Below are 60,948 nucleotides of genomic sequence, written 5' to 3'. Positions count from 1 at the left end.
ATGAAAACATGATTTCTCCTGAATACTGAGTTTTGGGGGTTCCCTTGAATTTTATGCCTGGGACAAGTGCCTCCATCACTGCTAGGTCTCCCCTGCTTTTTCAAGCATGCTTTCCTTTCCATTTCTTCTGTGGCCAGCCTCGTTCAGGACTTCATCATGTCGGCTGGTCAGCCTTCACTTCCTGCTCTGATCCATCCCACACCTCGACCCAGCATTATCTTCCTTAAACGTAGGTTGAGTCGTGACCCGCTCTCCCTCAAAATCCTTCAAAGCCTCCCTGTCTCCCATGAAGTCCAAACCCCTTCCTGTTCACTGGGATCCATGTTCTGGGCTCCACTAACCTTTCCGGCTTCATTCCCCGCGACATCCCTCAGTCTGTGCTGCTCTGCTCAGCCTTCCCCAGAGAAGCCTGTGTTTTCCGCCTCACTGCCTCTGTGCTGCTCCTCCTCTCCTGGAGCCTCTTCCCTCCCTTCTCTTCAATACGGAGTCTAGCTGAGCCTTCAGGGATCAGTTTCCATGACCTCTCTTAGAGTCCTAAGTGGAACCTGTCACTCTTGCGGTGCTTTGTGCCTCAACTTCAGAACGTATACGCTCTGGCTTCTATTTTCCTCATCTGTTGCGCTGCCCCTGCCAGCCTCCTTAGGGGCAAATGTAAGCACCATGATTGCAGAGTCCACGCCTTGTTCCTCACCCCCAGGGTTGGGCAGCAATACTGCAAACTTACTCTTTGGTGCCTCTTCAGCCTCCAGCTGTAATCTACACTTCGACAGATACTCTGGTTATCTCCTTCCTGGCCTCTGTAACAGATCCTTCTCCACAGCAACATGGATCTTTCCCTCTGCCTGATGGATGTCCTGGTGATGCCTCAGACCTGGTTTGAAAATGGAGTCCTGTTCTAGGCTGGCTCCCTATCTCCTAGGACTGTACACTCTAAATACCCACAGCCAAGGGCTACAAAGGTGATATGCCCATGGGTTGCTCACAGGCAAGGTTATTCCATAGGACATCAAGACACCCTCTATTTAACAGCCTCTCTCACCCTCTGAGGTCCTCCACATGAAGCTGGGCTGTGGCGGGGCCATTAGAACCTGTCCCCCTGTTACATGCAGACGTCTGTGGGTGGGGCCAGCAGTGAGGATAGCGTGGGGTAGGTACAGGTGCCCTCACTGTGCCATGACGATCCTCCTTCAGCCCTGGGCAGATGATAAGGGAAAGCAGGGGCCTTCTTAACACTCACAATCGAGGCCTCACTCAAGATTTGTTTGAAGCTATATTTCAATTTCTGTTACATCTGAAAATCAAGATGGATTCATCTGCTTTTTAATGTACGTAGGTAACAGCCAGCTTCCCCTACCCCCTCCACCATGACTCAAACCATCACCTTCCAAATTCATGGTTCTCTCCCAACACCTCAGGGTGAGCAGCTCCCTCCAACACTTATGAGCTGAGGTAGAAGGGGCAGTAGTGTTCAGCTGCTATTGCCCTGGGTTTTGGGGATCTCTCTCTATACAGACAGCCACAAATCTATAGACAGTATTGGTTTTTATGTCGTTGTTATCTTTCAGAATCCATTTTCTGTGTCCTGACACCTGAAGGTGAGAGGGCCAAAACCTGACAATGCCTCTCATGTGCCAGAAACTATGCCCCTTCTTCCACACGTGCTACCTAATCACCATTTAACCCTCCGAACAACCCCAAATGGTAGGTGTATTTGTTTCTTAGGGCTGCTGTAACAAATTACCACAAACTGAGTGGGTCAAAACAACAGGAATTTATTCTCTCACAGTTCTGAATGCTAGAAGTCCGAAATCAACGTGTCAGCAGGACTGGTTCCTTCCGGAGGCTCTGAAGGAGAATCTGTTCCATGCCTCTCTCCTAGCTTCTGCTGGCTGCCAGCAATCCTGAGTGTTCCTTGGCTTCTAGACGCATCACCCCAATGTCTGCCTCCTTCACATGGCGTTCCCCCTTTGATTTCTGTGTCTATATCTCTGTCCAAATTTCCCTCTTCTTATAAGAACACCAGTCATTGGATCAGGGTCCACTTAATTCCATATCACCTAATATTAACTTAATCACATCCTTAAAGACTCTATTTCCAAATAAGGTCACATTCACAGGTACCTGGAGTTAGAACGTCAACATATCATTTGGGGGGACGCAGTTCAACCCACAATAGTAGGTATTGTTCTAATCCTCATGTTAAACTGAGACTCAGAGAGTAACTCTCCAAAGATACAGAACATAGGTGGTAAAACTCAGTTTTAATTTGTAGACCTAATCATTACCACTTATTGAGCCCTCGCTTGTACCAAGCCCACTGCTAAGTCCTTCATTTTTTATTTCTAATCCTGGTATCAACTGCATGTAGTTATTATCCCCCATTTTACAAACAGAGGCTCAGATAACTTAAGTAGCTTGCCCAGAGTCACCCAGGTAAGAAGTGGCAGACCTGGAAATCAATCCAATACTTCTCACCCGATCAACACCGAGATGGCTAACCCCTCCTCGCTCCACATCCCCGGGTGTAACGCACTACCTGCAGCTGAGAATCATGACTGTAAAGGACATGTTACTGGAATTTTCCAAGTGAACAGTGTAAAGGCAGAAAATTAATCATTGAGATCCCAGCACTGCAAATCGATGCCTCATTGTGGGTGACGTCTGACGAGAAAGACCAAGTCTTCCTCTTCCTTCTGGCAGCTAAGGAAGAGTCGCACAGAAAACCAGGCGAGGAGTAAATCCCATTAAAGAGTAATATATGTCACAACTAATTACTTCCCTACAGGGTGCTGCAAGTGGGCTGACGCCACTTCTCTGTTCTCACAGGCACCTTATTAGGAAGGAGCCTGTACTACCACTGTGGGTGGGGAGGAACCAGGTCTCAAACCCGTAGAGTGGTTGCCTCATTCTTCCTCAAAATAGAGAATCAAAAGCATCACTTCCTGGTAGCTGCTGTGCACTCTTCCTCAACATCAAAGATGTGTCACACACACACACGCACACACACACTCGCCAGTACCTTACAAACACAGCAGCAGGAACATGGAGCCCTTCCGACAATGCATAAGCCACAGCAACTTCCTAAATCAACACAAGGGAATGTCGTGAGCAAGCACTCAGCTCAATGCCACTAACTCAGGTTTGACCAGCACTCACAAGTCTAGGGTGGTTTTGCTTGTATTATCTCAAAAGGATACCACAGAGGAAGTAGGGGCTAAGAACACGGGCTTTGGAGGCAGGCGGACTCGAACGCCAACCCCAGCTCTACCATGCACTCCCTGTGGGAACTTAGGTAAATTATTTCCCTTCTTGAAGCCTCAGTTTCCTGACCTGTAAAATGAAGATATTGACATGAACCTCATAGAGCTGTTATAAGGAATATCAACCTACCACCCCAACCCTTGATTCCTAACAGGGAATATAAGCTATGGGTAAGAATAAAATATTGTTTTAAATTTGATCTTATTTATCTTATCCCATGTGCCTGAATTTCCATTTAAAAGAGACCCAGCTTAAATAACAAATGGGAGCACAGATCTGGCAGAGGCATCCAGGATGGGAAAACAAGTGACAGAATAAGAGTTGATAGGAGACACTCATTTCTTCCATGTGCCCAATAATATCCCACTGAATAAAACACACACACACACACACACACACACACAGAGGAGTGGATGGGTTTAGGGGACGACCTTTTTGTGTGTGTGAGGAAGATTAGCCCTGAGCTAACATCCAATGCCAATCCTCCTCTTTTTGCTGAGGAAGACAGGCCCTGGACTAACATTCATGCCCATCTTCCTCTACTTTATATGGGACGCCGCCACAGCATGGCCTGATAAGCGGTGCATTGGTCCGAGCTCGGGATCCGAACCTGCGAACCCCGGGCCGCCAAAGTGGAGGGTGCGCACTTAACCACTAGGCCACTGGCCGGCCCAGACCTGGACCTTTTTATTGCCTGCCTGTGCTGTTTAGGAGTTCACTCAGAGTCGGTTTAGTTAGGACATGTGAATCCCAGGGGGGAAATGACACCCACATTCCAGACAAGATGTACCAGGCAGGGACCCAGCCCCAGGGCCCTTTCTCAAGTAGGAGAAAGTATATAGGAGGTAGAAGAAAAAAATAGGGTCACCTGTTTCAAGAAAGCATATAAGTAAAAAGAAATATTAGGAAAAAGAAATTCATAACGGTTTAGTAATTCACCTAACCTTGTTAATTGATGTCTATGATTTTCATGTTATTACTAGAATTACATTGTTCATTAACAGTATTTTCCCACAATTTAAGTCTGAAAATACCTTATTCTCAGTTTTATATGGATGAGACAAAACCCTAAAGGGCAGAGATAAAGTTCTGCTCACGGGAGCATCCCTTGATTTAGCATGTGAAACAGAGATGACAAACACAGGTTTGATTTTGTGCCATCTGAACGGGCGCCATCTAGAGGCAACTGCTTCAAATGGCACCTCCACGCACTGCTAAGCAATTCAAGGATCTTAAAATAGATGTAGTGGCAGAAGCAATGTGTACTCTAACACAAACCTTGGAATAAGTAAAATCTGTAAGACTGATACAATTACAAAAATGGCATTTAAGTCGGAAAAAAATCCCGAGCAAACATTTTTGGTTGCATTTTTGTTCATCGACAGTACCAATCCATTTCACAAAACAAGCTTTACAGGAAGAAGAACTGAGTAATTCATCTTGTCAGCTACAGTCCACAAAAAATAGGCTCCAACATTAGCTAAATACAACTATTAAAATACAACTTAAGAAGTACCAAAAAAACTCTTAAAAAAAAAACAGTAGCAGCAAAAACATTGAACATTTGTAAACAAAACCACCAGCAACAACCATATGCTTAATAATAAAGTATCTGCATTCTTTTAAAAAATTAAATATATATAATAAAGAGAACATTGGCCATCTTTTTTCTTAATATACAATACCCGATATCTAAAACAATGTTATCAATAACAGACACAAATCCGTGTTATAAGGCATGTTGAACAGTCTTTTTCACAATACTCAGGGGCATCACGTCTCTGTGGAGGGCGAACTTTCCAAAAGTCTTCTCCTAGCTGTGATCCTCGCACACCGGGGGCACTCGGAGGACTGGAAACACTGCTTGTGGAAGCACGCTCTGCACACTGCAAGCGAGGGGGACAGCCATCAGCAAATGGGCTATCTTGTTTTCTCACATACATACAGACACTCATCCCCATTCTGGGGAGGGCAGGGGTCTGAATCTAGAAACCAGAGTCTTCCAAACAGAAACCAGGCAGGTTGAAACTCAGAGGAATTATAACGACCCCAAGAGGTCATGAACATGAGGCTCAGAGAGCCTGATGTAGTGGGTGCTACATTGCCCCCCAGATCCACCCAAGGACCGTCCCCCAACTGCTGAAAGTGCTGGTGGCTGATGGCTCAGGGGGCAGCGTCCCTTCTCTGGAAATGGCCCTAACTAGAGAGAGCTGCCTTGCTCAAGGTCATGTCCCCTTGCTGCCACTGGCCTGCATCTGGTGACTGGTCAATGAGGGGTTTAAAGGCTTAGCTGGCCTCTTGTCCCCAATTTGGGACAACACTGAAGGCCATCTCCACTCCAGAGCCCCCCATGAGATGTGCTAAGCCTTTATTGCAACCACACCACAGTTCAGCTTCTCCCTCTGCCCCGTCCTCTACCTTTCCAACCCCATGGGCGTTGAACCTAACAACATGCCTCAGTGAACTTTCTGCATGCAAATCCCTGCCTCAGAGTTTCTCCACTGGGGAACCCATCCTGCGACACTGCCTCATGGGTTAGGGGGGACAACACTGGAGTGGTCTAAGAGGAGGACCTGCTCACGTCAAGGGTGAAGGCAGAATTCATTACCAGATCTCTCCCATGAAACAGTTTAGAGAGCATGGGATTTCCTCAGGCACTAATACAGGAGAACAAGGGTCTGCAAATCTTTTCTGTAAAGAGCCAGACAGTAAATGTTTTAGGCCTTTTGGGCTATACGGTCTCCACAACAGCTACTCAACTCTGCCACTGTCGTGCAAAAGAAGCCAAAGACAACACTGCAGCGTTGGCATGACTGTGATCCAGTTACAAAACTGGGGCGGCTGTAGCTTGCCCCAGGGTAGAAGTATTCAGGCATAAGCAAAACAGGGACCAGCTCCTCTCTCCACATCCTGAACCAGGAGACATCACCCTCATGCCTGCCCCACCCAAATACTCCCCACCGTGTGCCTAAAACTTTATTAGTTCCAATCCCACATACAAGCACACACCAGCATCATCAAACTTTAAAGAAATAACATCGTGCTTAAGTTATTAAGCTGTTATCAAACTTGTTAACTTTGCACTTAAGTTATCAAGCTATTATTGAGCTCACGCTACTAAGTTATTAAGATACCTGAACATCTTCTACATGTTGATGTCTGAAATGGGAAGATGACGGCTGTACTCCGGCAAAATTCACAAATGAAGCCCTTTCCTTGACACAGCTGTAAGAGAAGAAGTCCAAAATATCCTCATTGGTCATGTTTCTTTTGATGGAGAAGTTGAGTTACTGCTTTTACAGAACTTTATAAGCAGAGATTTTTCAATATCTGGGATTCCAGCCTCCAGAAGGAACAGGATGTTACATCCTGTGCAGTGAATAGGTCAACAACAAATGTGCATTCATTTTGCATGGAGAAATTTCACATCAAGGGGGTTTAATGCACCAGAGAAAGAACATGATTTTAAACATGTATTCTTAGACGATCTAATTTTGTTTCTGATAGCTGCACTACAATTCTTCAGTCCCTGTAGACACAGAGCTCCTATTCCATTGGATCCTGAGTCCACATGGCTGTATTTGGCACATCAGGGCAGATGGGAGTCGAGGAAGGCCCCAGGCAGGGCTGGGTGCCCAGACTAAGAAGTCGCTTGGGTCTACAGCCACACCACCCTGAACACACCCAATCTCATCTGATCTCGGAAGCTAAGCAGGGCCAGGCCTGGCTAGTACTTGGATGGGAGAAGTCGCTTGGCCCAGGCTCGCATCCCAGCCCTCCACTTACGAGCAGGGTGATCTTGGCCTGTTACTTAACAGCTCTGAACCTCATTTTTCTCACCTGTAAATAGCGTTGCCAGCACTTCCTCAGGGTTGGTGAGGGTTAACTGAGGTAAAGTGCAGAACGCCGGGCAAGGCCCTGACACATAAGGGACAGCTCAGGGACGTACCTGCCCCGGGCAAACCCTCACCTCGCAGCCGTTGACGTGCTCCAGGGAAGCTTTCAGGACGTCCTTGAGCGAGGGCGCCAGCAACCCTTTCTTGAGCCTGACCAGGTCCTCCAGAGAGAGCAGGTGCAGCTCATCAGTCAAGTGTCTCGGCACCTGCTCAAACTCCTTTAATACACTGTGAGAGAGGAAACAGAGAGGATTCAAAACCCACCCATGCAGAGGCCAGGGGAAGAAGAGGGGGCAGACAGTTGTTTCCTCCTGGCACTCACACTTCATTTTTTTAACTCAATTAAAAAAAAATAACCCCAAGAACCAGTTAACCCTACTTGCCAATTTACATATTGCAAGTTTGTTTGGAAGCCAGGAAGTTAAAATTCCATAAAAGCTAATTTCAAAAAGCTGAACAAACAGAGAATGTCTCTTGCAGCCTGCCCCAGCACACATCGAGCAAAAGAAAACTGAAAATTTGTTGTTCAAGTCTTAAGGACGTGTACTGAGACAACAATGATCACCTCATTCATTCCAGCTAAACTTAAGTCTGTCAGTGTCACCAACAGTGGTCTCAGCGGGCGGGAGAATTCCTGCTCACAAGCAGGCGTGTGATTCTAAATCCACAAGTGCAGCACCAGCTTAAGACTCATGCACCCAAATGCGGGCTGGTCACAGGCACTTGGATGTCCCAAAGGCACTTAAAACTGAATGTAACTTTCTCCAAACCTTCCTGATCTCTTCCCGAATCCCCTAAATCAGGTAGTGGCATCACCATGCACTGCAGTCCCAAGCCAGCCACTGACGACACTGGACTTGACATTGTAGTGATGCCAAACCATGTGGAATTCTCCATCCCGCCTGAGGCGCTCGCTCACACTGCTTCCTCTGACCCCTGACCCCTCTTCTTCACGCCGATTCGCTCTTCGAGCTCAGGCTTTTTCTCCAGAAAGCCTTGCCTGCTCTCTTCTCCTCCCCATCCCTTATAAACTAGATGCTGCCTTCTCTGAACCATCAGGGCACCATGCATATGTGTCCAACACACAGTCCAGCAACGATCTGTTTGTGCTCACTTTCTCCCTGGACTTAACACGAGTCCTACTGATTTTTTTATCTGATGCACAGAATGGATATTTAAGAAATTTTTATAGATGGTGAGAATTGTAGGTATTGTCACATGTTACAGACAAGAAAACTGAGGGCCTGAGAAGTAATTAGTCTGTCACACCAATGCCATGAAGTAGAGCTCAAGGCCACATGAGTACAAATGTCATGCTCCTCTCCAAGAAATCTAATTCAAAAGCAATATATCATCATTAAATAAAGATCAGAAATGGAAGGAAGCTTTAAAATAAAAAATTTTTAAAACCTATGATCTTATCTATTATATCAAATAATCTTAACCCCTTGAGTAACCTACTCTTTTTTCTATTTAAAAATCTCTTTTTTATATCTATATGATGTTAACTAAACTTATTGTGGTAATTATTTCATAATATATGTTAAGTCAAATCGTTATGCTGTACACTTTAAACTCATACATTGCTGTAAGTCAGTTATAACTCCATAAAACTGGAGAAAAATTAAAGGTATAAAGACAGATTAAAAAGTTATGATTTTCTTGCTATCTAGTTTTCCTAAGGAAAAAAAAAATTTCTATCTTTGTCAATAAATTCATACCTATACCTTTATAGCTATGGCTTCCAGAAATTCCACTTTTAGAAGTTTATCCTAAGGACATACCTATGGCTGTGGACAGAGATTCAGCTAAAGCCTAGTTTTTTAAATAACAAAAGATATTAAAAATCTATTAGGTATTCAGTAATAGGGCAATACTTAAATTAACACCACATTATAGTATAAAATACTAGAAAGCCAATAAAAGTTCAATATGCCTCTCTATCAGGGGTTATTAAAAGGCCATTGGTACACCCATGTTCATAGCAGCACTATTCACAATAGCCAAAAGGTGAAAGCAGCCCAAGACGGATACAAGGATAAACAAAATGTGACATATACATACAATGGAATATCATTCAGCCTTAAAAAGGGGGGAAATTCTGGTACATGCTACAGTATGGGTGCACCTTAAGGACATTATGCTGAGTGCAATAAGCCATTCATAAAAGGAAAAACATTGTCTGACTCCACTTATGTAGGGTACCTAGAGTAGTCAAACTCATAGAGACAGAAAGGAGAACGGTGGTGGCCAAGAGCTGGGGGGAAAGGGGAATGAGGAGTAACAGTTTAATGGGTACAGAGTTGCAGTTTTGAAAGATGAAAAGAGCTCTGTGGATGGATGGTGGTGATGGTTGCACAGGAATGCGAACGTACTTAACTTCACCAAGCTGGACACTTAAAAAGGGTTAAGATGGTAAATTTTATGTTATGTGTATTTTATCACAGTTTAAAATAATAATAATAATAATAATAATAAAGGCCACTGGCTAGAGTTTCATCCTTGTACTGGCCCATTCTTCTTAACAAGTTAAATTCACTACTAGTGAGTTAGAAGGTTTAGGAACTTGAAAGAGAAGGTCTGCATTCTCAGGGAGAGATATGAGGTCATTGCTGTGCTAAGAGGGCTTCTGTGTTGGAGGAGCTGGGACCAAGAGGCACACAGAGGATGAGGAGGTTATCAATTGTCCCAACCCACAGGCCCAGGCTGTCCCAGCCAACAATAGTACCTTTCAGCAAACCTGCAGGTTTTCAACAACTTCTTGATATGAAAAAGCTGCTCCTGGGTTTCCTAAGGTGAGAAACCAGAGGGAAAAGGTAAATGTGATAAATGACACTGGAAATGTTTAAGTCAAATTTAGATGTTATTTCTAACCTTGAAATGCTACAACTCTATAAAACAAGCCTTTGAAGTAAGGTCTATATAGCAGGGGTTCATGACCGAGTCCAGAGACGCACAGAGGGTCCAGGAGGGACCCAGGTTTTGTGGAGCCTGAAGCTTACACAACATTGGAGGCCTTCTTTAAGAAAAACACAAAACTTATACACATAAAGGGGGAGATCCTGTCATTTGCAACAAGATGGATGAACCTGGAGGACATTAAGCTAAGTGAAATAAGCCAGACACAGGAAGAAAATAACTGCATGGTCTCACTTATATGTGGAATCTAAAAAAAGTCAAATACATAGAAGCAGAGAGTAGAACAATGATATCAGGGGTGGGGAGGCGGGGGAATTGGGGAGATGGTCAAAGGGCACATCGTTGCGGTCATGTAGAATGAATAAGGCTAGAGATCTAATGTACAGCATGATGACTATAGTTAACAACACAGTACTGAATACCGGAAATGTGCTAAGAGGGTAGATTTCAGGTGCTCTCACCACCCACACAAAAGAACCTAACTACCTGAGGAGGTGGACATGTTAATTAGCCTAACTAGTAATCATTTCACTATGTAGATGTATATCAAATCATCTTGTTGTATACCTTAAACATATACAATTTTTATTTTAAAAAATAATAAATTAATTTTTAAAGCTATGTATAAATACAAAACTATGCATCAATCTAAAACTCAGTATGGGGCCTTGGAAAGAGACCAGGCGGGTGAGGGGACGTGAAGATTAAGCTCCATTGGCTTGAGGGTGAATTAGCCCCACAGACGGCCTGTCGGATCCTCTGTGTGAGGTGCATTTGCTTACACAGGACCCTTGCAGCCGCTCCACTGGCTTCCCCCACAGAGACAGCCGCTCACCCTCACTCTGTCCAGTTCCTCGGCCTTCGCATACAGGCTGTGGCTGACGTTCAACAAATTGACAATGGGCTGGTGCCAGATGCTGTCCAGTAGCCGTTTGGAGAAATTGCTGACGTGGTACTTCCTGAAGTCCCACGCAGTCAGGATCCGGGCAGGGATGCAGGACTCCTCGTACGAGTGGCAGCAGTCGCAGAAGTACTTCCCCAGGTATTCGCAGTACCGGAGCCGCTTCACAAACTCTGCGGGGCACACGGGAGGGTGAGCGCCGCTCCCCCGACCCTGAAACCCAGCCTCGTCCGCCCCTCACCTCCAATGCCCACCCAAGGTTCAGGGCTCGGATTGCTGTCTTCGTGCTGCGAAAGCCATGCTCGACCTCAAAGCAGCTGGGAAAGCTCTGGCAGGGACTGGAGGTCTTAAACCACCGCCATTCGTGAGCTTTGCTTTCGTGGAACAGACACCGGAAAAACAGAACCCTCGCAAAACACTCCTGGATTTGGAATATGGGCGTTGCAAACTGCGGTGTAGCCAAAAGAACACGAGATTTAGGGTCTGGAAATCCAGATGGGAGTCCAGATTCCGCCTCTTACTGGCAGGAAGACTAAGGACAAGTCGGACTCTCTTCAGGCTGACTCTCCTGAGGCCACAGAGAGCGACTGAGAACTGGATGACGTGGTATCATGTGTATGACAAGTGCTTTGTAAATTATAAAGCACTATACACACACTGTCAGGAAGCAGCATCCACAAAGAGTTCCTGATAAACTAGTAAGAAAAAAATACAGAAATGCACAAAGGAGGAGAATAGGCAGTACATGGAACGAAGAGATGCAGATAATGGTAAAGATGTGAAAAACAATCTCAGCAACAAAGACATGCATATTAAAAGACTGAAATGTTCTGTTTTTCCTCAGACTGTCACAAATTGAGAAGATCCAGAGCTGATGAGGCATAGAGTGGTGGCACTCACTCACAGTGCTGACTGGAGTGCTCCCCTTCAGGAGGCTATTTCTGTGACAGACTCCAATTCTCAAACGTGCAGCGGGAATCTGCTTCTGTGACATCAGACAGAAATGCTAGCATGCACACATGGAGACAGAGAAAGGTGTTCACTACAGCACATTTATAATGGAGGAGGGAGCAATCTAAATATCCATTAGGAAGCAACCGGCCAAATAAGTATGGTGCACTCAACAGTGAAATACTGAAGAGCTTATGAATATGTGCAAGAGCCCAGGCAGTGGACATCCAGCTACAGGTATGTATCACGTGACCTTGATTTTGTTTTTTAAATATCCAAAAGGCACAGTCCAAAAGGACCCCCACCAAAAAGCTAGCAGCAAATACTTCTGGAGGGTGAGGGAAAGAAAGGATTTTTGCTCTTTGCACTTAATTTGCTAAAATGAACGTGCACTGCTCTTGGAAATATCTCTAATAAAATACATCGCAAAGCAAAATGTATAGAAACTATTGCAATAAATACCTGGGTACCCACCACCCAGTTTAAGAAAGAAAGCAGCAATTCAGTTAAGTCTCCTACGTGCCCTCCCTCAACACTAGGGTCTAACATGAGCCGAGGTCGATATTCATCATTCACCCTTTGACTCACGGCTTTCTTTGTAATTAAGATACCACAAGGTATGATACAAATATTAGTTGCCACATGTTGTGAGGATTACATGAAACAATGGATGGGAAAGCAGCTAGCACAGTACCCAGCACACTGTCGATTTTAAATATAGTGTCCTTATGACAGCTTTAATAAACAAGGCCTGAGTGACCACAGGAGCAAACCTTTATTGAACACTTACCCTGTGCCATGTACTGGTTCAATATCTTACACACACTCTATCACCCTGTGCTCGAACCTCTATATAAGGACTATATAAGGACTATGTAAGGACTAAGTAAGGACTATTATTTCCCCTATTTCATTGATGAAAGTACCAGACAGTGAAGTTAAGCCACACGCCAGAGACACACAAACAGTAAGCAGGCAAACAGGATTCCAACCCGAGTCTGGACTGGGGAAGCTCTAGCTTTTAGCCATCATATCCCACTTCTCTGCCAAACATTTGATGGAGGGAAAGAAAGAGGAGCTAATGCCTTTGCACTTGCCCAAATTACCTCTCAATCCCAGGTCACACTCAGAGTTGATTTTTAAATGTAAACAATAAATACAGTTGACTCTTATTATTTGCAGTAGTTAATGTTCTATAAAGTTGCCATGAACACTGCATTAGTAAATGCTGAAGCATTGCTCCTGGGGGGTACAGGCTTAGGTTCCTATGAGCCTCTGGTCACAACAAACCTCTGGTCACAACATTTTCATCAATCCACCAATATATAACCTTGTTTTATGTGTGTTTTCTGTCTAAAGACATCTTATTTAGTATATTTGTTGACTCATATCATTGAATTCAGGGCCAACAGCACTATAACTCATGCCTGAATGAAACTTATCTAATGCATATATTTTCCCTGTAAGGAACATCACAGCCTTCTTGTACTTAGGAGCACTACACAGCTCTTCAGCACTATGCTTAGGGGCTATTTTAAACAGCTAAATCACCAACAAAAAGAGCAAAAATGTAAAAAAAAAAATATAGCTCTAAGTAAACCATGAAAAGGACTTGTTTACAGAATGAGAACTAAATCAAGAAGGCAGAGCACTGCCTTGTTCAACTCCAGCTGGGAATGTGTGCACTGAGCAACTCAAATTTCAGGTGACTCAAATTTCTTGGTGCTCTGTGCGTATCCATGAATGACCATGGAAACATCATGAGTATTGATTTGGGGGTTACAAATAAATTTTAGCGACTAGGCAAATTCGCAAATATGGAATTTGTGAATAATGAGGGTCAGCCGCAAGAACATTTGTACATACACTATTATCAAACTCTGAATTAATTACGTGACGTCTCTCTAGCATTGACAAATTACGTGTTAAGAACTTATTAAGTGCCTAATGATTATGTCTGAGTTCTCAAATTTGAAACTTGGAAAAGTCTGTCGTATTGTGTCTATTTCCCACCCTGGATTAAGATCTCTGATGTGGCAGATAATGAGTATTATTTGGCTTATGTTGGGGCCTACATACATTTTATATTAAATAGGGAAAAAGACAGGTATACCCTTGGCCCCTGTACTCTATATTTCTGATCAACTTAGCAAGATGGGAAGAGAAAGGACGACAGAAGGGGCCAATAAATTTTCCTGATATAATTCATCTTTTCCTAACAACTAAAATCCTAACATTTCAATATCCAGTCACCCATTCATCAAATTTCATTGAATATGTACTAAGCATTATACTATCAATATAGAAAAACTTATGCCCATCTCTTTGGGTTTCCTCAGTCTGTTACCTAAAACAGAGCAAAACAAAGACCCTAAACCAGTGGTTCTCGACCAGGAGTTATTTTTCCCCCCAAGGGACATTTGGAAATGTCCAGAGATATTTTTGGTTGTCACAATTGGGGAGCTGCCAGTGGCGTCTAGCAATGCTGCTAAACATCCTACAATGTACAGGACCGCCCCCACTGCCCTAAGATAATAGTACCGAGGTTGACAAACCCTCCTCTAAACCACAATTATTCTCCTCTGAGGAAAAGTCACTGTCATAGAAAAAAAATAATAAGAGGGAAAACTTCTAGAACACTGCTGTGCAACAGAACTTTCTGTGAGGACAGAAATGTTCTATATCTGTGCTGTCCAATACAGTGGCTACCAGCCACACATGGCTATTGAGCACTTGAAATGTAGATAGTGTGACTGAGGAATCGGATTTTTAATTTTAAATGGCCACATGGGCTAGTGGCTACCATACTGAATAGTGCAGTTCCAGAATAAAGCTGACTAGAGAAAATTAATAAGTAAATGCAATGTATGAAACTTGATTGGAACCTGGATGGAGAAGTTAGCTATAAATGACATCTTGAGAACAACAAATGAACATGGACTAGTATTAGACAATATTAGAGAACCGTTCTTAATTTTTTTGTTGTGATAACCGTTCATCATCCTTATTTTTAGGACATGCTGAACTATTACAGGGTAAAATGTCATGTTGTCTCCTGCTTTTCAAATGGTTCAGTGTGTGTGAGATTGGAGGAGACTGAGGAGATATGACAACTAGATTCAATGTGGAATTCTGGACTGGATCGTGGGACAGATAAAGGTCTTTAGTGAAATCTGAATAAAGTCTGTAGTTTAGCGAACAGGATTGTACCCATGCTCATTTCCCAGTTTTAATAATTAAACTAACAATTATTATAAGATGTTAACATTAAAGGAAGCTGGGTAAAGGGTATACAGGATGTCTCTGTATTATTTTTGCAACTCTTCTGTAGGCGTAAAATTCTCTCAAAATAAAAAGCTTAAAGCAATTATCCTAAGAACTATAGGAAGTTCACAGGAGAAGTCTAGAATTGTCACACCGTTGATAATGCCTCTATGATCTGTGCTCTGCGCACCTCTGCTGCATGTTTCCCCCTCATTCTCACTCTCCAGTCACATAGGACTTCTTTGCAATAGCTTCAGGCCCTTTGCACATGGTGACCCCCTGCACACAGTCTTCTGGGGACAATCACTTCCTTATGAAACCTCTCACTGCCAGCCCCCCAAGCCCAGAGTAAGTTCCCTTGCTGTAAATCCCACAGCACTCTTGACTTTCTCTTTTGTTGCACGCATCACCCTTGTTATTTACTTGGCTGATGACTATGTCTTCCTGTAAGCAAGCTCCATGAGGGAAGGACCATGTTTGTATCCACAGGACAGGCTCACATCTCCGTATCTGAACAAACTTAGCTTAGTACTTAAAGAGTTGGTGGAATCACAGTCACAAGTCCATAGTTTCTGACTCATCCACTCAATATTTACTGAGGCACCAGGACACAGTGGTTAACCAAATAGACATGGTCCCTGCAAGACTAGCTGGGAAGATGACTCATTTAAAGAAAATTAGCTATAACTGTGATGCAGGACAGGCATTATCATTCAACATGGGAGAACGAAGCCCAGACAGATTTCTGCTTTCTATTTTTATTTCTTGAAGTCGAGCTCCTTTAAGTCTTTTTCCTTCCAAAATTGCCTATCAATGGCCAAGGGAGCCCTTTCCAGCAAAGTTCCTCTTCCCAGCCTTCCACAGGTCAGACCTACGAATACCCTCACAACAGAACAAGTGATTCCAGTCTCAAGTGGGCAACTTGCATTTCTGACTGGGATGCCTGATTTTCTAGGCCTCAGCTGGCCCAGGAATGATCCCCTCAGGCCACTTCCTCAAAGCCTCTCAGAGGAGTTTGGCTAGCTCCTTGGTAAGCCACTCAATCATTCAACGTATCTTTTGAGGACCAACTGTGGGCCAGGCACTCTTGTAGGAACTGGGGATAAAATAATGAATAAAACAGACAGCATATCTGGCCTCACAGAACTTAGAATCTAGTGAGGGAGACAGACAATAATAAGAAAAATCAGTAAAATCTAAAAGAGTGTTTTAAGAAGATAACTGCTAGAATAAAAAATAAGAAAGAAGAGTAATACAAAGCATACATGTGTATGTGTATGGCCAGGAGTGTGACAAGGTGAACATTTTCAATAGGGCAGCCAGGGAAAACCTTTTGACTTTTGACATCCATGGGGATGTCTTGGGTGGGGGACGCATACCAGGGAGAGAAAATCACAAATGCAAATCCCTGAGTCAGGAGTGAGCCTGCCACCTCCAAGGACCAGAAGGGAGGTCATGTGGCTAGAGCTGAATGCCCGATGGGGAGACAACTGGGAGATAAGAGTCTGAGAGGTAACAGGCCAGTCACACAGCCTTGTAGGTCACGATGCCTCTTCATGAAGCTCTTATAACAACCTCTCATCAAAGGCATCTCTCACAAAAACAATGCACCACTCAACTTTGTTATTCTTCACCTCATCATCCCATAATCAGTAGGCAATCCTTTATCCATACTTACTAGGTTCTATTGGAGTTCCACAGCCAGCACAGAAAAAATTCTGGGCTGCTACCACAAGGTTCCTCCTGAGTACAGAAAAGAATAACAGTTACATTTCAGAAAAGGCCAACGGAGCATTTCTCACTGATTGGAAAAGAAATTGACATCATGATACTTTTCTTGGCTTGGGGCCTTAATTTTGTCCTTTTTCATTTGGGAAACAAGTAGAATTATTCAATAGAGTTTTCTAGTTGAAGTTTCTGGGTCTTTCAAAAGCCCTGCTACCATCAAAGCAGAAGCCAGTATCACAAATAACTATTCCACCAAGGGGTCATTAGGGACTTCCCACTGCGCATGCACGGAATTCTCTCTCCAGAGAGAACCAAAGACACGTAACGCATGGGAGAAAGTTCAGGGAGATGAGACAGCAGAGATGAAGCACTTGGGTAGTTCACAACTGGATCCAAAGAAATTTAGATGAATAGGGGGCAATGTAAGGCAAAGCTATCAAACATTGCTGGCGAGAGACAGTCTATTGAAGCATTTTGTTTTGAACTGTCGGAGTCACAATCTCACATGTGATTTGCAAATGTGGAGAAAGTTGTACAATTTTATTATAGTTCAGGGTCAGCAACAATGGCCAACGTAAACACATGCAGAATCCCTGCCTACGTGCCTTAGAGAGGCCCAGGGGAATCCCAGAAAGAAGACATCCCACGCTAAGGAAAGTGAGCCCTCACAAGGCGTGGAGAGGGAGCACTCCTGCCCAAGCAGCCCCAGAGAACTTCCTGGCATTTTCTCCAAAGAAAAAGATAAAAGAGAGAGTCTGTAAGGCACCTCCATGGGGCACAGTCGACAGCTCTCGCCAGTCCCTTCATAACTCTCTGTAGTTTGCACATCAAATTAAATACAAACCAAGAGGAACAGAAAAATTGTAGTTGATTAAAATGTCCCTTTGTCTATAGGGTCATACACTTGCAGAACAAATTAAACGACTACTTTAAATATATATGTGTGTGTACGTATAAAATAAATGGGTTTATTTCCTTTTTTTGCCTCATCTTAGTCGTTTTGTCTTTTAGGATTTTTGTTACTTCTTAGAGAACAAAGGTATTTTTATTTGCATTCTGTTACATCTCTTAACTATAGGAGCTCTGCTCAAGATTAAATTTTCCTTTTTTTAAAAACTTATTCATCAATTCTTACTTCACACTGTACTGGAAAAAGGAGTGGTCTAATCTTTTAAAATTATTGTATATGATTTTTAAGGTTCAATATTAGCCACTTTAAAAATCCCCTTTAAGGCTATTTAACTTTCATTTGCTATGTAATGTTCATAATTAAGGACATGTAGTTAAATTCTCAACTCATCACAACTTACAGAGCCCCCAAAAGCCCATGATAAACAGGATGCCAAGAAAGCTAACTCATAAAAATATGCCCAACTTTTCTTCTCCTAAAACAAATTTTCCTTTGACCCTCAGCATATTATTTTTTTCCTTCACCTACTTCTACAAGGGGTCAGGTGGGATCCATGGCAACTGGTTTTAACTGGATTGGAGGCCCAAGCAGCAACCCAGACTTACTTGAGTGGTGGATGAACATTAAATATGATCTGAAATCTAGGGGGCGCCCAGTCTTCAGTTCCTCTGATCCTCGACTTAAATTTAATTTCCTGTACTACATCCACGCTGGATTCAAAGTCTTTTCGGACACACTCTTCATTTACAACCTGCATAACACAGAAGAGGATTTAGGAACAACTTAAACAAGCATATTTCAAGAACTGAAATAAAAACATCATTCAAACGTGCTTCCAACATTAAATTTACCATGAAAAATTAAAACTGCTTTCAGCTGAACTATTGGACATAGCAAGAGCCCTTCATGTATCTAAAGCCATCTGCAGAAGAATTGCTTAAAACACCACCCAGCTGAGATCACTTTTTGTAGTATTTTTAGTTAGTTAATTTGTTTCCAGACTTCAAATTACTGTAAGTAGGTCATTGTGACCTGGAATGCTTTTATGCATAGCAGAAGCCTTACTCCCCTTAGTCAACAGGCTGGGAGATGCTGCCAATCAGAACCCCCTGTTGTCATCAGATTTCCCCAGAGACAGCTCTCCTAAGACCATTCCCCCACATATAATGTTCAGTGGCTCCCCTCTGAACCATTAAACTCTCCTATTAGCATTTAAAATCCAAACTCCTCAAATTAACCTTCTACGTCCTCCACAATTTAGCCACCATCATCCAAGCCTTATTTCCCAGGAAGATCAACCCCCCTCCACACAGAGACACATGCTGTCCACCCACACCAAACCACTCTGTTCAATACACACACTATCCACCTCCATGTCACTTTCGCTCTAGCTGCTCTTTGCCAAGAATGCCCTCTTCCACATGTTTCTAATTGCTGCAGTTCTGCTTGGCCTAATACTTAGCTCAAGTTCTCAGATCTCCAGTCAGCCTCCCAAGCTCCCCTATTCAATTAAACACTGCCTCCCCCGCACTTCCACAGTGCTTTGTTCCTATCTCTTTTAGCCTTTGCAACAAAGTTCTCTACCCTCCGGTCCACATGCTGTCAGAGGGCAGAGTGTTCTACAGGGGAATCAGCCTGGACTTTCAAATGAGGCAGCCTGGACATGACTCCTGCTCTACCACTGACCAGCCCTGCTGAGGGTCTGGGACTAACACTTTAAAATGAACATAACAGTAGCATCTACCTAACAGCATGCTTGTGAAGATTAAAACGTGAACTGCTAAGCACAGTCCCTCATGCATAATAGGTCCTCTATAAATGTCGGTTTTGTCCTTCAAGTCTCCCCCAACACCCAGCAACCATACAAGGAAACACATAAATGTCTGAAGTGAACAGCAGGCAAAATGAGAATTTATGAACTTTCAATTCAAGGCCAACTTATTTTAATACTTACTATTGAGCCAGCTGCATCCAGGGAACCTGCCAGCTGATAATTAACTCCTGACAACATCCAGCACTTCCGGAATACTCGGTACAACTCTTTGGCTGTTAGCTCAGCAGAACTGAAGTCTAGCTCATAAATAATACTGAAATGTAAGAGATGCAAAAAGTGGAAAACTATATTCATGAGGAGTGTGTTAAGGGTCTTCATGTTTTCCACTATCCTTCCCACTCCAAAAACTCAGGAGAGGCATCCTAAAAGAGACCATGTATCAACCACCCACCAGTTATCTACTCAACCCAATTCCTCCATGCTCAACACAACAGCTTGCCTTTATTGAGGGTACCAAGACTTGGAGGTGTGGTCCAAAGGGTACTGGATTTTGAGCCAGAGGACCTGGGTTAAGTCCTACCTCTTCTATTTAACAGATTGTGTCCTGAGGCACATCATGTCTGAGCCTCAGTTTCTACATCTATAAAATGGGGTTAAGAAAAGAAAACCCACCCAGCCTATCCATGAGGATTAAATAAGAATGTATACAAAAGTCTTTTAAACACTATAAAAACACTGTAGAAACTTTAGTGGTGATTGTTTCATTCTAAGTGGTAATCCCTGTCATTGGAACTGGCTGAACTTGGCCTGAGATGTCAGATGCCTGGCGTTCAGAGTGCATCAGAGGTGATGGCCCAGTGGCCTATGTGCAGGTGGACATGGAAGAGAGATACCTCTTGGGGGAGCTGCAGGCACATCCGCAGGTTTCTGTGGTATTGCCAAACTCTCCAAGTTCTGTGGGAAAATAAAAGAAAGAGTAGTGAGGTTTTTCAGTCTGTTGCACTTCATCAGAGTCAGTTTTATAAGAACACAAAAACAGCTCCTGCCTCTCAGAAAGAACCCATTATTCAGCATCTCCATACTTCAAGTTCTTTTGGGTTTCTATTATGAGACAACAGCTAATGACCATAGATGATATTTCAAAATATACCCTATATGAAATTTCACCAAAATATAATTGAGAGGCTGAACAGACATCAGACCATAATGAGTATCTGCTTTTGCATTCAGTTCTACAAGTGAGATGAAGGATTAACTATCAAGACATTTCAAACAAGAAAAACATCTTTTTTTTTAATATCAGGGACATAATCTGATCTTGAGAGAAGTTTCTTTGAATGACACAATAATGTGGTACTGCGCAGGATACATGTCAACATGTGTGTGGATGGGAGGGAGGTCCCCAGTCACAGCCACTGAGTATCCAGATCTTACCTACAATAACAAATTCATCAAGGTCACATTTGCAGTCCTCTTTCATCCCATCATAGTAAGTAGGTGTTTCAACCACTGGGCTGATCGGTAACACAGCACAACCTAGAAAAAGAAAGGAAGGAGGTTTCACCAACACAAAGGAAAAGAAAAACTGTACAACCTGCAACATCCAACTAAATAGAAACTGGGGAATGAAAAGGGCGAAGAGTTTACTTTAAAAGAACTTAAAAATTCAGCTTCAAGAATTAAAAAACTCAGGGAGCGATTTTCGTGTTCTGACATTCACTATGATTAAGACTGATGAGCATATGGAATAATACTGGGTATAAGAGTAATCTGCCTACATTCATGTATGTTTGCAAATTTCCATAATACAAAGTTTAAAAATACAAAAGAGGGGAAAAAACAATCAGTTTCACAGTGAGGCAAAGAATATAGGCGACATAAACATTGTACTGGTTTGAAGAGTGTACCCCCCAAATTCCTGTCCACCCAGAACTTGTGAATGTGACCTTATTTGGAAACAGGGTCTTTGCAGCTGTAATCAAATGAGGCTGAGGTCATACTGGATTAGGGTGGGCCTTAAATCCAATATGACTGGTGTCACAAAAAGAGGGAAATTTGTACACAGACACAGATATTCAGAAAGAACGTCATGTGAAGATGGAGGCAAAGGTTGGAGTGATGTGTCTACAAGCCAAGGAACACCAGGATCACCAGCAACCACCAGAAGCCAGAAGAGGGGCATGGAATAGATCTCCCTCAGAGCCTCCAGAAGGAAGCAATCCTGCCAACAACTTCATGTCTGACTTCCAGCCTCCACAACTGTGAGATGATAAATTGCTGTTGTTTTAAGCCCCCTAGTTTGTGGTATTTTGTTACAGCAGCCCTAAGAAACTATTACAAACATGTTCATGCTTTTCTATCCCTCATACCAGTCTGGAGAATTATCCTAAGGATGTCATTAAAAAGAAAAAAAAAAGTGAAAGAAGAAAGCTTTGATCACAAAAGAACTATTTGCAGTCCCTTTAAAATATTAAAATATTGAAAACTACCTAAATGCCAAATAATAGGAAGCTGATTTTGCAAGTCACACTATTAACTCAAGAAACACCGTCGCTGAAAAATGTGAAAACTGTAGCAACCTGGAAAACCGTATATGAAATACTGTTAATATAATATAGTCATAGTATTAATGGAAGTACATTAATATGAGTATATAATTACTATGAAGCTGTATTCATTTGAATAAACATAGGAGAGAAACAGAGAAATGAATACAGTCATGTGTCGCATGACAGGAATACCATCTGAGAAATGCGTCATTTGGCAACTTTGTCATTCTGCGAACATCACAGAGTGTACTGTACTTACATAAACCTAGATGGTACAGCCTACTACACACCTAGGCTATATGGTACTAATCTTATGGGACCACCATTGTATATGTGGTCCACCATTGACCTCTACGTTGCTATGCAGCGCATGACTGTACAATTTAGGGAAATATTCTAGCCCATAGGTTACAGAGAGGTTATGAGAACCAGCTTCCTAGTGGGCTGGCTGGAGTTTAAAACCACAATGCCCCATCCTAGCTGGTTGACTACAATCGACTTCTCAGCTTCTGTTTCCTGGTGAGTAAAATGGGAACAATAGCACCCACCTCTGTTTCTCACACTCTTTTGACTATACATACAGTAACATACAATTTATGCTGTGACTTAGTACAAACACAAAAATATATTTAACCAATAAAAAAATTTCAGGAAGCATTGCTCACCGTAAGTGAGGTGCCTGCTGATACTTTCTATTCTTTTTTTTTTTCTTGTGAAGAGATCAGCCCTGTGTGAACATCTGCCAATCCTCCTCTTTTTTGGCTGAGGAAGACTTGCCCTGAGCTAACATCCATGCCCATCTTCCTCCACTTTATATGGGACGCCGCCACAGCGTGGCTTGCCAAGCAGTGCGTCGGTGCACGCCCGGGATCCGAACCGGCGAACCCTGGGTCGCCGCAGTGGAGCGCACGCACTTAACCGCTTGCACCACCGGGCCAGCTCCTTCTTTTTTTTTTTTTAATTTAAATGCTCTCATGACCAGCCTGCAAAATGAAGAATGCTAACCTACCTCATAGGGTAACATGTATCACCATAAATGTCACAAGAGAGATACTTAATAAAAGATAAATATTTCTATTTGGGTGGTAGAAATATTTTAAAATTTCATTTAACATATTCATATTTTTTAAAAATTCCAGCTAAGCATCAGTTTCTACTCAACCATTCAACAAATGTTTATAAAATACCTATTTTAGGCAAGGTACTATGTTAAAACACAAATACAAATAAGACAAATTCTCATCCATCGAAGAGTTTAAAATTTCATGAGGAACTGAGACACCGAAACACTTAACCACAAGAAAACACAGCTGCATGTCATGGACCTTAAGAAGTTCAGAGGCAGGGTTCCACAATGCACAACTCCAGGGGGAGCCATGCACATAGACAATTACAGAGCATTCTGGAGCACAACTTAGGTTTCATTCCACATAAACGGTTCCCCTGCCCTGTGATAAAAATCAGGGACCAGGTCACAGTGCTGGTGGCGGAAGATTGCTTTTGAAGACTAGAAGGACAAAGGAACTAATGTGCAGTTCTTGGGGAGCCAGCATTCAGGGGAGCCTAGCCGAAGGGAGGGAGGCAGGAGCTCAGGAGAAACGTCTGCCGGCAAGCATCACAGGCTAGTATAACTGAAGCCCACAGTACAACATAGGGAAACGGCAGGAGACGGCTGTTGCAAAGGCAGGGAGAAGCTGGATCCTACAGGATAAACATCCCAGGATAAAATGGGGAACAAACCCAGCAGACCATTTTAGAGGACAAGAAGTTGTGTTCTAGGAAGACAGACGCAGGGGAAAGAGGCTGACAGTAAAGAGAGAAAATTAACAGCAGCAAATATGTATTGAGGACCTAAATGAAGTTCTTACAGTGACTGGCCAGAAGCCTGCTGCGGTGGTCCAGGGAAAAGGCAGGAATGAAGAATGGATGGAGGGGACGTTGCTATTACTGAGAAGTCAGGACTGATTTGTTCACTAACTAGAAACAGGACAGGGGCACAGGCACGAGGAAGAAGAAAGTCAACAACAGAGTGCAGTGTACTGAAATAGGAATCATTTCCTTTCCACCCACATGCCTCTTCTCCCCACTGTGGCCTCAGAGAGGATGATGGTCCATATCACATTCCCTCACTCCCCTGGCCGCAGCTGGCTGACCAGTTTGGACACCCAATCAAAGCAGGCCCAACCAGGTGCCCTCCCCTGGGAATCTGGATTGGGGTCCTACAAGAGCTTCAAGGTCCTGGCTGAGTAGTCAAGGAGACTCCAGAGCTGAAACCAGATGCTAGGGGGTGGGTAGAAGTCAGGCTGCAGAAAAGAGAGAATGAAGCAATTGCACAAAGAAAAGTGAAGAGAGGCCACAAAGCCCCAGAAAAGGCAGACACCAGAGCTGCCTCTATCTTGGTCATTCTGTATTTCCCACAACTGGGTTCAATGAGAATGCTCTAGATACTTTCAAAAAATCCCTGTGAACTTTAGCCAGGTGGTGCATTCAACAACTGTTATTTATTTATTTATTTATTTATTTTATTTCTTTTGTGAGGAAGACTAGCCCTGAGCTAACATCTGATGCCAATCCTCCTCTTTTTTTTTTTTTGCTGAGGAAGATTGGCCCTGAGCTAACATCTGTGCCCATCTTCCTCTACTTTATATAGGATGCCGCCACAGCATGGCTTGACAAGCAGTGTGTCGGTGCGCACCCAGGATCTGAACCTGCGAACACCGGGCCACCATGGTGAAGCGCACGCACTTAACCACTGTGCCACTGGGCTGGCCCCTCAACAATTATTTAGTGCACACCTATTTTGTCCCTGGCATTGTACTATTTATGTACCACGTGGAGTTAAGTTCTCCCCTCGTTACTGAAAGTTTCCTGATTAAGATGTTAGGTAAAGGAAGTCAAAAGGAAAAGCATTAGTTTTTAGTCTTTTTTTTTTTTTTTTTTTTTTTTGGAAGAAAGGAACAAGCACTTAGAAGAGAGGTGCAGGACTGAAAACACCGATTTGGTGTTTCAACCCAGAGGGAACAATGAAAAGATATTGCAGTGGATAAAATCTCCCAGGAAGTAGATACAGAAAAAGAAGGATCTAGGACTGAAGGAGGACTCACGTTTAGGAAACGGTAAGAAAATGTCAAGCCCTAACTTCAGTTCTCAGCTTAGGTACTCTTCCCTCCCAGATCCCAGAATGAGGCCGCTGCTCCCGCTCTGTGACCCACTGCGCTGGGCCCTGCCTCTGCTGGCCGAGTGACCCCCCTCCCAGCTCCCTCAGCCTCTGCTCCAGCACGAAAGCTCCTTAAGGGAAGGGGAACATCTTGATGCCTGCTGATTCCCAGCACATCACAGGCTCCTTGTTTGTGGAATGAATGAAAGAAGACTACTTGGAAAAGAAGCGATGTGTAGGAAGAGCTAGGAGAACACCACATGATAGAAAACAAAGGACGCAGGAAAACATAGCCACCAAGAGAAGTAGGATGAAGTCCAAGAGAAAACATATTGATTTAACAACTGAGTAGAGCGTGATAACCAATTCCAAGCCCAAGAGGCAGAAATGGTGAGGATTCTATAGGTGACTCAGGAAGTTTTAGACAAAGGATTTAAAGACAGACTTCGGGATCTGACAGAGGACAGGAGATGTATGTGGTGAACACAGCATAAAGCTTTCTCCTATTTGCCCCACTTGCCTTCATAGCCACTGTCTGAAGAAGTGGAAGACCCAGACTCCTGCTTTACGTTGGGAGAAAAGGTCACTTCAGAGTCAGCTTGATCATCCCCAGATGACCTACTGGCTTCTTCCACACTCCAGTTCTCTGGGTGCTGTTGACTCAGGATGTCCCACTTCATCTTCTCCATTGCTGATATAATCATATCCGCAACATAAAAGTGGGCGTTTTCCTTCAGGAAAAAAAAAAACCTATTAGTTAAAATACAAGGAAAATCAACATTTTTCATTGAAGCTGTATTAGATTGAAAAATCAAGACACTGCATTTAAGTGGAGTTAATGCATAGAAATAAAAATGTTCATTTAACTGAGTTATCATAGGTCATTATATGAAGTATAGCTCATATCTTTCAGAGACATAAGATTTAGCCCACTGTAACCAACAGACAACCCAAGTTGAATGTCTTGTGATATAAAACCCTAGGTTGGCGGTGGCCCCATGTTAGACATCATTCCGCAGTCATGGAAAACCTTCCGCTAAGCACAGACACTGCCCCAGAACCCTTCTCAGCTTAGTGCTTCTGGCAGCCTCTACCATATGCTGAAATGAAACCTATTTGCCATGCCTCATCAAGGGGAGTTTACAGACTGAAATCACAACGGCGCTATCTAAGGGATTAACACTCTCTGTGATTTTAAAAAGAAAAAATAAGAAGATATGTTCACCTTTTCTACATCGACAGGGAGCACAAAGGCCTCTGGTGGGAAGGAATTCAGAGAAATGTTTCTTCCGTTGGCTTGAACAGCACCTGCCAATATAGCAAGTTATTAAAACTAGAGAAAAAGAAGCTCAAAGATTATCTAAGAAAGCAAAACAATTCTAAGGAGTGGCTTTTAAATATCGTTTTTAAAAAATCAGCACAATTCTAGAATAAATTAGAATGACAGAAGAAGAAAGACCCTTCTGGTGGTGGGCCTTACAGATTTTGCCTTCATGGTGGTCATTTCTACAAGAAGCTATTGGAATAACTCAGGAGGAATCCTCAGACAAGGCATGGGAATGAGGAGACCAGTGAGGCAAAGAGGGTAGAAAGAGAAGAGGATCATGGAAACCACCTAAAGGAGATGGAGAAGGTGAGAAGGAACAGTCTAGGAGCAGAGCCATAGAATTATGGGATCGATTCTCCCCTTCACTGCAATTGGCCCAAAACTTCCTGTTTACGGAAACAAAATCTATCTGCGAAAGGTCACATTGCTTCTCTAAAATGGTCTTCCTCCATCAAAAACAAGAAGAAACAGCAGAGGGCATATTGGGCTGACTCATCCATTCTGCTCCCTGAGGCCACTCCATTACTGGCAATGAACACCATCAAAACAAAAATGATTCGTCATGTGATCTCTTATTGCAGCATCTAAGGCGACATTTCTGTGAGATCCATAAGAGCTGAGGTGTCATAACCTGCTAAATTAGAACAAAATGCTACAGATGTCTTGATGATTATACAGCTCTCACGGTGACATGCAGAGATGCAAGGAGGGTCACTCAAATCCCTCACCTCATCTTCAGGAAAGCAGCTGTTCTGTGGAAAACTTTGCTCTTAGCTTCAGAAGCCACCTGGGGTGGGGAAACTTTTTCAGAAAAGGACTAGGCTGGGGCCGGCCCCGTGGCGGAGCAGTTAAGTGCGTGCACTCTGCTGCTGGCAGCCCGGGTTCGGATCCTGGGTGTGCACTGACGCACTGCTTGTCAGGCCATGCTGTGGCGGCGTCCCATATAAAGTGGAGGAAGATGGGCACAGATGTTTACCCAGGGCCGGTCTTCCTCAGCAAAAAAAGGAGGAGGATTCGCATGGATGTTAGCTCAGGGCTGATCTTCCTCACACACAAAAAAAAAGTGATAAAAAAAAAAGACAAAGACTAGGCAGTAAATAGTGTAGGATGTGAGGGCCACACAGTATCCACTGCCATTACTCAGTTCTGCCACTGTAGTAAGAAAGCAGCTATAGACAAAACAAACAAAACTCTGTTTGTACAATCAGGAGGCTGTCCAGATCTGGCCAGCAGGTCATGGTTTGCAGATCCCGAGTACAGAGGGAAAAGCACAGAGAAGAATCAAACGGAGGGGAGTCCAGTTTCAGCTCTCCATGCACCAGCTGTGCCTCTGCATTAAAATTTCCTCATCCCTGAAATTAGGATAATTATCTATCAGGAGACTGAAGGAGATAAGGAATACAAAAGCGCTCTGTAAATGTGTAGATCCTATGCAAACAAAAGGAACTGTGGAATTGTTTCTTACAGCCTCAGGAAACGCTTACAGGCTCAGGTGGTCTTTCCATATCCTGTTATCTAGAAAAGGAAAGTGCTGGGGCTGCCACTGGAGATGGAGCAGTCAGGGGACAATCCCATGTCTTAGTGGCAAATGCCTGCTCTCCCCGTGGCTGCCCCACACCAAAGAAAGAAAGAACCAGACCCCTCAGGACTTCTTTTTTTTAATCCCATGGAATGAATCCCCTTACCACATTTAAGAGATACTCTCAAAAGACTGAGTGGTTTTTAAAGGTACTTAGAGAGATTGCTGGGAGTCCCTGTCTTTGAATGAGAGGGGCTGGGGTACCTGTTTTCTTTCTGGGAGAAAGACAAGGCTACAAGATCATTTTAAACTGTAGAACCACTTCCTGGATGGTGACACGACAAATGGTCTCGGGCAGGAGTATCTTAGGCCCTAAAGATCATCTTCTGTCACTTGATAACTTGTGGTGGTGGTGGTTTGTAGGGGAGAGGACTTTCCCTTTTCTTCGAGATCTCCTCACTCTCCTCTGTGAGACAGTCTAGCAGGAGACCAGTCTCTTACAGAGGAACCACTAATTTGCAAGTCATTCTTTTCCTGAGAACCATCCAGGCAGGTGAGTGAAAAGATAGAAAAAAGGCCTGTAATCAGAGTGTGTCATTTTGCTCAAATTTGGTTCTTATCTCAAAATCAGCTCATTGAAAGTTTGTCCAAAATCTGCTATCCTTAAAGCTATGAATAATATGTTAAAGATTGTCATCATCTTCAACTTTTCAAAAGTTTCCAATAGAACAAATAAACCCCAAATTTTAGGAAAGGGAGAGGACTTTTCCTTCTAGTAAGAAATAAATAAATACACACACACAGAGGCAGGCAGGCAGCTTTTAAAATTGTTTTGAAAGAAAAAATTTCATTAACTATTTGAACTAGGGTTCTAACAGAAATATAAATCCATGCAAAGCATGAATGTAACATAATGAATATTTAAAAATAAGCATGCCACACATTTTAACAACAATAGCTAAATCATTGGCTCTTAAGTGGTATTTCTCATGGATTATCTCATTTGAGGAATTTCAGTATTTTAGGAATATGTGCATTACCTCATAGCAATGGCAGCCCTTGTTTTAATAAAAAAAAGTTTTGTATAGTCTTTGGGGGAATTGTGGTTATTCTTTTTAAATCTTACTATTTTCTAGTCACTCTCTGTCCAGGTAAATATTTATCCCCTACATAAGTACTGGTGTCAAACAGAGGCCCCGCTAACTGTCTGGCACACCTTCCCCCAACACACTGAATTGAGAGCGCTTCCGATGCTCTGCCTTGCAGACTGTTTAATGAGCTGGAAGTTCCTGAAGGCACAACCAGCTCAAAGATGGCAGGTGGCATTGATTATCAACGAAGTTGAGCTAAGATGACATTTCCCTGCAGTCTAAGGAGAAGGGAAATCTTGAATTCACCCATTGTGACAGTCCAGGTGGCTGGGCCAAAGACAATACTAAATGAGCTAATGCACTGGCTTCTGGTCAAAGTGGAAACCCGTGATCTTTTTTTCTCAGGAGGAACACAGTACCGCAGGCTTTAGACCAAGGCAAAGCAAGCGTGTGCAGAGACAGGAATGAGGGAAGTCCCCGACTAAAGTTACCTTCATCAGCAGAAGCTGTCAAATAGGAAGGCTTGAAAAAAGCATTGTCAGCCTCAGCATTGTCAGGACACGGGGAAGCAGCCAAAATCTTGGAGCTTGTGAACAGAGGCATCCGAGGAGAGCGGCTCGGGAGCACCGCTCGCTCTTCCGTTGAGGTACAAGAGAAGTCACTGCTCTTTTCACCTGAGCTCTGGGCAGCGTTGCTGCCCATGGCATCTGCAGCATCCTCTGAAAATGATGTCTCCACCATGGAGTCCCCAGGGAACGACGGTGAAGGGCCCAAGGGAGAGGTTGCATCCCCCACAGAGTGGCTTCCACTGTTCCGAACTGTCGGCACCTGGGGGCGCAGATCCTGCAGCTGTTGCTGCACACACTGGGGGTTAACCCAGGCAGCTCTGGGCCTCGTGAACCTCACATCTGATTGGCAAGGGGGATGGTCAGTGTCCAGGAGGCTGGGTGAACCATCAATGTCACCAGCCTCATCGATGACCCCTTCCCAGGGGTCCACGGGAGAATCCCGCTGGCCTGTAGACTGTGACACCATCTTTCCGGGCTCAGGGCTGGTGTAAATTCTGTTGTACAACCGGATTAGGGCCTTGAACTCACTGCATGGCCAGGTGGAGGGCTAGAGAGCTTATCTGCAATAAGCAAGAATCATTCCAGATAAATAAGGGCTCAGTCATATTTTTAACTCCAAATTCTTTTGAGGAGGCAAAAAAAAAAAAAAAATAGTCTGTACTTTATCCTATACAACACAGTAAATTCCACTTGGATTTACAAGTAGCAAATAGATAAATAAATCAGCCATAAAACTAGTGGCAAACACAGGGGGCATGACATTGGGAGAGGAAAGGGTTTTCAAAGCATAAAAATAATTGAAGTTTATTTTTATATAAGGATAAAGTCATATAAACATACTGCGGATAAAACAGATAAAAATGTAACACAATCTATGCATTATTCCAATGAAATTAAATGTCAAACCCAAAATGGTAATACCATCTGGAAGTAAAGACACATTTTCATAGTTTCTTATTTTTATTTAGTTTGTGTTTGTACTTATTTATATTATAGTAGCAATATAAATTTATGATTAGCTTATACCCTCTAAAGAACACACTGTAACTCTAGAATCTATCTTTAAAGTGGTCCACTCACTGTTTTTTGTTTTTTGGGTTTTTTTTTTTGCTGAGGAAGACTAGCTGTGGGCTAACATCCATGCCCATCCTCCTCCACTTTATATGGGACGCCACCCCAGCATGGCCTGACAAGTGGTGAGTCCGCAGCGCCCCCGGGGTTCCAAACCGGCGAACCCCGGGCCGCCGCAGCGGAGCGCGCGCACTTAACTGCTTGCACCACTGGGCTGGCCTCGGTCCACTCACTTTTAAGCTCAATTTTTAGCTTTAGTAAATCTGGTAACGATTAACATGTCGAGAGCTACACAAATGAGAAGCACTCTCGTCACCGTAATTACAGGCCCAGCGCACATTTCTTTCCACTGTTCTCCCACTGTCCACGTTGTAAACCTCAAGGAAACCTTCAACAGTAAAAGCAAGGTCAGCAAGGGGTAGGCCTAGAGACAGAAGCAGTCTGCATAGGCACATTTAGCCTAAAGGAAGGGTGGAGTACGCACATCCAGAGTGGTGAGCAAGCCTGAGACTTGGGGGTCAGTTCCAGGGCTTTAAATACTACCGTTCTGTCTGTAGATGGCCCCCACGTGGGTAGCTCTATTCCTGACCTCCCCTTGAACTCCGGGCTAGCATCTACTGCCTATTTGACATGTGTCCAGGGGGCATCGCAACCTGATACATCCAAAACAGACACTGATTTTCTCCCACACCTGCTCCTCCCTGGTTTCCCCCATCTCAGGGAACAATACCTCCCAGTTGCTGAAGCCTAAAATCTAGGCGTCATCGCTGATCCCATCTTTCCCTAGCTCTCCATCTGTAACCCATCAGCAAGTTTATATCTATAGCTACCACCCTCGTCTAAGTCACCATCTTCTCCCACCTGGACCTCCTGCCATCTTCCCAATGGGTCTCCCTGCTTCTACTCTTGCATATTTATAATCAAGAGTTACTCAGAAAGATCTTTTATAAACCTCAATCAGATGTCATTCCCCTAATCACCCCCCCCAACAGCTTCTTATCACATTTGCAATGAAATCCAAAATCCTTACCTTGACATGACACGATCCTGTCCTGCAGACCTCTCTCACTTATCTTTGTCCACCCTCCACACGTCCCGACCACGCAGCAAGCTCCGGAGTCCGACAAGCTCTTGTCCACCCTAACGGCGTTGTTCTAGTCCCTCTGCCTAAAATGCTCTTTCCCCAAATGATCACGCATCGGGCTCCTTCCTGTCTTGTTGCATGCCTTTATGAGTTTACAAATTACTTCCTCAAAGCAGTCTTTCTTAACTACCTCTCTTAAAGTGGTTCCCCGGTTACTCCTCGTCATATCACCTTGCTTAATTTTCATCATAGTAGTTCTCACTTCCTGATATTTTTTAGCTCCTTACTGTCATTCCTCTCCACCCCCTCAACCCCTCAGCCCCCAACTATAAGAGAGCAGGGGCCTTGTCTGTTTTCTGCCAGCCCACAGAGTTGCATAAGGGGGAGCTCGATAAAAGTTACGGATTGAATGAACAGATCCAACCAACTGGAAATAAAGTTAGGAGCTAGAGAAAAGACTTCTGTGGTAGATACAACTGCTCTGTTACTGTGGCAGAATTATTCATACAGGGATACAAGTGAATCCATGTTTCCTAAAAACATGAAATTTTTCTCACCCGACACTTACAAATAGACCAAAAGAAGGTACATGTGAAAATTATACTAAAAATCCTTGGGTTTTCTTGATTTGGGGGCCTTCCATTCTAGGTCATACCTTTTGGAGTGATGCAGATATATAAATGTATATGTCATCCTGAAAACACTGCACAACCTCCAAATCCCCATTCACGAAATGTCACAGGATACGGTGATAACTGCCAGACTCACTCCCCTGAAGTGCTTCATTTCCCTTCTTCCTGATCTCAAATCTCACCTTATGCCCCATTTCTCTTTGTCACACATCTTTTCCTCTCCAATAATTTTAGGTGTTATAATTGCAAAAGGAAACCAGGAGTACGTTTTTATAAAATGCCAAAAACACAGAGGCCTAGAGTAAAATTGAAGCACTTCCATTGTGCCAAGCCCCACCAATCCTATTTTATTCCCAGAAATAATATTGTTAACCATTTTATTCCTTTCAGACCTTTTTCTATGAGTTAACACACATATGTCAGATAGAAAATATGCTTTGTTTTCTTTTTTATACACACACGGGATCATACTGGACATATTCTATAATGTCACTTCTTTTTCTCTCAACAATACGTCTTGAGGGTATATATCATTCTTCTTAACTATCTTACCACTTTCTATAGTGTAAATGTATCATTATTTACTTAGCCCGACTCCTATTGATGGAAACATTTTCAGTTTTTCACTATTATAAAATATACAGCAATGAACATCTTTGTTCATGTTGCTTTTTGTTGACTTTCACTAGATCTTCTTTCTTGCTAGCTCCAATTTTAGTTCTGAGTCCATAGCCCACGATAATCTATTTCCAAGAGAATGAAGTTACGTAAGTCACGTGTTACTTTCAATTCTCTACACATCATATCTGTTTTTAAGTGTGAGAGATGATACAGATTTCACATGAAAAATACACAGCTTCAAACAAATGGTCAGTAATACGGATCCCTGTGTTTTTAACAAACAGATTAAAGTTAATAGTTCAAAGAGAATGACATTATTTATGAGCCTTCCACATATGGAATTGACTTAACTGCATTGAGCAAAAACACACTTCATTATAAAAAGTAACTTTCAGAAGAAGATGCTTGCTCCATTCCTTCTAGAAAGGTGTTCTTGCTTCACACAAAAAAACAGCAGGTGCTGGCTTTGCCAGGTTTTAAAATGAGAACATTTTAGAGCTGGAATAGGCCCACAGAGATTCAAAGCCATGTCTAAGGTCACAGCTGGGCAGAGAGAGGATGACAAGCCAGGATGACAAGCCAGGATGACAAGCCAGGTTAGACACTCATTAAGGAGCATGAGTTTCTCTGAGAGGCAGATTGACACAGAGGAGAGAGCAATGATTAGAAACAAAGTCCAGGCCCTAGTGAAAGGAGGTCAAGGTCTCCATTTCTTGATCTTTGGGGCAACAGATAATTCATGAGGCACCATTATATGGTTGCTGGTCATGTTGCTTGTCACCATATTGCTTGTAGCCTGTTAGTTAGTCAATGAAACAAATATTTATTGAGCATCTACTACATGACTGGCATTGTTTTTGTTTTGGTAGCACAGGGGTAGCCATGGTGACTAAAATAAGCTTCCTGCCCTCCAGTAGCTTACATTCCAGTGGAAGGGAGATAGCGACTAAACACCTACGTTCATACATTTCAGGAACTGATAGGCCATTGGTAATATGGGTCTAAGCAACACTTGGCATCGTCCCAAAGTGCTACCCACTGTCATAAACGGGGTCCTTTGAATCAGCGATGCTTAGGTACAAAGACAAAATCAATTTCCAAAAACATTTTAGAAGAAGAGAAATCAAGTTGCAAAGCTCACCGTCATTTCTATTGAGATTTCCTACTGAGGGTAAGCACAGGCCAGACTACTAGTTAACACATATGCAGCAGCAAAGGCCCTAGATAAAGGAGAATCCAGGGCTCCCTCTGTCAAGTGATTCTGGATGGGCCCGTGCCCATCAGAGTCAGTGGTCCCGTCAAGGATGACTGAATCACTAGGGCCACCACAGAACCACATCATCAACTGCAAAGGTACATCCTTTGCAAGAGGGGTGGATGATTCAGTTGGGCATGAGTCAGCATGACCTCTATAGTGACCTCAAAAAATTCTTTCAGACCAGAGGCAGCCAGCACTTTGATGGCAGATGAGCAGCTTTAGCTCCTAATACCCTTAACAATCCTCAAGTTATTCCATAAATAGGCACAGGCATGTCAGATTTAGGATTCAGGATTTTCTCTGCCCCAGCACTAACTGCTAACTGAATACATAATCGGAAGCATCAGAGTAAAGTCTCAACTTAAAGGTTACCTTCTCAGTGAGGCCTCCTTGGTCACTCTATAAATCATGGCAACTGCCCCTCCCCAACAGTTCCTCTCTCCCTCCCCAATTCTATTTTTCTCCTTACTCCTTAGCACTAATCCTCTTTTCTGTTGTTGTTTGTGCCATCGAGTTGATTCCAACTCCTAGCGCCCCTGTGCACAGCAGAACGGAACGCTGCCCAGACTTTTTGCACCATCCTCTCACCTTCCAGCGCTCTATCAGACAACGCTAGACTGCTATTCATAGGGTTTTCATAGCCATTTTTTTTGGAAGTGGATGGCCAGCTCATTCCTCCTCTTCCTAGTCTGTCTTAGTCTGGAATCTCTGCTGAAACCTGTCCATCATGGGTGACCCTGCTGGTATTTGAAATTCCAGTGGCATAGCTTTCGGCATCACAGTAACACACAGTCACCACAGTATGACAACTGACAGACCTGACCGGGAATTAACTCTGGGCCCTGGTGGTGAGAGTGCCAAATCTTAACCACTAGACCACCAGGGCTGGCTAAACTCCTCATTTTATTTAACCTCAATGACTAATACCCACTAGAATGTAAAATCTCTGAGGGCAATTTTTTTAAAAATTTTATTTTGGACACTGCTCTGTTCCCAGAACTTAGAACAAGGGTACATAATAGGTGCTCAATAAACATATCCTTTGAGTGTATGAATGAAAGAATGGACAATGAATGAACAGGACTTAAGGATGGTTATGTCGGTTATTTCTATTGCCCAAGAAAGAGAGTCAAGAATAGGTGTCACCCTTTAGAAGAAATTGGAGATCACAACCTAAAATGTCTGCCAACTATTTCCTCAGGATAAAGGATGTTAGAGAATAGAAATCACAAACAAGAGTTGAGGGTGAAAGGTGAAATTCATTTCTCTCAATTTTATGGTGTCTTACTGAGCATGCTCAGTATCAACAAATGCAAGCGAACCTCGGAGAGTGAATCGATCTTTGACCATAGCATGTGAGCTGTTTGGTTAACACAGTTCCCCAGAACCTCTTCCCATCTTTCTGTATCCACTTCCCTTCATGCTTTGACTTTAAACAAAGGCTCACATCCCCAAGGATGTCGACAGACTGAAACTATCACATATCAAACAGAAACCATTCAGATGCCCAATAATTCGACTCCCCAGCCTCCAAGACAGTGCCAGAAATCAGAGTAAACTGCAGTCTTCACACAGCTGCACCTTCACCACAGCACGTGCTGAACGCTGTGTTTTAACACTAAAAGCAAGAGGAAGGAAACAGTGCTATATCACAATGGTGACAGGTGGCGTCACGTGGACTCCTTTCTGACCAACTGAACCTCTGGCAATGACGCTTAATTTGGAAGATCTGCTGTCAGAAGCAAACAGAGGAAGAAGAGAAAGCAATTAAGAGTAACAGGTCAGGTGGGGTGAGAAGGGGAAGACCTAATGATGGCAAAATCCAAGGAACACCAGATATTTTGCCTAAGAAAACTGCAGGATTGCCCAAGACACACAAATGACTAATTTCCTATGGTCACTGCATATGTCATACTTAGCACTCTCATTCTACACAGTGATAACTCGAAACATTTCAAGTGTCATTATGCCAATTTGGGAACTGAAATGGAGACCGTTAGGGACTTGCCCAAACTCTCACCATTAGTAATTAGCAGAAGTAGACCAAAAAAAAGTCCAACATCTAATCCAAAGCTCTTTCTACTGGTATTTATGTGTTCCATTTGGGCTGAAGCTAGCAGGATATTTTAAATTTCATTAGCAAAGTAATTTTAAAAATTTTCCCATCAGATTTATCACAAAACATAGGATTAAGAACCACATAGCTATATTTGACTCCATGTCTTCAGAACAGTTGTCCCCAGAATTTTGTGATTACACCTTCCTACTAGTTAAAAAACAAAAACAAAAAAAGCCTTGCACATACATCTCCATACAGGACCATTTATTTATAGGCCTTACACATGCACAGCTATTCAATACATTATGTAATTATAAAGCATACACGAGAATAGCATTTTGTTCTTGCTTTCCAATGAACCGTCTTGTACCATAGAGGTACATACCCTTCACTTTGGGGACCACTGCTCAAGTAATGTTCTACTTAAAACCTCATACATAAAAAACAATAACAAAAAAAGATTTATACATGAATATAATTAGATAACTCAATAAGGCTTGGAAAAAATATTCATACAAAAATTTACCCAAAGTAAGGGTAGGTACCTGCACTTGAAAGATGGCTAGAGTCCCATGTCTGGGCAAAATAAAATGGGGAGCCATATCAGAAAACAGTCTGGCAGTTCCTCAGATGGTTAAACACACAGTTACCATTTGACCTAGCAATTCCACTCTTGGGTATACACCCAAGAGAAATGAAAGCATATATTCACACAAAAACTCGTATGTTAATGGCAAAAACAAATGTTAACGGCAGCATTATTCATAACAACCAAAAAGTGGAAACAACCCAAATGTCCATCAACTGACGAATGGAAGAACCAAGTGTGCTCTAGGCACACAATGGAATATTATTCAGCCATAATAAGAAGTGAGGTGCTTATAGCAACATGGACGAGCCCTGAAAACATTCTACTAAGTAAAAGAAGCCAGTCACAAAAGATATGTCATATTTATATATTCTTTTCCCATGAAATGTCCAGAATAGGTAAATCCATAGAGACAGAAAGTAGATTAGTGGTTGCTGGGAGGGGAGGGAGGATGAGAAAATAGAAGGTGATAGCTAAAGGGTACAGGGTATCTTTTTGAGGCTCCAAACGTTCTCAAATCAACTGTGGTAATGATGGCACAGATCTGTGAATATATGAAAACCACTGAATTGTACATTTCAAATGGATGAACTGTATGTTATCTCAATCTCCATAATGCTGTCAAAAAAAATGAAATGAGAAGAAGTACCCATCTCCCTTCAAAAAGGTCTAGGAAGACTAGAGAGCGCTGGTATTTCATGGGCTGCAGGGATCAAAGGAGCACAAGCTGTAAGTCAGGCTGTGAACAAAGGCACTGAAAGTTAAGAGGGGAACTAAAAAGCAAATAAAAGGAATACTGAATAAATGTGCCTAAAGTAGGTATGGAGAAGAGAGAGGAAGTAGAAGTGAAAATGCCACAATAGAACTATCTAGAAAAAGAAAACAAGGGCTGGTAAAGACAACATCATCAGCATGATGGCTACCAGTAATTGGGCACTGACTGTCAGAGCCTACACTGAGGGCTTCAGGCATCCATCTTTATCTTTAAACCAGCACTGAAGGGAGGTTCCGCTGGTCCCGATTTATGGATGGGAAGCAAAGTCAAAGAGGTTCAGTATTGTGGTTATGTTTGGTGAAGTGCCTGCCTTTTAGAAATACATACAGAAGTATTTAGAAATAATTGATAGAATTTTTTGAATTTGCTTTAAAGTAATACAGTGGGAAGTGCCAGTAGGGGATATGGATGAAACACAATTGGCCATGTTGATAACTGTTGAAGGTGGGAGAAGGGTACATGTACTATTCTACTTTTAAATTTGAAATTTTCCATAAGAAAATTCCCTAAGTTTAAAAAAAAAACCAAACTTTCAACATTTGCTATATCTGTTCATGTGTCTCTAAGTTACCTCTCTGACCTCCTTATCTACTACCTTCTACATCCCTACACCTCTATACCCCTCTGCACCCCTGCACCCCTCTACACTCCTCTACTCCCCCCCACCTTTATTCAAATTTACCTTCAAATTGAGACTTTTCTCATCACCCTTCTTAAAACTGCATCCCTACAGGTACACACTGTCCTCATTTACTGTCCTATTTTCTCCATAGCATTCAGTTCATAACTAACACTTACATTGCATTTACTATGTGCCTGGAGCTGTTCTAAATTTTCTACACTCACACACAAACACACACACACACACACACTCGATTCTCCTAACAACCTACGAGGTAGACATAACAACACTATCTTCATTTTACAGATAAGAAACTGAGGCACAGCTAGTAGATGAAGCCAGTTTCACACCCAGACAGCCTTGCTCCTGGGTCCACATTCTCACCCACAACAGCACAGGGGAGAAGGGATGACCTTTAAATCTCATGGATCCAAATATTTCTCCAGAACATCAAAATTCACCAAGCCTGGGGTGGCTGCTGTGAACCTGGCAACATCAGTGACACTGACGTGCTCACCTCCCTCAGCCCAAATCCCCATGTGGACTGAAGCTGGGTACCTGAGAGTTACTGTAAACATTCAATAAGAACATGATTACCCTTTGACCTTATTCCCAACACAGACACAAATGAAAAGAAGTTAACCTTGTTGATTTGCTGTTTTCTTGTTCAACCTGAGGGGCGACTCAAGGGTCACAAGGATTTATGAGCTTGTTTTGCAGAAGAAAAAGAATGCCTCTAAGGAAGTAAAGACCACCTGATAACCAGCCCCCAGCTGCTGCTGGCACCAAGAAGTCTGGTTTCCCAAGGGCTTATCTGGAGTGGAAGAAACATGGATTACCCCTTTGTTTCTCTGAAACTCCACCTCCTAACCCGCTTAGTGCTATAAAAAAAGCTCTGCTTTCTTCTTTTGTTAAGGCAGATTTGAAAGAAACTATCCTCCTGCCTTCTCATTTTGGCCTATTTGAATAAAACTTTCTCCATCTCCAAACACCAATGTCTCAGTGATTGGTTCACTGTGCATCAGGCACACGAATTTGAGATTAAGAGGTTCAGTATCAAGACCAAGAGTCTAAACTGAAAGGGAGAAACCAAAAAAAAAAAAAAAACAGATTTTAAGTAGGTCACAGGACAGTTCAAATGATTTTACAATTGAGCCATATTGTTTAAAATATGCATATACAAAAGTTCAAGTCTCCTCACCTACCTGATTTAAAGTGGCCATCCCAAAAGCTATCTTCTAAGAACAACTTCCAAATAAAGAGAGAATAGGGAAGTACCTTACATATATCTTCAGGACTCAGTTGTTTTCTGACCCTCTATAGCTTATTGGAATAAAAGAATGTAGAAGAGTATAAGGATAAAAAAAAAAAAAACCCTCCACTCTCCAATTTTCATCACCTGAAATCAACTAGAGAAAAGTACCTGCTGGCAGTGGGTGCTTTTCAATGTTACCTGTCAAGAAAACTTTGAGGTCTAATTTACATTTATCTCTTTTAAGAAATATAAAGCTAAGGATCCAAGAACAGAACTAAAGTATTTAAAAAAAAACAATTTTCGAACATAATTGTTGGGCAAATGACATTAAGTGTGTAGTTTATTTCAGCTTCTACTCATTTGTCATTTTCCAGCCTACTGCTATAGATGACAGAAACACTTGACTCTGAAACTTCCTTTCACATTCTGAGAAGTATTTCTCTTCCACAGCTCACACTTTATGTTCCAGTGAGAAATAAAGCATTCATTCAATATGGGATTATTACCACTATCTTGTGTGTGAGAAAACTGAGGCCCAGAAAAAGGAAGTAAAGTGAAGACCACACAGCAACTCAGCAACAAGCTCAGGGTCTGAATCCTGGAACCTTGCTCCAGAGCCCTCGGTCTCACCCTCCACACTGCCTGTACGTGTGGGATAAAACACAGTTCAGAAGTTAAGGAAAAAACACAAGACTCCCAATCAAATATAATTTTTATGCCAAACTGAGAGAAATCACTCACTTACTAGCTGTGTGACCTTGGGCAAGGCACTTAACCTCTCTGTACTTCAGTTTCTTTACAGATTGTTGTGAGAATTAAACGAACTGTAACACGTATATCTCAGTCTGGCACACAATATTCTACAAAACTTAGCAATATTATTACCAACAGTGTTGTTTTATAAAGATTTACAGTTCAGTATAAGGCAGCACAATTAAGGAGACCTAGTTTTATTTCCCAATCTCTTAACTGAGTCATCTTTCAACTCCTTTCAAGTAAAATGGAAAAACCACTCAGAGGTCTTATTTGGTATCATGAAAAGATACAATATGATGTACAGGCACTAGTACTGCTCACGTTATAATCTCTGGAAGGCTGGTCATGCTCATCGAAAAAGAAATGCTTCAATTTTAACAGCAACACAAGCAACCATGTGAATCTCTCCTTTCCGTATTGGAAATATGAATCTAAATTTAGTAACAAGGGAAACTATTCAAATTTGTCGATGCTGTTATTTGTGTGCCTTCAGGTGAGTGGGGAAAAACGTGTTAGCAAGCAAGGTACTTTCTTGAGCTCTTTACTTACCTCCCTCTAAAGACTACTTCAATGAAAATCTTTATTCTCAGATCTTTATCACTGGGTCTAACAGAACTTTCCCTGTGTCAGGAAACAAGACCTCCAACTTCAGAAAGCCAACCATGTTTTTGGAGTTAAATGGTCTCATGAAGAACATGCCTAAAGGAGTCTATCCCCCCAGGGGCCATGACTCTCACTTTCCATCAACGTTCAGAGCACCTCCCCCGCTTTGTATGAGCCCTAAAGCAGTTGATGAAAAAGGCACAGTTCCTGTCCCCTGAGGTCACACGGTATTGGCCGTTTCACTTGGTAGTACAGTGAAGAGGAACTGCGAGGAGAGACTGAGAAACAGACACCTCCTGCCTCTTTGGACACGTACTCAGGAAAATCCAGCATTCCTGTGAAGTTGCTGCCACAACTCTGCTCCAGACACGGCTCCGTGGGAGGCCAGGAGGAAGGTGTGGGCAGCAAGGCGGTGAGACCTTAACTGGTAGAGAACACCGAGAAGAGATTTTCACATAGCGAGGCACCCGAGGTAGCTCTTCTGGTTCAAAACTAATTTGGCTTGAACTAAAGAAGCCTGATTTATAGCCCATCAAATACACATTGTACATTTGCTTTAACCATTCAAGTAAAGAAGGCACTCTTTTAAGTTAAGAACGCACACTATCCCTCCCAGATGCCAGCATGGGTAACACCCTATAGGTAAGGACTGTAGGAGGACTCCTGAATATAAATTCCCTTTCTGGATGTCAGGGTCATGTTGACCCGCTAATCTGAACAGAATACCTCTTTGAAACTTTGATGAATATGTATCCAGGGCATGTTCAATGCATGTTCTTTGTTCTAAAAAGGTGTAAGACTGCACTGAAAATCATGCTTCTCGGGAACGCTTTCTTCCTTTGTGGAAACTGCCTTCCTCAGTCTTTACTCCTCACCCTGGCTCAAGGAAAACTCTCCTTACCTCTCTTTATCTATAGAATGGTTATTGGTTGTTTTGCTCCACCAACACTCTTTATATTTTTCAAAACACCTCCACCTAGTGAGGTAGGGCAGGAGTTTTCCTCGCACTTCTCACGCAAGCAAACTGAAGGCCAAACCACGAGGTTTCTTGACTTGCCAAGACCTCACAGCTATTCGGCCTTAGAATAGAGTCTAGGAAACCGAAGTGCTCCGACCCTCAGTCCTTTGCTCTCTCCCATCACATCTTCCATTCAGAGGTCCTTCCAAATTCCACTGTAATAACACAGTAAAGACAGCTCTTGAATATACTCTTCCTTTGAGTCTTAGGTCTCATTTAGGGCTAAATAACCCCTCTTCTGAAGGTTCTCCACATTCTCTCCGCTGAAGGCATCAATTTCGCAGGAGGTCGGTAGCAAACTGCATGGTCAGAGCCGCGGGGTGGGGGTGAAATGCAGCAATTCCGCTCTCCCCGCCGCAATCTGAGCAAGCGGACTTCGCATGGGGCGCTCCGACCAAACAATACACCGCGCTTCATGCTGCAACCCAGCTCGGTTAAGTAGCAAAAAGTTTGCTGGTTTGGGTGTGTTGGAAGGGGGTCCTCCGCGGGCCTTCGCAGTCTGCGTCCGCACTTTGGGGGAACCGAGAAAAGCCACGGAGTCCGGAACACAGCGCCTGGGACCACGCAAGGCGCAGGCTTTGTGCTCACTGAGAGTCGCCCTGCTCTCTTCCGGACCCAAGCCGAGCCCAGGGTCGGTCCCCCCACCCCTTGCAAGTCAACTCCATAAACATCCGCCACCGCTGCCGAGGACCCCCTTCCTACATTCTCCAAGGGGCCCTCGACACTCCCTGACCTACCCTGGGATCCCCCAGTCTCCGCTCTGCGCAAGCCCCTCGGGCGCCCTCCCACCGCCCCACCTCTCCAGCTGCCTCCCTCTTCTCCCGGCTACCTCTGGCTCCTCTCGCGCCCCAGCCCCGCCCCGGCTCACCCCGGCGGTGGAAAGCTGCGCCAGGTGAGCGCGGCGGGACGGCTCTTGGCTCGCGCGGCTCCGGCCAGCGTTGCGAGGTCACCGCGCTCCCCAGCGGCGGAGGGAGGGAGCGAGGAGGGAGAAGCGGCGCCCTGACGCCGCCACGCCTCCCGCGTCCCCCCCATCCCTGGCTACCGCTGCAATCCGAGGAGCTCCCCAGGGAAGCGAAGCGCCGGGGCCTGCTGCTCGCGGGGAGAGGCCGAGGACGCGAGCGGAAAGAACTTGGGCCCCCCGCGCTCCCTCCTCCTCCCCTGCCGTGCACCCTGCCCTCACTCCGCAGGGCCCTGGGCGACGTGGGCTGGGGACAGCCGGGAGCAGCTGTGCTCCCCTCTCCCCATCCTCCCTCCGAAATCGTGCCCTGTCCTCTCTGGGGGCCCAGACGGAACTGCGCTTTCAAGTGTCGAAATGAGATAAACGCAGACCTGGAGGACGTGAATTCCCAACCCCAAACGCCCCAAGCAACGGTGTTTAGCATTCAGTACAATTACCCGAAATGAAGAATGATCCTCACGAGTAATCCAGATTAAAGTCTGCACTGCAATCATTGGGCCCAGCGGGGATCTGCAGTTTACCCGGGGCATGAGCAGCGTCTTTCAGACCTCAGCTGGCTGTTCCAAGGGGCCACCCACTCCGAGGACTTCACTGTCAACATTAGTCCAACCTAATCGTCACCTTGTCTTGCAGCGAGGGTGGGAATCCCACCACAGCTGTGCCGCGGATAGCCTCCAGATCGTGGTGGACGCTGGGGAGAAGCTGCCAACCAATGCAGAAAGTTTTCAGAAATAGAAACCTAAGTGGTTAGAAGGGCTGAGCGCAGGATGCCCCTCCGCCCCTAGGGGGCTTCAGCGCGCTCCAGTAGCGTCCTAACCTCTCTTGGGGAAGAATCTCCGAGCTACCTGCACAGGTAACAACACGCAGGTGAACCGTCACGACTTTCTTAGAAGAGTCCCTTCTGCTCGGTAAAACCAAACCCTATCGCACTTCCCTTGGTTTCTTGGCTTCGTCTTTTGTCCCTTCCAGATTTTGGAATCACGTCACAGGTATTTTGGGCTTTACTTGTCCTATGTCTCTCTGGAACGCTCCCACCCTCCACTCCCCACCCCACTCCTTGGCACAGCGTGGCATGGAGTCATGGAGTGGTTGGGGGCAGCGCCACGCAATCGCTGCTTCTTCAGAGGAAGGCAGTAGGTACCAATATCACAAAGTCAGGTGAATACTAGCTGTCAATCATCCCGCTTCCATGGAAGGTAGCCTGATGGGAGCCTACACTGGCTTAGACTTGAAAGAACCCTGGACATCTGGGGTTCTGTCTCAGGAATTCAGGTCGGCTGAAGGCAGACTGGGAAGGGCTTACATTAAACTAAACTAACAAGAAAAAGGTGTGAGGTGTGTACTAACATTTGTTGAGTCTCTGCTATTTCTCCGGTACTTTTCCTCATTATTTTAAGCAATCCTATCAACATCCCTGATGTTGTAACATGCCCAAGGTCACACAGCGAGTAAGTAACACAGCCAGGCTTTGAAGGCTGATATATCTAACACTAAAACCTTTCTCCAATTTCCACCATGCCACTAGCAAGACACAAAAGAATGAAATTAAGGGACCAAGCAAGAGCCTGTTTCAGGAATATTTAAAAGAGAAGAAGCATCAGGAGGAAGCAGAGAGAAAGATCTTAAAACAAGAGCAAATGTCATGCAAAGTAAATCAATGAGTCTGCTAGTCAAAAAAACAAAAAACAGAGCAAACTGTGCTAGGTGGTGGACTGGACATAGTCCAAGGAGAGAAAAGCATTCTTGTAGGAAGACGAGGAGATTTTGAACCAAAACGGTAAGATTTGGTCGGTTCCCTCTGAAGCCACTTTGAAATCATCTTTACTGGCAGGTAAATAGGCTGGCCTGTGCCCTATTGTGTGGAGCACCCTATAAATTTGAACATACACGGTCAACGTCTAGTCACAGATAAAGGATGCCCACATTCTGGAAGAATATGTCTAGAACAAAGAAAGCTCAAGGACAAATTTTTCAAATTAGGAAAACTCACTGGAAACGTGCTTTGTGTTGTCCCCCCACCCCCGGCATCTGGAAGTAGAATTTCCCAAGCGCTAAATGCCGAGGGGTGGGTTTTCCAAAACTGCCTGATGGATTGGTCAATTCTGAAAAAGTCACTGATGTTTACAAACCAAGTACCACGCAGGAAAAGCAGAGGCTGATTTTTTTTTCCCCCTGTGGGGAAGGTCATCTTCCAGGTCACAGTGCCCTGCAAGACCTGTGGCTCCAGGGCAGTAAAGGTGTCAGAACAACTCTCCACTTCAGCTAGCCAGGCTCATGCCCAGCACCCCTTGCTCACACACAAAGCTCCATTGTGGCTGGGACAGCCTCGCAGAAGACTAGGAGCCTGGCAGCTGCCTGCCGAAACCCAGCCAGCCTTCACAAGAAGGGATTTGTGCCATGAGCAGAGATGGGACCCTGTTTTTGAGCTCAGCTAATGGAGTCAGCAAAGGAGAAATCAGTCTCTGTACAAAACAGAAAGGAACTGAGATGAGACGAACTGCATAATAAGCTGTGAGAAGGGGCACCCTCACCATACAGACGCCCAGGGAGGGAGGGATGATCCGGCATGGGAGGGGAGCCAAAACATGCATCAGGGAGCCAAAGAACCCAGGGAAGCTGCCTTTGGCTTGTGTCGATTTCTTTTCCTCCTGTCTGTCTGTCTGTCTGTCTGTCTTTCTGTCTGAAATATCCATTATCCACAAAAGGACAAATTTGTGTGATTCCGCTTACGTGGGACACCTAGAATAGGTAAATTCATAGAAAGAGAAAATAGACTGGAGGTTAGCAGGGGCTGGGGGAGTGGAAATGAGGAGTTATTGTTTCATGGGTACGGAGTTTCTGTTTGGGATGATGAGAAAGTTCTGGAGATGGATAGTGGTGATGGTTGCACATTATTGCAAATGTACTTAATGTCACTGAATTGTATACTTAAAATTGGTTAAAATAGTAAATTTTGTGTTGTATATATTTTACCATAATAAAATATATATGTATATATTTTATATATACATATTATATATGTAAATATACAATATATGTACAGATATAATATATGTACAGTATATGTATAAATGTATTTTAAATCTCTTATCATGATGTAATACTTCTTTGGAGTAAAAGCCCATGTGAACACAATATGCTAAGAGAGGGCCACTGCCCCTGGAAATTCTTTTCTGGAATCTTAATAAATCTTGCCCTGTTTTGCTTTTCTTTAGGGGTGCCAGAGCCCAGCTTTTGGGTTGTTGCACTCCCTTATTTAGAAGGAGGACTAGTCCTGCCATTTTACTATTTGCTTCTGCTGGTGACAGCTAGCTTTGGATTTGTGGGGCCATAGTCAGAGATGCCATGCCCTGAAAGAGGCTCTTTCCCTTTAAGAGATAGAGGAAGTTAAAATAAAAGGATTGTGGACTCCAGTGAAAGTGCTCTTTGCTTCCAGACAGCCAGGAATACCAGACACAACAACCCCACAGCTTCAGGCAAACCCTGATCCCCAGGGTCAGCCTGTTCCAGTGGAGACGATAGGATGAGGGGCCTGTGCCCTGGGTTGGAAAGATAATAAGTAAACCTTGTGCTCAGTCCTCTTCCTTTCTCTCTTCGTTACATGGTTCCCACTTTTTCTCTTGAAGATGCTCTAATTAGCTGGACTAGTAGAACCAGAAGCTGCACCTGTTCTGTGGTCTATTTTCGTGACGAAAAATGTGGTATATATAAAAATTCGGGGTCTCGCATGAATGCAGTGGTAAACAGTTATCTGCCGTTAGAACTAAAAAAATTAAGTTGTTTATCCTCTGTCCTGCCCACTAGATTGTGGACAGAGAGGGCACACTCATTTCTGAATTTCTTCCCCCTCCCCAGGACCTAGCCTGTACTTTGCTTGTTTTAGGTGTTTCATAAACTTTTTAACTGCTCACATGTCTCGTGGGGGTGTGATCTGAATGTCATCCTACGAAAGAGGAAGACATTAAGCTAAGATTATCCCATGTTTAGGAACAGTTACCAAGTCCAAAGTTCAGTTTTTTAGTCTACAGTGAAAGTGTTCTTGACTGTGATATCAACCTAATTTTCAGTCTGTTTTCTCACTCCTGCCTCAGTGGCCCTAAGATCCATGATGGCCCACCAATTGCTCTGGGAACTTTCTTCATATTTTCCTACCTTTGTACCTCAAGCCATTGACCACATCTTATATTTTTCACATCTGCTTCCCAGAGCTGACCAGGTACTGCAGTGTTTCGTGCCTGATATTTCATTAGTTTTTGTGGTTGCCTTTTAGCCCAGTTTAGACAATTCCCCAGGTCATTTCCACATGGACTGTTTGATAAGGAAAGGCAGAAACATCTAGACAAAATCCTGTGTGGCTGGTATGAATTTTTCTCCATAACTCGGGTACCAAAAAAAAAGTTACATTACCTTATTCTTCTAAATTTTTTCTAAATCAAATTAAGTTGACTTGATAATCCTACTTGAATAAGTGGCAAGAAATTAAACCTGTCGGGTGTTGGAGAGCCTTTCCCACTCCCTAGAGTCTCTCAAGAGCCCAAGTGCTTGTGTAATATCCGAGGAAATATTTCTGGCCTTTGTTCTATCATGGTCACTATAGAGACTCTCATTTTCGAAGTCTGTATTAATTTGGGCAGTTCTATCACTCTATGCCAAGTGTAAGTACAAGGATCCATCGCCAGGCTCTTAGGGATTCGGTCACTCAGCATCCAAATGCTGCCCCTTCAGAGAGCCTGCCCTGCTCTCACAGACCCTTTTTGCCCTTCTCATCCAAAAAACAGAAATTGCTTTTCCTTAGTTCCTACTTGAAGAAGCTACTTCCCACTCAGGCAACTCCTGCCTTTCTGCTTGTCATACCACAGAACCACAGTTAAGCTAAATACAAAAATCCCTTAACTCTGCCCTGGGGACTCAAAGCCCTGTTGGCCCTCTTCAGGGAGAGGAAGAGAGAGAAAGGGAGAGAAGAGTAGTCTCATTTATTGAGATTTTTCTACAAAACAATAAGAACAAAACAAAGGAATTTCTCAATAAATTATCAGCAACAACAAAATACAAATGAAATTCTCAATAAATTATTTTGCCACATTAAGTTAAAAAATTTTAATGTACCAGTACAATGAATACCAGTGGATACTCATCTCCAGTCGGAACAGAAGTTACTTGTCTATAACATAGATGCATCCAACCAACAGCTTCTCTTTCATTGATTCTTTTCACCAGCCATTCAAGTCATTCAGCTTGATGTGATGCTCTGATTTCATGCTCTCCAAGCTATCTTCTATTTAAAAATAGATTTTCTGTGTCAATTTGCCTAGAGGGAAAGAAGGTACTGACTAGCCAACATGGGCATTCTCACTCCACTCCCCAAAAGCTATATTTTTCATAGTAAATAGTACTAAATTATCATTCTTGCTTATATATTAATCTCCAGTGAATTTGGTCACATTAAATCAGATCCTGTGATAGGGAGAATATGGTCCCCCAAAGATGTCCACATCCTAATCCCCAGAACCTGTAATTACGTTGTTCCATGGCAAGGGGGAATTTAGGTTGCAGATGGAATTAAGGTTGCTAATCAACTGACCTTGAGATGAGGCGATTGTCCTGGATGATCCACGTGGGCCCAATGTAATCACAAGGCTGCTCCTCTAAAAGAGGGAGGCAGGAGAGTCAGAGTGATGTGATGTGATGATTCCACCAGCCATCACTGGCTTTGAAGATGAAAGGAGGCCACGAGCCAAAGAATGCTGGCAACTTCTAGAAGCTGGAACAGACAAGGAAATGGATTCTTCCCTGGAGCCTCCGGAAGGAATGCAGCCCTGCTGACACCTTGATTTTGGCCCAGTGAGACCCATTTCAGACTTCTGACCTCCAGAACTGGACGATAATAGATTTGTGTCATTTTGAGCCGCTAAATTTGTAATAATCTGAAGCAGCAGTAGGAAACTATTACAGCCATATAACAAGGAACTATTACGATTATAGAAATAGGAAAGCAGTAGAGACCCCAAGAGACTGAGTGATTTTGGTTGCACTGATGAAATGCAGTTCCTAGAGCTGCAGCATAGTATCCCTGCCAAGTGGGTTCGTGGACTCCCCTGGAAACATCTCAACTTTTTCTCTTTCTCTAATCATCAAAGCGTTTTGAAAATAATATAGCTCTTAAAAATATCTGTTGAATAAATAAGTTTTGGCAAAATATAGAATTTATGAGCCATGGCTGGTGTATTTTTGATAATCTGAAAACTTTAAGGATTAACTATCTCTCTCTCTAACTAGTTGTGAATGAATGCCTCTACTATCAAAAAATTGGTAGTTAAATTATATGAACTTGAAGTAACAGAGAATTTGTGATGATAATACTCAGCTCTCTTCCTGCTTGCAGGCAGAATGTGGATTCAATTTAAAAATCGGTGCCTTATCTTAGCACACAGTATTAACTTCCCTCACAGAAGAGGAAGCTTCATTTCTATTCTGAGGCATGTGGAAGCTCTCTAGGCTGGCTAGTGAAAGAGCGTGTAACATTCTTGTCAACACAGCTGACACCCATCTCATGTACAACACTAAACACTAGGCCTATTTGGAGAAGGAAAGACAAGTAGAGCGTATCAATGAATCATTACAACATTTGGTCAGCTAAGAAGGGCGCCTAAGAGTCCTGTTGTCATTCTCTGGTGTTGGAGCTGCTGTCAGAGAGTCAAATCAAGTGTAAATGAAAAGGTCCCCTGAAAAATGCCATCAGTTGAAAGTTGCTGACTCAAGAGGCCTCCTGGGAAGAGATACGCTTCTCAAATTGAACTATGGGCAAAGCTGATGCGCTGACCTAGCCACATGCACTGGGCCTCTGTGGGCCAACGGACCTGTTTTTTTACGTTCATTGTTCCTAACTAGTGCTCTATTTCTTTGGCTTTAAAACAGTCATATTTTAGTCAGCAGAAATATGTGCAACACATAGAGCTAAAAGAAAGCCTGGATAGTTTGTTACTGCTCTGAGTTGAGCTTAGCTGGGATATAAGAGGGAAGAGTGAGAAGGGGAGGCTGGAGATGAGAGTCTAAAGCCACATTAAGGAGTGGGAGCCTTACCCCGAAGGCAATGGGGGCTACTGAAGGGTTCTGAACAGTGGGACGCCGTCACATTGGGAGCTTACTGATGTTTGCATTTTCCTTCCTTGGTGATCTTATATTTCGTAAGTTCTCAAATTTTAAGGTGCATAGGAATCACGTTGAATCTTGGTAAAATGCAGATGCTGATCCAATATTTCTCAGGTGGGGCCCTGGATGCTGCAACAGGCTTCTAGGTGATACCAGGGCTGCTGAGCCAGGGACCACACTTTTACTAGCAAAAGCCTAAACAGGATCACTTGTGAACATCTACCATGGATATTTTTAGAGCCTGCAAGAAGGCGAGGGTGCCGCCGGAGGGCGTACGCAAAGCTCTTTTCCATCCTCAAATAGCTGCGCGTTTTCTGGGGTGACCTAATTGCCTGGGCAGGGAACATTGTAGCAATGTTTTCGGTCATTCATCCCGAGGGCTTCGTTTGTTCTGGACCATTACTCAGACTCTGCACTGTCAGCTCAGAACTCTCTGTCTCGTCTTGTTCTCCATGTACATAGTTACCAAACAGGCTTTGAGAGTCCTTTTTCCTGCTGTCTTTAGTGGGATTGGTTTCCCCATTTCTTGAGGTTGACATCAATCCAAGAACATCAGATTTTTCAAAAACAACGACTGTGCCTTAGTTTGAATGATTTAGGGATGTGAAGGAAGATGCGGTAAATAAATGATGATTCCTTTAAATTGATATTGCAGAAAGAGAAACACAGGACTCTTCTAGTGTTTGTTTTGTCAATATAGGATATATATACACCATGGTATAGTATAAACGAGAGGATAACTGTAAAGGACTTAGTCCAGTATCTAGTACACAGGAAGCATCCAATATGTGGTAGCTATTATTATCAAAATACATACTTTATAGAGAGATTGTGAGAGTTAAGTCAGGTAACACATGTGAAGCATTTAGAATAGTGCTTCACACATGGTAGATGCTGAACACACCATAGCTATTGCAATGACGATGATGGAGGTGATGATGATGATAAGGAAGAGGCTATGATGATAATGATGAGATGAGGAGGAGGGGAGGAGGAGAAGCAGGAGGAAGAGAAGGAGCAGGAGGTAGTGGTTGGTGAAGAGTTGGGGGAAGAGGGTTGTAAAGTTTGGCTTGAACAGGGACAACAATGATGGTGTGCTGCTAAATGTTTAAAAACTGGCATTCAGCACCCATTGCATATAGGGCAGGATGAGATTAGTTCCAAGAGTCTCCAAGGCTGATTTTGGAGGTGAGAACACATGTGAGAAGATGTAGCAGGGGACACAAAGCTTTGCCATTCCGCCTTTGTTTAAGATTGAGTGTATCCTTATGGTTAAAATGATAAATTATATGTTATGCATATTTTACCACAATAAAAAATTTTTAGTTGAAAAAAATTAATAAGAAAATTGGAGAGATCTAAATAAATTCTGTTTCTTGGTTGATAGTTAAAAAAAAAAAAGACTGAGTGTATCCTTATGATAACCTTGTTTGGAATTAAGATAAAAACAAGAAGGCAAACTATTGTGGCTTGAGATAATTCTTCTTCAAGATCGTCCCTTTCTCCTTTGGTTTCTAATCAGTTTTCTCTTTCTCCCCCTATCCATCATCCAAACAGCCCCCTGAAGTTTGCTGGACCTGGAAGTGGTACCTCACCAAGGCCCTCTGAGGACCCGACTTACACTTGCTTGTTCTTTGCCGAGGCCACCCTACTGTAAGCAGGCTGCCAGTCAGTGGTCAGTTTTTCCTGGCTGAGTCACCAATCCACAGCCTGTGCTCAGCAGCCTTCTAGAAGTCAGAAAATTCCCCAGACACTTCCTAACCAGGAAGGAGATTGAAAACATCCGTCTTCATGCACCTGCCCGCTGCTTTCTCAGCACTTGTAGTTCTCTGCTTTGTATTACGGTCAGTTGTCTTACAGTCTTTTCCTGTTTTCTAGTGATTGGGGCAGAAGCATGAAATGTGAATTCAGAAAATCTTAGATCAAATCTTGGCTTCATTTTAGGCAATGTATTAAACTCAGATGAACTTCTGTTTCCTCTTCTGTCAATAGTATTACCTCCCAATGGTAAGAAATTGGGGAGGTTAAAGAGGCAAAGTGATTTACTTAAAAACATGTCAACACCCAACAATAATCATAATGCATTTGTTTGCATTTCTTGAGGATCATCAAAGGTGATCCTCAAAACTCTCCACTCCACTTCATCATGTTCCTTTCCCCTCCCCTCCAATTCATTTACACCCAGAATCTACTCCCAACTGTCCCGCTCTCTCTCCAAATGCAGTCTAAACTCTTTCTCAGCACACAGCCCAAACAATGGCTTCTCTCTTTTGCTATATAGATTAGTTTTTTTAGACCCTTTCCCAACAAACAAGACTCTTTATTTGTTAGGAGTGACAAAGTGGGAGAAACTAAAGAGGCAAATACAGGATTTATTTCATTGAGTGAACATAGTAGGGAAAGACTAGAATACTTACATGTTGATAATTTTTTGGTCCATCAAATATTATTTTATGGAATACACCTTTCACCTCCCAGGAACTCCTCTTAAAATTTTGTGCATGGCTTTATAATTTAGTTACTATATTAAACTGTATTAAACTTAGGTCTTCTCTTCCTTCTAACCTCAGAAAGACAGTATAACTCACTAGTTAATCCAAAGCCTTTCACTGACTAATAAATCAATGGTACAAAAGAGAGAACCCAAACACAGACTCACAGGTATATGGCCGCTTGATTGGCAACCAAGGTGCCACTGCAGTTCAGTGGGGGAAAGTGTGGTTCTTTCACATAAATGGTGCCTGGACAATTTGATACCGTGTGGAATAAAACTGAACATTGACCTTTACCTCACACAATACACAAAAATTAATTTGAGATGGATCACAGACCTTACCATGAAAGATGGAACAATATGGCTTCTTTAAAAGCCACGGAGGAGAATACTTTCATGTTATGGAGGTGAACAAAGATAACTCAGGACACAAGAAGCACTAAAAGCACTAATCATAAAGGAAAAGATTGGTATTTGAAATAATATACTCAGTAATATCTATAATTTAGCTGAGTCTTTTATATTAGCCATGGTTTGTATTTATTAGAGATTAACAAGGTATCGTGAATGACTACTCAGATGGATCCAAATGCTCACACACCCACAAAGCCTTAAATCTCACATTGATTTTGTGGGTGCATTGCAGTTGCAAAATACCAGACCCTCTCCCAACCAGTGATTTATGAGAGAGAACAAAAAAGAGGAGTCAGTCAGCTTTTGGAATCCCCCTAAGAAGACAAGAGCATAGAAAGAAAACTGGCTACTGGTGGAAAGAGCTCCTAATTATGTTGTCAGCGTTATTCGGGGTCATGTGACCCTCCCAGCTGCAGGAATGATGATCTTGTCTTTCTCAAACCATTTTCAGCAGGGGATTCAGCTTCAGACTTGAGGATGGACTTACTGACTTTAAGGTTTGGTAGTTCCAGGGAAGTCTTTAAACAAAATGCAAGACCATCGTTTGTGCAATTAAACACTGGATTATTCTATCAGAAAAGGGGATAATAAGGTAGATAATTTCTGGAAGCCCTGTGACACCATGATTCTTATTTCATGCATTACTTTAACTATTTTTTTTCCAAGCTAAAATTATGTAACACATTTGATTCACTGACTTCTCTTCTTTACACTGTCTTATCTGTTTTGATTTCTTCCACAGATCCTCATCTTCCTCTTATTTTTAGCTCCCTCCTTAAGTCTTTTCAAAGTTAACAATGAGAACAAACTGAAGCAGGATTGGTGTATAAACCCAGTCTCTCTTCCTCAGCCAGCAGCCTTCCCTCTATTTGGTTTTCCAAAATGCAGTCGAGCTGAGCGTTTGGTGCTGGGCTCAGAGCCAGACATCTGGAGGTCCCCGTCCTCTCTTTGCCACTCACCAGCTCTGTGCCTTTGGCAAGATACTGCTTCTCTCTGAGCCTTAGTTCCCTTCCTTGTAAAATGGACCTAACACTAGTAAGATCTAGCACCTAGGGTTAGACATCCTGATCTTAGCACAGGGTCTGGCGTGGAGAAGTGAACTATCCCTGTGGTGATCGCAGCTGTCTGTGCAGCAGAACCACCTTCTACTTTTGCCCTAAACTCATGTTCCTTAAGGATCACCCCCAAACACTTCATATTCAATCAGACTCTTCCTGACTCCCAGCATCTAACCTTCCCAGTGCTCCAAACATGAGTACACGTCACATTATTATGGAAACTAAGGAAAAACAGGCACCCTTAATAGACTGAGACGCAAGTTTGAAGACATGGAGCCTTCTTTATCCTCGCCCTTCACTGATCATCACAAATGAAAAAGTAACTTGACGAAATTTGTCTATCTGGTATTGACATGTATTTCTCAGAAATATACTAAGGACTAATGGGGACTAATTTTTTGTACTCTGTCAAGGACACAAAGCAACAGATAATATAGATGATGTATGTTTATTTGACACTGGGCGAGATATTTAAGGTCTGTAAGCCTCAGTTTGCTTATTTGTAAAGGATGCTGCATGTTAGAGTGTCCTCTTCAATATGGTCATTATGAAGATTAAAATAGATAATGCGAACATTTAGTATAGCCTATCATATAATAAACACTCAAAACATTATTTATTAATAAGGCTGATAATTTTATTATAACTTAATTTCCCCATTTGTAAAAGAGGATAATAATACCTATTATATAGGTTTTTATGAAGAATAAATGAGATAATATTAAGAATATGTATGGTACAGTTTCTGACACATTGTAAGAACTTAATAAATGTTAGCTTTTTTAAACAAACTTCTGTTAGTTGCTTGCTTCCCTAGCCCTACACACATGTGTATACACACACACACGTGTTCATGCACGATTTCCCCTAGTCAGCATTATACTGTAGAATAAGGAGAAAAATCTAGACGTTGTTTCATGAACCTGTGCAGTGCTTGAGGTCTTCTGAAAGGCTCAGGTCCAGTCATAGAGACTTGTCCCATCAAACTTATGGCATAGATAAAAATGAGTATTCATTTTAACATAATCTTTTTCTTGAATAAAATTGTACTTGGGGGGAAAAAGCAGGCAGTTGCTATTTATCCTGTGTCCATTGATTTTTTTCCCCCTAATCCAAATAGAAATTATAAATGACATAATCTGTTTGAAACACAAAGATTCGCTTATAGTCTTGTTCTCTTCCCTGCAGCCATTGCCATAAAAAGCCAACTACTTGCCGTCTAAATTTTCATAAAGAGCAACTGGTCCTTGACCTAATCTATTAGATCTCAGATCATTTCTCTTTCAGCGAATCAGATATCCTTTTTCACAGGGTTTCATATTTAGATTTATGAGTAACTTGATAATGTGTCCCAAAAAAAGTCTTTTTTTTTTTAACAAAGAGGCATTTGTTCAAGCAGCTAAATATAGTAATGACTCAATACATTTTTCCCCCTTCTGCCTACTTTTAGCCAAGGAGCTGTGTGCTGTGTCAAGGACACAAAACAATAGAGTTTAAATAATGTGTTTACTTGACCTTGGGCAAGATATGTAAGGTCTCTAAGCCTCAGTTTGCCCATCTGTAAGGTGTACATGGTAAGAGTATCTACTTCAATAGAGTGATTATGAAAATTAAAGTAGATAATATGAATATTTAGTACAGTCCTGTTTTTGCTTTAAACAATGGATTATCTTTTAAAGATAATGTATCTAAATCATAGATACATATCTATGTATCTAGAAGGAAAGTCTTACTACTTGCCCATATAGTTACCATGTATTTACCCACGTAGCCACCATTTCCAGTGGTCTTCATTCCCTTGTGTAGATCCAGGTAGAGTTGAAGTAGAGCTTAGGGCCATCAGGTGCGTGCGATTCCTGGTCTAAGCCCACACTGGGAGTGCAAGTCAGAGCCAGGGCCAGAACTGAGATGTCTAGACTTCCTGGGAAGAATCCCGTCGACCCCAGCACATGGCCTTTCACTAGTTAGAGAGGGTGTTTAATGGAGTTGTGAGCACCCTCAGATTATTCTTGGGCATCTTGTCAATGATGATGCCCTTGACCCACTAAAGGAAAAGGACTTCGAGCTGCTTCTCCAGCAGTTATCAGGGGCTTTTATTTTAAAGACAGCTCTGCAGATTTAGGGTAGCATGCGGCCACGGAACCAAAGTAAATAGTTTGCAAAATGATCAAATTTATCTTCCTGGCTTTATCAATGTCTATGTACTTTCAACACCTTTGCTAGCGTTCCAGAAAATAGATTAGACATTTTGGAAATTACAATTCCTAAAAATGTTCAAAATGTGGGATTTTTTTCTGATTTTAATAAAAATATATTCATTGTAAGATAGTTGGAATGGAAAAATGTTATAAATTTCTAAATCATATATAATCCTACAACTTATAGACAACCACTCAATATTTTGGTATGTTTACTTTGTCATTTTGCATGTGTATATATATGTTATATTATATATCTGTGTATGTATACACAAAGCACTTATATCAAAATAGGAAATCATCTTGTATATACAGTATTATCCAGCTTTAAAAAATAGCATTATAGCATCAGCATTCCTACAATTCATGAAATGTCTTTCAAAAAACCTGATTTTGAGTGACTGTATAATACTCCATCACACGATTGACCCACAATTTATTCAACCAACACTCACTGCTTTGGATGATAAAATTATCATTCCACTGCAGCTCTATAGAAAGAAAGAAATGTACCTCAGGTAACGCCTAATATATAATATCTTCCTGGGGGGTATAATTTGTTCTTTTTATGCAAAGGGTGGGTCAAGCTCTATTTATATAGTTAGAGACCAAGGACCTTAATGGTTTAACTATCTGAAGTGGCAGATATACAAGTAATGACAGCAAGTAAGAACTTTGGCTGAGTCTCAATTTTCCTCTAAGATTCGTCTTGAAGGGGGATTACACGGTTACCGAACCAGGTTCATTTTGCATATTGCATGATTATGCCAATCACAAAGATGAGGAGTTTGCAAAGAGAAAGGGTTTAATCACAAGGCAACCAAGTGAGGAGACAGGAGAACCAATCTCAAATCCACCTCCCCCAAAAATGAGGATTAGGGATATTTATGGGATAAAGGAGCAGGGTGGTCTAAAGCAGGAATAGATGATTGGAGGTAGGGAGAAGTGAGGTAATTGATGATCTGTGCAAATGTAGTCTGGCTTTATAGCTTTTCATAGGATGTATGTTCACAAAATGGCAGCATTACCATGATCTGAGGGTGCAGTTTTCAGCTCCTTGATATCAAAGGGTCACGTGTCAGTCATCTGTACAGGCCCAGTTGATGAGTTGGTGGTCTTAACCAGCCTGAACTGGACAAGGAGTCAACTCTCAGTTCCTGAAAAACTCAAGCACCTGTTACTATGGTGACCCAGGCATCAGAAATGTCTATAGGGTGGGTTTTAGTAACGTATTATCTAGCTACTTTTGCAAACAAGCAACGAGCAGTATAGATAAGCAAGTTGGCCCCCAGTTTCAACATGGTGACTGATATGTTTACCTATGGAGATTAACGTTTGGTAAGTTTTTACTTTGATTCTTATATTTAGTTTTTCACTCACATATTCCCAGAGGATCCCAAAGAAGTAAAAGCCCTGTTGGTGAATGAATTATTTGTTCATTTGATAAACTCCTACCATAAATTACTATTCCCCGTGGCCACAATGAGTTGTAGACAAATGAATTCTAATTTGAGAGGAGAGCTATATTTATAGTTGAATGAAAGGTACAGTCAAACTAATTCAAATGTAAACTCTTCCCATAAATCCTAACCATACTTAACTCTTTCTCTTATTTTCAAAGGTGAAATATCAATTGATTTTCTTCCATCAAAAATGTTTTTCTGGCATTGCAAATGTTTGCCCTGAGCCAGCCACACTCACTGGCCCATGCCACTCCACCCCACACCCTGCCACCCCAGGCCGTGCGCTCTGCCTGGCCCTCTGGGGATGGGTTCATCAGGGACCTTCTTCTCACTGCTAGTCTCGGGATCCATGTTATTAACGGAACAGTTGAAGATGGTAATAATTGACTATAAAACACCGATAACTGATAAACATCTCAGCAGCCTTGTCCAAAGCACTTGAAAGAAGCCATGTACCAAGCCACACTACATTCTGGTGGGGTGGGGATGTATATGAACTAGATGTTAAGGAGGGCAAATGGAAATGAAGTGGAACTTTGTTTGGAGGAGGGGTGAGAAAGAGACAGGAGGGGACAAGGGAGGACATTTAATCACTTAACTTTGTGCTAAGATTTCTTTTTCTTTAATTTGATGGCAGCTAAGGAGAGGACAGAAGAGGATACACCTCACAGCCCCACTTGAGGCATGTTCCTGGGTTGCACAGGTAAAATCCGGTCTGAAACTGAATTTCCCTGCACTGACTCTTTGAAGGGTATTTTTACACTAAATTTTGCTGTGTGTGTGGCTTTCCAGTGGTCATGGGACCCTGTTTCTCTGTGGTTGCCCTAGACAACTTTCAGTTGCTTTTTGCTGTCACCAAGTGTCCCTCAGCATGGAGCCACCCCAATGGCCTTCTCTCCAGGAAGGAGGGATTCTGACAAGAATTTTGGCCTAAGCACCAAGAGGTTGTCATAAACTTCATGTTTCTTTCCAATGTTTGATGTCCCTCAAATGGTTATGTGAAAGTTAATCTCTCTTTCCCCCTTCCTCTATCTTATTGATGAGAGAAGGTTTGGCTGTGCAAAGGGTAGAAACACAATGGCAACTGGGGTGTGTGGGTGTGCCTGAGGATTCTGGGCTTCAGGAACTTACTGCTGAAAGTAAGAGCGAGTATTAGCTAAGATCCTCCCAACCAAATGTACCAGTGAGATTCCTTTTTGTTAATATATACACACACTCATCTTCAGACCTCAGCAGCTGGGAGCATGGGTAAGAAATAGAACCTGCTGTTGCAGCATTTTGTAACTACTACACAGTGGGCCAAACTACACTAGTGCGGAGAATGAATGAGCTCAGAACAGCGAGGATTTATGCAACTTCTCAGAACCACAATGGAAGCTTCTGACTTGATTGCCAAAACGAGAGGTTTTTTCTTTCATTCTTTGTCTCAGAATGATCACTCTCAGCGTATAAATCAGTTCTTGGCAACACTGCTGATTCAGAAAGCCAACTTTGGAACAATGATAAGAGGCGTGACTTTCATGACTCATTTCAACTCAGAGAATACATTCAGACCCTATTTACAATATTGTGTGACATAAACACAATTGCGTAAATAGGCTTACCAAAAGATTCAGCTTGAATCAAAAGACACATTCATATCACTATGTTTTAAAATTGCTATATTCTAGAATTAGACTACCTCAATATTATTTAAATAATGTAAATGTATTCTAGAATTGGGGTACTTAAAATGTGTTAGTTTGTTCCATTTTGAAAGCCCTAGATAAAAGCTTCTCTTTCCCGGGGATTAGTGGTTACCTGCTCCACATCAATTACTGTTATCCATGATTGGCCAACTCTTCAATATTCTTTTCCTACTTTAGGACAATGGCCTCAGGAATTCTCCATCTATTTTTCTATATAACAAGAGCTTGCATATTTACATAGTATGTTCCAAGGCAAGTCATTGAGAATTCTGATCTCTCTTACAAATGTGCAAATGTAGAGATAAGAAAGTCTCTTATGTTCTTTGCTTGGTTGAGGGGGTGGGTAGTAGGCAACTAGGAGGGAGTTAGGGCTTGCACACCAGCACTGGGTTTACTACCAAGCAATCTGGAAAACAGAGCAATAAGCCCTGCCTGGAAACCGCAAATCATGTTCCAAGGAAGACTGGAATGAGTAAACTTAGCAATAATGACTCTTGGTAGATCCTGCTAGTACAGGCAGAATGACAAAAAAGGGGAATGTGTTTTAAGAACAACTTTCTCAAAAAAAAAATAGTTACCATCAAAAAAGTAGACATGAAAAGATACACACATTTGTTTCCATTCATATAAAGTTTAAAGTAGGTAAAACTCAACTCTATTTTTTAGGGATAAATACATAAGTGGTACAGCTACAAAGAAAAACGAAGTAAACACAAAAGTCAGTGTAGTGGCGATACCGAACCTCTTAATCTCAAGTTTGTGTGCCTGATGTGCAGTAAGCCAATCACTGAGACATTGGTGCTTGCAGCTGGAGACAGGTTTATTCAAATTGGCCAAAATGAGAAGGCGGGAGGATAGATTCTCTCAAATCCACCTTAACAAGAGAAGAAAGCGGGGGGTTTTGTAGAGCTAAGGGGCTTGGCAGGAGGAGTTCCAGAGAAACAATAGGGTAATCCATGTGTCTTTCACTCCAGATAAGCTCTTGGGCAATCTGACTTCTGGGCGTCAACAGCAGCTGGGGGCTGGTTATCTGGTGATGGTAACTTCCTTGAAGGCATTCTCTTTCTTCTATAAAACAAGCTCATAAATCCTTGTGACCTTTGATTCACCCCTCAGGTTAAACAAGAAAATTGACAAGATTAACTTCTCTTCGTCTATGTCTTTGTTGGGAACAAGGTCAAAAAGTAATCATGTTCTTACCGAATATTTACAGTAGCCCTCAGGTACCCTGCTTCAGTGGTTCCCACCTGGAAATGGGGTGGGCACAGGTTATGACTGGGTAGAAGCACAAAAGGGATTCTTGATTGCCAGACTTGTTCTATTTCTTAATCTGTGTGGTGGCTATATAGGTGTTTGCTATATAATTA

At 42.8% G+C, this 60,948-nt stretch overlaps 1 protein-coding gene across 3 annotated transcripts; it reads right to left on the bottom strand.

The window, feature by feature from the left end:
* Positions 1 to 1,718: 1,718 nt before the first annotated feature.
* RUBCNL (rubicon like autophagy enhancer) lies at positions 1,719 to 43,806 on the bottom strand. 3 transcript variants are annotated; one of them, XM_058548183.1, is made up of 15 exons: positions 43,555 to 43,806; positions 29,739 to 30,376; positions 26,536 to 26,618; positions 25,831 to 26,041; positions 21,039 to 21,140; positions 20,498 to 20,558; positions 19,785 to 19,917; positions 18,436 to 18,581; positions 16,871 to 16,935; positions 10,912 to 11,150; positions 9,886 to 9,947; positions 7,232 to 7,385; positions 6,396 to 6,486; positions 5,870 to 5,952; positions 5,059 to 5,147 (listed from the first exon to the last, which is right to left on the bottom strand). In XM_058548183.1, exons 2-14 carry the CDS (start codon positions 30,280 to 30,282, stop codon positions 5,912 to 5,914), a joined length of 1,932 nt encoding a protein of 643 aa, XP_058404166.1. In that variant the 5' UTR covers positions 30,283 to 30,376; positions 43,555 to 43,806; the 3' UTR covers positions 5,059 to 5,147; positions 5,870 to 5,911. The 3 variants fall into 3 exon arrangements, with proteins under 3 accessions (XP_058404165.1, XP_058404168.1, XP_058404166.1); XM_058548182.1 differs by lacking the exon at positions 5,870 to 5,952 and having other exon boundaries at positions 1,719 to 5,147; XM_058548185.1 differs by lacking the exons at positions 5,870 to 5,952; positions 29,739 to 30,376; positions 43,555 to 43,806 and adding an exon at positions 26,926 to 26,983 and having other exon boundaries at positions 1,719 to 5,147.
* Between the last annotated feature and the right edge of the window lie 17,142 nt (positions 43,807 to 60,948).

Source organism: Diceros bicornis, chromosome 9 (assembly GCF_020826845.1).
Source record: "Diceros bicornis minor isolate mBicDic1 chromosome 9, mDicBic1.mat.cur, whole genome shotgun sequence".
In the NCBI taxonomy this organism is placed as follows: domain Eukaryota; kingdom Metazoa; phylum Chordata; class Mammalia; order Perissodactyla; family Rhinocerotidae; genus Diceros; species Diceros bicornis.
Note: the sequence above shows the minus strand (reverse complement) of the source record. Positions and strands in the feature narration are given on the sequence as shown.

What these genes read in the sequence shown, in the direction of transcription:
- RUBCNL (XM_058548182.1), bottom strand. Translation starts at nt 30,282, where the DNA reads ATGGTGTCACAGTCTACAGGCCAGCGGGATTCTCCCGTGGACCCCTGG. An exon ending in TCCCTGTCGATGTAGAAAAG is followed by an intron (nt 26,042 to 26,535) that starts GTGAACATATCT and finishes TTTTTCCTGAAG; the next exon opens with GAAAACGCCCACTTTTATGT. An exon ending in TGGATGCAGCTGGCTCAATA is followed by an intron (nt 18,582 to 19,784) that starts GTAAGTATTAAA and finishes TGTGTTATGCAG; the next exon opens with GTTGTAAATGAAGAGTGTGT.